Genomic DNA, 72,089 nt, shown 5'->3' on the forward strand with positions numbered 1-72,089 from the left:
GGCACCCACCACCACGCCAGGCTAATTTTTTTTTTTTTTTTTTTTTGCATTTTTAGTAGAGACGGGGTTTCACCGTGTTAGCCAGGATGGTCTCTATCTCCTGACCTCGTGATCCGCCCACCTCGGCCTCCCAAAGTGCTGGGATTACAGGTGTGAGCCACTGCGCCCGGCCCTTTATTTTGTATGTTAATTTAAGTCTTGAGAAAAATCAATAAGATATATTATTAAATATCGATTATATATAAAAAAAACTATGACTGGCATGGGATAAGGGGAGAAAATGACAGTGTAACAACAATAACATGATATTTGAAGTAGAATTCAACTGGATTCAACACCAAACCTGACCTTGGACAAATTATTCAACATGTAATGACTTATCTGCCTCATCAGTCACTGGTTAGTAGCCTAAATGTTAAAGCCATCCTGCTTTGGTTTGAATCTTAACTCTGACACTTGCTAGCTATGTGATCTTGAGAGAATCATTGAACCTGTTTTTCCTTATCTATAAATGGGATAATTTAAGGTATATACCTCATATTAGCATAATAAGGATTAAATAAGTTACTTTGTAGAAAATGCTTAAAACAGTGACTGGCACTGTTCTCAGCTATTATCATCTGTAAAGTAGTATAATAATGACTACCATCCAGAGTTCCTGTAAGAAAGAAATTGAATAACTTACAAGATGGCAATAAAGGTTAATTTAACGTGTCAACTTGACTGGGCCATGGAGGTGTCCCATTTGGTAAAACATTATTTTGGGTGTTCTTATGAGAGTGTTTTGGGATGAGATTAACATTTAAATCAGTAGACTAAGTAAAGCATACTGTCCTCCCTAATATAAGTGAGACTTATCCAACCAGTTAAAGGCCTGAATTGAACAAAAAGGCTGACCCTTCTCTGAGCAAAAAAGAATTCTTTCTGCCTATCTTCAGAGTGGGACATCAGCTTTTTTCCTGCCTTTGGTTCAAACTGATGTACTGGCTCTTCTTGGTTCTCAAGCCTTTTGATCTTTGGACTGGAACTATACCATCAGCTTTCTGAGTTCTTTGGCTTCTGGACGCAGACTGTAACTAAACTATTGGCACATCTTGTTCTCCAGATTGCTAACTTAACTTGCCTCCATCAGAACTTCTCAGCCTCCATTATTGCATGAGCCAATTTCTTACAAATCTCTTTCTATATATATATAGATGTATGTGTGTATATATATATATACATGCACACATATATCCTATTGATTTTGTTACTCTGGAGTGTTCTAATACAATGGAACTTGGTGTTCAATGGATGTTTGTGTTTTAAGCCCTGACAAGAATACACCTAAGACTAAATTACTATCTTCAGAGAGCTTACTACTAACTCTGTCCCTGATATGCATGTTGATGCCCCACCCCCACCCCAGGTCCCCTCCACCACACAGTCACTATAACTTAAACAAATTTCAAATTAAAATAAATAGCTTTAGAAGCATATGGGACATACACAGGACTGTCTTGACTGAAGATAGAAAAGGAAATGAGATAGAAAAGTACTTTTCTTGTCACCTGATTTACTGATGGAAACTAACTGAGCTATACAGGTTTGGGAAGAGAATGCAGAAAATAAAGAAAATGAAGAAAGAAACATGGGACTTTAAATGTCTGTCAACTCAAGGCACTAAGAAAGAAAAGAAAACAAGAAAAGAAAAGAAAGAAAAAAGAAAGAAAACAAGGAAAGAAAGAAAGGAAGGAAGAAGGAAAGAAAAGAGAGAGAGAGGTAGGGAGGGAGGGAGGGAAGGAAGGAAGGAAGGCAAGCAAGCAGGCAAAAACAATGCATGATATTTATTTTTAGATTAGTTGGTGAAAATATGCCCTTATAGGAAGAGTGATTAGATGTTTTCTACAACCAGGAAAGCCTTAAATAAGGCTTTTGGAGAAGGGGAATTTAAAGGTAACGTCAAGCTTGAGTCAATACAGGTAGTCTTTGTGCCAGATTATAAAAATAAACACCAAAATCACTAAAATTAATCATTAGAATGTAACATATTCCCTCCTCCGTCAGATTTCTAAAACCCAGAAAATACTTTACCTTTATTCTGAAAATTAAGATGAGACATGAAAAACAAGTAGGAGCAGGAAAAAAATAGGTAAAACAGCATATGGGAAGGCATTAAACAATATTGCAAGACAGACTGTTTCTGCGCCCTAGACATTTTCTTTTCGTATCAAGAAGATGGACTACATTCTGTTTTCTTTTGTTTTGTTTTACATTCCATAGCAACTTTCAGTGTATTTGCCAAATTCATTTTCAGTACAGTAACTCAGAAACCCAGGCTGGAGAGAGAGATGGGATTTGTTCACACCCAATGACAAGTCAATAGGGATTTGCTCTGTTTATTCTGTTTCAGCCTGGGTGATGCCTGGCAATTAAGTAATTAAGCAGCAATGCGTGGGTTAAATCAGTTTCTTTTTTTCAAAAAGATAGGAAAGATTGTCGTTCCCCATGTTTTTCTTCATTAGTGTGTGCTTGTCAAAAGTAATTTAATGAGGGCCGGACACTGTGGCTCACACCTGTAATCCCAGCACTTTGGGAGGCCAACGCAGGTGGCTCACTTGAGGTGAGGAGTTCTGGACCAGCCTGGCCAACATGGTCTACTAAAAATACAAAAATTAGCCAGGCGTGGTGGTGTGCACCTGTAATCCCAGTTACTCAGGAGGCTGAGGCACAAGAATCACTTGAACCGGGGAACTGCAGCCAGCCGAGATTGTGCTGCTGCACTCCAGCCTGGGCGACAGAGCAAGACTCTGTCAAAAAAAAAAAAAAAAAGAAAAGAAAAAGTAATGTAATTAAATTTATTTAAGGGGGAAATGACAGTAAATCTATAATTTCTGTAATTCAGTGTGTCAGGATTAGCAATTTACCCCATGAATGAAAATAAAAAGGAAAGACAGCCCCATATTGAATATTTTCAAATCAGTAAATCTTGCTTTACATTTTCATTTACTAATGTATTAATTTTTAATTTCCATTTCATTTCTGGCTATATTGGTTACCCTCAAATCTTTTTTTTTTTTTTTACCCAAGCTTCCATTTCTTCTTCCTGTAAAATGGATAACTAGTGTGGTCATGCCTTGTCAAATTGTATAGCTATTCAGAGTTACAATACATAGTTTTGCAGATAACTCAGGAAGCAGAAAATGTTGCAAACTTTCTTAGAGATCATCTAGTTACATCCTTTCATTTTACTCATGAGAAACATTAGGTTTAATATAATAGGTGACTTTCTTACCGTCATCTAGCATATTATTGCAACAGCTGGTTCTAGGTCTCCTATCTTCAAGTCAACCCATCTTTTTACTATACATAGCATCTTTATAGTTAAGGATCTTTTCTTCAACAACTTGTGATAAAAACTTGGGAACAAAGTATAAATGACATGGTTAGATCATCTTTCTCAAAGACCACTTCTGAACCAGACAGTCTGATTTTTTAACTGTTAGGTGGGAAATATGCCAGCAATTAAAAAGTTATTTTCCTCTTTTTTAATTGACTTTTTAAAAGTGATGGCATGATATATGCAAATAAACTTTGAAATATGATGTAAATAAATATAAAAGCTGCAATCTAGGGATCATTATCCATAGGTGTTCCATAGAATTTCTTTTCTATTTGCTCTACAGATTGTTATCTAGTATACCCCTGTTTATTGAACCAGCTGTCGCCATAAATAAAATGGGTTCCTCTTTTAAGAAGTTAATTTTCTGAGGCACTCAAAAGAAGTAAAATCATACATATAATATAAATATTGGTGTTTGCTTTTTTTTCAAGCAACTAATACATACAAACATTCTGATGTGTTAAAGCCTGAGACACTATAATTACTAAATCAGCCAGGCATGGCCTTAAGTGCTGTGGGGTTTTGAGTGAATAATTTAGGGTAATTATCTCTAGATGACATTACCAGGTATCTTGGTCTTAATAAGCAAAGATTTCAAGTTCATTGATATTTCTAAGGACAACCATTGTATTCTAAATTGTAAGTTTCCTAGAAGACAGGGACATTATTTTAACTTCTATAATTTAAAAATCCTTTCCCACTTCAGCATGTACTACACTCAATATTGCTTTTTATGGACTAAATTGACTATTAAAATATCACCATTATATTAAACATATATGTGATTAAAGAGATGCAAAAACTAAGGATAATTGAAAGCAAGAATAAAGAAGTATAAAGCCTCAAAATAAATTGACACTTTCCTGTTGCTACAACATTTCAGTTGAAAACACCCTTCTTTCAGCATCATAAACTCTTATTTGCTACTTCTGTGGCTCTGGTATTATAACAGTTTTTGCTCCCAATAATAACCATTTTTTCCTCCTGGAGACTGAGTAGTATCTTTTTTTCTATTTTTTTAAATTTAAGTTCAGGGGTACATGCTCATGTTTGCTACATTGTTGTATTGCCCAATGGTGGAGATTGGGCTTCTACTGTACCCATCACCCAAATATTGAACATTGTATCCCATATGTAATTTTTCAACCCTCATCATCCACCCACCCTCATATTAAGAGCAGTATCTTTAGTTTCAGTTTTCTCCTTTTCATTTTAGCCCTTCCTCTCTAAAACAACTAGACTTTTTACTCAACATTGTCCTTCTCCAATACCAGCAAAGGCAAAGGGAAAAATTATATTATAGTATGTCATAATCAGAAATGATCTTTCCTTCTTCCAGATCAGAAATTTTAAAAAATAAGGATGACAAAAATATTCACATTTAAATAGTACTTCAAAATCTAGAAAGTATAATAAAATGCCTCCCTCAATATAGTCTGGATAAGAACCATTTAAGAACAGGTAGGATATCTCACACCTGTAATCCCAGGGGTTTGGGAGGCCAAGGCAGGAGGTTCGTTTGAGCCCAGGAGATCAAGGTTACAATAAGCTATGATCATATAACTGCACTCCATCCTGGGTGACAGAGTAAGACCCTGTCTCTAACAATAAATAAATAAATAGCCGTTCATCTCCCCTGCTATTCTCCTTTTAATATGACAACAATTAGGTAATCGTGTTACTGTCTTAGCCAGTTTTATTATTTATTTTATACTTCTCCCTCTTGAAATTTTTCACTGTCTCACACTTTTTACGTGAATAATTTAACCTATATGGATTTGGATTTCAACACCGAAACTAATAACCCTAGCACTTTTGACAACTTTTCAGAAGCTAAGGCAACTGTCTACTAAAAAGGGTTGGCCTTTTATTTTTCCACCCTAGAGACCACTAAATGTTTTTAAACTAACATAAAACACCTGTGATAAAGAGTGAAATGAAGGATTCAGGCAATGCATCATCATCTTATCTTTCCCAGATAATAAAATAAAACCTCCTAAGTAAACCATCTCCCTGTTTATATTTTTGTGTCTTCCATTAGTCTATACTAAACACAGCAACCAGAACAAATATTTGTAAAAGAATTAGCCAGACTGTGATTGCTCTGCTCAAAAATGCCCAATAGCTGCACCCTACATATTTTCTAACATCATTACTTACCATTCTCCCCCTTACTCACTTCCCCCTACCTACATGGGCCTTGAATAGGTCAAGCTCATTCTCACCTCAGAATCATTGCCCTTGTTCCTCTGTGTGAAGGCATGTATTCCTGATCTTTGCATGGCTTTCTCTTTGATAAATATCCTGTCTTAAATAATGTATAAATACATGTTTATTTACACCTATTAAAATATCCACTTACTCTGTGTTATTTTTATAGCATTAGCATTACCTCACATTATATTATATATTTATTTGTTATCTACCCATCCAACTAAAATATAAGCTCCTGAAGCACTGGACTTTGTCTTTTCTTCACTATATCACTAGAACCTGATAAAATAGCACATTAAAAAAGTGCCTAACACATTTAAAAGTATTCAGTGACCACTTATTGACTAAATGAGTGTAGGAATTAATGACCAAAGAACATAGGTACTAGCCTTCACTCACAATTCTCAGTAATTTCAATATACACTGGAATAATCCTTTTAATATCATGACTTCACTGTTCCTTAATATTCTTTTCTCCAATGATCTTGCCTGCAACCTACATCAGCCACCCAGTCCCATAGATATAACCCTAGATATTGTCATTATCACTAACTAAAATGACTCTATAATCTCAATTTCACATATTCACATCTCTCACCACCACCTTCTATCTTTCCAGCTTATGCTCACTAGTACCTCAACTACAGAAGTGCTCTTACCTCGCTGGGGCCTACAATCTATCTATCCAACTCCTTTTTCCCAATCTTTCACCATCATGTTCTAATTTTCCTCCTTATGCAGTTTAAATTCCATACCCAATTTCATTCCAACTCTATTGCATGCACTGTCAAACTCTGTGTGTTTTTTTCTCTTTCTGCTATAACAATGGAAAAACTATAACTCTGCACCTATTCTGTGCTACACTGGGCAACTGAACATGCCTGGAGTAAAACAAAACCATGAGAACTCATCTCACTTTCAATTTATGATATAAAGCCTCAAGTAGTCCATTACTTCTGCTCCACAATCTTACTACATTTCCCAGGCCAACTCACTATTCCACTCTCCCTGAAGGTTAAGTCACACCATCTGCTTTCTTTTTTAAACCTCAAATACCTATTTTCCCATTCTTACTTTCAGCCAATAGCCTTGTCTCTTATTTCCCTCTTGATATGGTTTAGATCTGTGTCCTCATCAAAATCTCATGTTGAAATGCAATCCCCAATACTGGAGGTGGGGCCTGGTGGGAGGTGATTAGATTATGGGGGTGGTTTCTAATGGTTTAGCACCATCCTCCCAGTGCTGTTCTCATGATACAGTTCTCATGAGAACTAGTTGTTTAAAAGTGTGTATCACTTCGCCTCTCTCTGTCTTCCTCCTCCTCCGGCCATGTGAAGCGCTGGCTCCCCATTTGCCTTTCACCATGATTGTAAGTTTCCTGAGGCCTCCCCAGAAGCCAAGCAGATGGCAAGCATCATGTTTCCTGTACAGCCTGCAGAATCATGAGTGAATTAAACCCCTTTTCTTTATAAATTACCCAGTCTCAGATATTTCTTTATAGAAATGCAGGAACAGACTAATACAGAAAATTGGTATTGAGGAGTGGGCATTGCTATAAAGATACCTAAAAATGTGGAAGCAGCTTTGAAACTGGGTAACAGGCAGAGGTTGGAAGAGTGTGGAGGGCTCAGAAGAAGACAAGATGAGGAGATATTTGTAACTTTCCAGAGACTTGTTAAATTGTTGTGACCAAAATGCTGATAGTGATAAGGACAATGAAGTCCAGGCTGAGGAGTTCTTAGATAAAAATGAGTAACACATTGGGAACTGGAGCAGTCACTTTTGTTATGTTTTAGCAAACGGCCTAGATGCATTGTGTCCCTGCCCTAGGGATCTGTGGAACTTTGAACTTGAGAGTGATGAGTTGGAGTATCTGGTGGAAGAAATTTCTAAGTAACAAAGTGTTCAAGAAATGATCTGGCTGCTTCTAACAACCTATGCTTATAAGTGTGAGCAAAGAAATGATCTAAAACTGGAACTTATATTTAAAAGGGCACCAGAGTGAAAAAGGTTGGAAAATTTGCAACCTGGCCATGTGATAGAAAAGAAAAGCCCATTTTCCGGGGAGGAATTCAAGCAGACTGCAAAAATTTGCATAAGAAAAGAGAAGGTAAGTGCTGGTAGCCAAGACAATGGGAAAAAGGCCCCAAAGGCATTTCATAGATCTTCCTGGCAACCTCTCCCATCACAGGCCCAGAAGAGTAGGAGGGAAGAATCGTTTCATGGGCCAGCCCAGGACCCCACTGCCTTCAGAGCCTCAGGACAGTGTTCCCTGCATCCCAGACATGCCAGCTCCAGCTGTGGCTTAAAGGGGACTACGTACAGCTTGAGCCAATGCTTCAGAGGGTGGCTTATAGGTGGTGTTTAGCCTGCAGGTACACAGACCACAAAAGTTCAGTCTTGGGAACCTCTGCATAGATTTCAGAGGATGCATGGAAAAGCCTGGATGTCCAGGCAGAAGCCTGCTGCAGGGGCCAAGCCCTCATTGAGAACCTCTACTAGGGCAATGTGGAGAGGAAATGTGGGGTTGGAGCCTGCACACAGAGTCCCCACTGGGGCACTGCCTAGTGGAGCTGTGAGAAGAAAGTCACTGTCCTCCAGACCCCAGAATGGTAGATACACCAGCAGCTTGCACCCTTCACCTGGAAAAGCCACAGGCACTCAATGCCAGCCAGTGAGAGCAGCTGCAGCCACAGGGGCAGAACTGCACAAGGTGTTGGAAGCCCACCCCTTGTATCAGTGTGTCCCAGATATAGGAAATGGAGACAAAGGAGATTACTTTGGCACTTTAAAATTTAATGACTGCCCTGGGTTTTGGATTTGCATGGAGCTTGTAGCCCGTTTCTTTTGACCAGTTTCTCTCTTTCATAACAGGAGTATGTACCCAATTTCTATACCCCCAGTATATTTTGGAAGTAACTAACTTGTTTCTGATTTTATAGACTCATAGGTGGAAGGGACTTGCCTTGTCTCAGATGAGACTTCAGACTTTGGAGTTAATGCTGGAATTAGTTAAGAGTTTGGGGAACTGTTGAGAAGGAATGATTGTATTTTGCAATGTGAGAAGAACATGAGATTTGGAGGGGTCGAGGGGAAATGATATGATTTGGATCTGTGTTCCCATCAAATCTCATGTCAAATTATAATCCTCAGGGTTAAGGTGGGAGGTGATTGCATCATGGGGGCTGTTTCTAATGGTATAACACCATCTTCCTTGGTGCTATCATCACAATAGTGAGTTCTCATGAGACCTGCTTGTTTAAAACTGTATGGCACCTCCCCGTTGTCTCTTCCTCCTGCTCCAGTCATGTACGATACGCCTGCTTCCCCTTTGCCTTCCACCATGATTGTAAGTATCCAGAGGTCTCCCCAGAAGCAGATACCAAAATCATGCTTCCTGTACAGCCTGTGGAACCATGAGCCAATTAAACCTCTTTTCTTTATAAATTACTCAGTCTCATGAATTTCTTTGTAGCCATGCAAGAACAGACTAATACATTTCTCTTTGAATTATTTACATGAGCATACAAACATTCTGCAATATCTCCTTTTTTGCCACCTACTATTATGCAGCCTTCAGCATATTACTTCCCTGCTCTTTGCCTCAATTTCCTCATTTGTTAATGAAGACAACTTTAATATCTGCATCACTGTGAGTGTGTGTGTGCCTGTGTGTGTGTATTTGTGCATAAAATGAGTTAGCATACATAAACTACTTAGAAATATGTCTGGAGCTTAGTAAGTGCTATATTAGTACAGTTTTTAATATTATTGTTATGTCAGTATTATCACTATTATTATTTTTAAAAATCTCCCTTGATCTCACATTCTCTTTCATTAGCTGCCTCTTTTGTCTGCTCCTTTTCACAGTAAACTTCTCAAATGATTTTCCTTCACTTGTTATCTTTACTTCCTCTCCTCCCATTTTATCTTTTCATGTTAATATAATGTGAGACCTACTAAAAATACAAGAATAATACAAATAAGTACCTTGTCTTTTCTATCCTTTACCCAGATTCACCAATTATTAACATAACATTGTTGCCAGATTTGTTTTATCATTCTTCATATAGTGTACACACAAACACACACATTTTTTTTCAAACCACCATTGTTCATTAAGTTGCCAACATTCTGTCCTTTTATCCCAAACTACTTCAATATGCATTTCCTAAGAACAGAGACATTCTCATATATGACCACAATACAATTATCAGAACAAGAGCATTTAACATTATAAAATACCATTTTCTAATGCACAGTCCATATTAAAATTTCATCAATTGGCTCGCAAACATCTTTTATAGGTGATTCTTCTCTCCATCCCAAGATCCAATCCTGGATCTTATATTGTATTTAGTTGTCATGTCTTTTAGTCTCCTTTTATCTGGAACAGTCCTTCACCCTTACTTAATCTTTATTTGTCTTTACATATTTGAAAAGTTACAGGCCAGCTATTTTGTAGAATTTGTTTTGTTTGGGGTTTCCTGATGATTCCTCATGAATATTTCCAGGTTGTGCATTTTGGGTAGGAGTATGACTCTTGGTTAAGGTGGTGTCTGACACATTTTTGATCCATGTAATGCCGCTTCCTTTCCCTTTGTAATTTGATATTTATAGTATTCTCTGTCTTCTCATTGATGGCAAAAAAAATGGGTTGTGTGTGTTGTAATTTGCTCTTCTGTTGATTCATAGAGGATTTTTGAGGTATATGGGTACATTTGAATTTATGCACCTGTAATGGTTCATATTAGGTGTCAACTTGATCGGATTGAAAGATGCCTCGATGGCTGGTAAAGTGTTGTTTCTGGGTGTGTCTGTGAAGATACTGTCAGAGGAGATTGACATTTGAGTCAGTGGACTGGGAGAGGAAGACCCACCCTCAATGTGGGTGGGCACCATCTAATCAGCTGCCAGTGCAGCTGGAACAAAAGCAGGCAGATGAAGGTGGGATAACCTTGCTTGCTGAGTCTTCCGGCTTCCTTCCTCTTCCCATACTGGACAATCGCTTCCATTCATTCTGCCCTTGGACATCAGACTCAAGGTTTTTTTGGCCTTTGGGCTCTGAGACTTGCACCAGCAGCTTGCTGGGGGCTCTCAGGCCTTTGGCCACAGACTGAAATCTGCAGTTTCGGCTTCCCTGGTTTTGAGGCTTTCCGACTCAGACTGAGCCACTACCAGCTTCTCTCTTCCTCAGCTTGCAGGCAGCCTATCATGAGACTTCATCTTGTAATTGTGTGAGCCGATTCTCCCTAATAAACTTTCTATCATATGCGCATATATCCACTGGAGAACTCTGACTAATACAGCAGCCAACTATGAAGTCTCATTTCTCTTGACCTTATTTCAGTCAGGCTGTTGCCACACTATTCAGTCTTTTAGGGTCATCAATGAGCTGTATCTTGATAAATAAAATGATTACTTTCTGCTACTCATCAGACTTGAACCTTCAGCCTGGCAGTATAGACACTCCCTCCTTCTTGAACATTTTTTTTTCACTTGGTTTTGAAGACTCTCCTCTCTCTTGGCTACCCTACTTTGCCAAATTTCCTTCTTCACTCTCCTGATGTTCAGACTGGTGTAATCAAATGCTTATTAGATCTTTTCACTTGGATATCATATATGAATCTTAATATAACACCTCATTTCAAAGCTGTTTCCCTCTTCCTTATCACAGTAAGTTATATTTCATTTGTCCACTTGCTGAGATAAGAAAGCATGTAGTAATTCCTGATTCCTCTTTTTATCACACAATTATTATCCTATCAGCAAATCCCATTGATTTTACCTTCAAAATATATTCAGAATGTGACCACTTGTCATTACTCACATTATTAACATCACAGACCAGAGTGTTAAAAACTAACACCTGGATTTCTTCAATAGCCTCCTAACAGGTTTCCTGCTTTCATTCTTGCTACCCATACATTTTTTCCTCACACAGTAGTCAGAGTAATTCTATTAAATATCACATCAAATAATGTCACATCACTGTTTAAAACATCAAAAGATTCCTTATCTCAGAGTAAAAACTAAAATTGTTCACATGGCTTTACCTTGTTTTATGAATGAGCAATCATTCTGTATCCCCAAAAAACTACTTCTGTGGGTAATGTTCTTCCACAGTGCTTTAAACTTACTGCATACTATCCATACTTGCCTCTTCAGTATTGCTAGAACACACCAAGCATTCTCTTGCTTCAGGGTGTTTGCACTTAGTATTGCCCTGCCTGGTGTGATCTTTGCCTAAATATCTGAGAAAGAATACAACTAATTTGACAGAAGTCATGTGACAGAAAAATGTGGGAGGTCTTTTTTCTGCATGCTGTTGAGAGGAAATGATTAAGCTGTCACTCAAGATAATATCTGTTGCACATAGAAGATAAATTTTGATTTATCAAAACAGAGGATCTTTTAAGCACTTAACATGTATTGATCAATTTAATTCTCAAAACAAGCCACTGAACACCTGGCAAAATGTTAGCACTGGGTCAACACTGAAGGGTCAAGGGTCATCAGGAGAAAGGATAGGCTTCTGGTCTAGTAGCAATGCTGCCTGTGTCCAAGCCTTCTTTTCACCCTCCAAGAAGCAGTACCTCACCCTCACTAACTTCTGGATGCCAAAGAAACCACCACGACCTATAGGCATACCAATTTTTATTGTGCTTTACTTTATTGCACTTTGCAGATATTGTGTTTTTTTACAGCTGGAAGGTTTGTGGCAACCCTGTGTTGAGCGAGCCCATAGATGCCACTTTTCCAATAGTATGTACTCACTTTGTGTCTCTGTGTCACATTTTGGTACTTCTCATGACATTTCAAACATGATTATTATTATATCTGTTTTGGTGATCGCTGAGCAGTGATATTTGATGTTACTATTATAATTGTTTAGTAGCAACACAAACCATGCCCATTCAAGAGGGCAAACTTAATCAGTAAATGCTGGATCTGTTCTGACTGCTCTGCCAATTGTTTTTCCCCCATCTCTCTCCTTCTCCTTAGTTCTCTTAATTCCCAGAGACACACAAATATTGAAATTAGGCCAATTAATAACCCTACAATGACTTCTAAGTGTTCAAGTAAAAGAAGAGTCGCATGTCTCTCACTTGAAATCAAAAGCTAGAAATGATTAAGCTTAGTGAAGAAGGCATACTGAAAGCCAAAATAGGCTGAAAGCTGGGCCTCTTGTGCCAAATAGTTAGGCAAGTTGTAAATGCAAAAGAAAAGTTATTGATAGGGATCAAAATCCTACAGCAGTGAACACGCAAGTGATAAGAAAGCAAACCACCCTCATTGCTGATATGGAGAAGGTTTTATTGGTCTGGATGAAATATCAAACCAACCACAAAACTTCATTAAGCTGAAGCATAATCCAGAGCAATGCCCCAACTCTCTTCAATTCTATGAAAGCTGAGAGAAGTGAAGAAACTTCAGAAGATAAGTTGGAAATTAGCGGAGGTTGATTCATGATGTTTAAGTAAAGAAGCCATCTCCATAACATAAATGTGCAAGGTGAAGAAACAAGTGGTGATTGAGAAGCTGCAGCAAGTTATCTAGAAGGTCTAGCTAAGATAATTGATGAATGTGGCTACACTAAATGACAGATTTTCAATGTAGATCAAACAGCCCTTCTATTAGAAGATGCCATCTAAGACTTTCCTAGCTAAAGAGAAGAAGCCAATGACTAGCTTCAAATCTTCAAAAAGCAAGCTGACTCTCTTGTTAGGGACTAATGCAGCTGGTGACTTTAAGCTAAAACCATTGCTCATTTACCATTTCAAAAATCCCAGGGCCCATTACAATAGTGCTAAAGCCATTCTGACTGTGTTCTATAAAAGAAATAAAAAAGTCTGGATGTTAGCACATTTGTTTATGGCATCATTTACTGAATACTGTAAGCCTGCTGTTGAGATCTACGGCTCATTTTCTTTCTTTTTATTCTTTTCTCTTTTTTTTTTTTTTGTTTTCTTTGAGACAGAGTCTCACTCTGTCGCCCAGGCTGGAGTGCAGTGGCATGATCTCGACTCACTGCAAGCTCCGCCTCCCGGGTTAATGCCATTCTCCTGCCTCAGCCTCCCGAGTAGCTGGGACTGCAGGCGCCCGCCTCCACGCCTGGCTAATTTCTTTTTGTATTTTTAGTAGAGACGGGGTTTCACCGTGTTAGCCAGGATGGCTACAATCTCCTGACCTCGTGATCTGCCTGCCTTGGCCTCCCAAAGTACTGGGATTACAGGTGTGAGCCACCACGCCCGGCCAATATTTCTTTCAAAATACTACTGCTCTTTGACAGTGCACCTAGTCACTCAAAGGCTCTGATGGTGATGTACAAGGATATTAATGCTGTTTAAATGCATGCTAACACACATCCATTCTGCAGCCTATAGATTAACTTCAGGTTTCAGGTCTTATTAAGATACACATTCAGTAAAGCTATAGCTTCCATAGATAGTGATTCCTGTGATGCACCTGGGCAAATTAAATTGAAAATAATTTGGAAACTATTCACCATTCCGGATTAAGAACCATAAAGAACATTCATGATTCATGAGAGGAGGGCAAAGTATCAACAGTAACAGGAATTTGGAAAAAGTTGATTCCCATCTTCATGGATGACTTTGAGGGGTTCAACACCTCAGTGGAGGAGGTAACTGAAGATGTGGTGGCAATAGCAAGAGAACAAGAATAGAAATGAAGCTAGAAGATGTGACTGAATTGCTGCAATCTCATAATCAAACTTAAATGTATGAGAATATGCTTTTTATAAATGAACAAAGATAGTGTTTTCTTGCGAGAGAATATACTCCTAATAAAGATACTATGAACGTTATTGAAATGACAATAAAGGATTTAGAATATTACATAAACTTAGTTAATAAATTGGCAGCAGGATTTGAGAGGATTGACTCTAACTTTGAAAGAAGTTCTAGTGTGGGAAAAATGCTATCCAACAATATCACATGCTATAGAGAAACCTTTTGTAAAAAAAAAAATCAATGTGGCAAACATCATTATTGTTTTATTTTAAAAAATTACCAGCTGAGAGATGGAGCAAGATGGCAGAGTACAATGCTCCCCCAATCCTCCCCCCTGCAAAGACATCAATTTAACAACTGTCTACACAGGAAAACCACTTTCATTATGGCCAAAAATCCAGTCAGCCCTCATAGTACCTGATTACCTGATTTTATTTTTGTATTGCTGAAAGAGGCACCGAAGAGGTTAAAAAAACAAAACAGCCTTGAATCGCCAACGCTACCTGTCCCCTACCCTACAGCAGTGGTGGCATGGTGTGGAGAGCATCTCTGGGTGCTGGGGCCTCCGGAGGGAGAGCACAGCAATTGTGAGGCATTAAACTTAGTGCTATCCTGTTAGAGCAGAAAGGAAAGTCAGATCAATCTTAGCTGAAGCCTGCCCACAGAAACAGCATTTAAACCAGCCCTAGCCAGAGGGGAATAGCTAATCCCAGTGGTCCAGACTTTCTACAAACCTCACCACTGAGGGCTACAGTGCTCTGGGCCTGTAAGCAAATTTGATGGGCAGTCTAGGCCATAAGGAGTGCAACTCTTAGGGTAGTCCTAGTGCTGAACTGGGCCCAGAAATAGTAGAGTGGAGAGGCAAGCAATCTAATGAGACACTAGCTGGTGTGGCTAAGGGACTGCTGGCATCATTCCTCCTCTAACCCTAGGCTGCACAGCTCATGGCTCCAAAAGAGACCCCTTATTTCCACTTGAGGAGAGGAAAGGGAAGAGTGGAGAGTATTTTGTGTTACATCTTGGATACCAGCCCAGCCACAGCAGAATAGGGCACCAGTCAGAGTCATGAGGCCCCGTTCCAGGAAGTAGCTCCCAGACATTTCTAGACACACTCTGTGCCAGAAGGGAGCTCAATGCCTTGAAGGGAAGAAGACAGTTCTGGCAGCTTCATTACCTGCTAACTGAACAGCACCTTGGTCCCTAAATAACCAGCAGTGATACATAGGTACTACATTGAGAGCTTTGGGTGAGCCTCTAAAACTCCCTGGCTTCATATGATACTCAGTACATTACCAGATCTGGTGGCTACAAAGAGAAACTTCTGCATCAGAAAAGTAGAGGGAAAAGTAAAAAGGACTTTGTCTTGCATATCAGGTACTAGCACAGCCACAGTGAAGTAGAGCATCAAGTGGACTCTTGTGGTCTCCAGTTCTAGGACTTGACTCATGGACAGTACCACTGAACCTGTCCTGGGTCAGAGAAGAACTCAAGGCCCTGAAGAGTGACTCCTAGGCTAGACAGCATTTACCACAAGCAGACTTAAGAGCGCTTGGGCCTTAAGGGAACATTGGTGGTAGTCTGGCTGTACTTCCCATGGTCTGCAGTGGTGGTGGCCAAGAGTGAGACTCCTCTGCCGTTGAAAAGGAGAGGGAAAAGTAAGAAGGACTCCATCTTGTGGTTTGAGTGTCAGCTCAGCCACAATAAAATAGAACACCAGGTAGGCTTCTAAGGTATTTGACTCTAGTCACTGATTCCCAGATGGTACCTCTGGACCCACCTGGGGCCTGGGGGATCTCACTGCCCTAAAGGGAAGGACACAGGCCTGGCTGGCCTTGCCACCTGCTGAATGTAAAGCCCTATGGCCTTGAGCAAATATAGGCAGTGACTAGGAATGGCTACAGCAGGCCTTCAGAGAAAATCAGTGTTGTGCTGACTTCAGATCTGATGCAGTGCAGTCATAGTGGTGGTAGCCACAGAGGTGCTTGTGTCACTCCACCCTCAGTTTTAGGTGGCTCCAAACAGAGAGACTCCATTTGTTTGTGGGAAAGTAAGAAAAAAGAACAAAATCTGTGCCTGGTAATCAAGAGAATTCTCCCAGATCTTGTCCAAGACCATCAAGGCAATACCCCTACAGGTCTGCAAGAATCACAGCATTACTTGGGTTTGGTTGCTCCCTAAAGCAGATACAACTTACATCATGATACCCAAGTTCTTTCAAATATCTGGGAAGGCTTCCCAAGAAGGACATGTACAGACAAGCCCAGTCAATGAAGACTACAATAAATACCTAACTATGCAATGCCTAGACACCAAAGAACATCTACTAGAATCAACACCATCCAGGAAAACATGACCTCAACAAATGGAATAAATAAGGCACTAGGGACCAATCTTGGAGAAACAGAGATATATGACCTTTCAGACAGAGAATTCAAAACAACTGGTGGAGGGAACGCAAAGAAATTCAAGATAACACAAAAAAGGAATTCAGAATTCTATCAGACAAATTTAACAAAGATGCCTGTAATCCCTGCACTTTGGGAGACTGAAACGGGTGGATCACCTGAGGTTGGGAGTTTGAGACCAGCCTGGCCAATATGGAGAAACCCCATCTCTACTAAAAATATAAAAATTAGCTGGGCATGGTGGCACATGCCTGTAATCCCAGCTACTCTGGAGGCTGAGGCAGGAGAATCACTTGAACCTGGGAGGCTGAGGTTGTGGTGAGCCGAGATTGCACCATTGCATACCAGCCGGGACAACAAGAGAAAAACTCTGTCTCAAAAAAAAAAAAAAAATTACAAAGAGATTGAAATAATTAAAAAGTATCAAGCAGCAATTCTACAGCTAGAAAATGACATACAGAAGAATGCACTGGAGTCTTTTAATAGCAGAATTGATCAAGCAGAAGAAAGAATTAGTAAACTTGAAGACAGGCTATTTGAAAATACACAGTAAGAGCAGACAAAAGAAAACATAATAAAAAACAATTAAGCATGTCTATAGGATCTATAGCCTCAAGAGAGCAGATCTAAGAGCTATTGACTTTAAAGAGGACATAGAGGAGATAGGGGTAGAAAGTTTATACAAAGGCATAATAACAGAGAACTTCCCAAATGTAGAGAAAGATATCAATATCCAAGTACAAGAAGGTTATAGAATATCAAGCATGTCGAACCCAAAGAAGACTACCTCAAAGTATTTAATAATCAAACTCCCAAAGATCAAAGATGAAGAAAGGATCCTATAAACAACAAAAGAAAAGAAAAAATAACATACATTGGAACTGCAATATGTCTGGCAGCAGACTTTTCCAAGGAAACCTTACAGAACAGGAGAGAGTGGCATGGCATATATAAAGTGTTGAAGGAAAAACTTACATCCTAGAATAGCATATCTGGTAAACACAATGGTCAAACATGAAGAAGAAATAAAGACTTTCCCAGACAAAATCTGAAGGATTTTATTGATAAAAACCAGATATGTCCTAAAAGATATGCTTAAGGGAGTACTTCAACCAGAAAGAAAGGGACTTTAATGAGCAATTAGAAATTATCCGAAGGTATAAAAATCACTGGTAATAGTGAGTATACAGGAAAACACAGAATATTTTAACATTTTAATTTGATGTGTAAACTACTCTTACCCTAAGTAGAAAGACTAAATGATGAACGAATCAAAAATAATAACTATAACGACCTTTCAAGACATAGTAAAATAAGATATAAAAAGAAAAAACAAAAAATTAAAAAGTGGGGTAATGACGTTAAGGCATGGCACTTTAATGAGTTTTGTTTTTGATTGTTTGTTTATGCAGTGTCAAGTTGTTATGAGGCTAAAATAATGAGTTATAAGATAGTATTTGCCAGCCAATATGTCAAAGTCTTACAGAATTCCTACCTTAAGGAATCTCGTATAAAGGTGTTTAACCTAGTGCTTCCTAAGGTTAGAGAAACATGAAACAGCTTGTTCCCCACAATACAATAGTTGCCAGAACACCAGTTTAGAACAACGTTGATGTCAGCAGAGTCTCTTTTCTGTTCCACCAACCTAACACAGGCCAATTGTGCAATTTTGGGTTTGTGTGTGTACCCTAAAATCAATTAGGTATAGCACATTCAACATCAGGAGCTGCTTGCTAATCACTAAAACAGTTTAAGACAAATTGAAAATATCTTAGTCTTCTATCATTCTGTTCTAGAAAACCCTCAAAGTAATTAATTTGCTTTTAGAGAGGTTGTGATTCTTCCACAGCAAATAAATTCTCCGACAACCTCATTGGTGCCTTATTTCAAGAAACTGCCATGGTCACCCCAGCCTTCAGCAACTACCATCCTGATCAGTCAGCATCCATCAATATTAAGGCAAAACCCTCTACCAGCAAAAAGGTTACAACTCATTGAAGACTCAGATAATCCTCAGCACTTTTTAGCAATAGTTTTTTTTAATTAGGGTATGCACATTGCTTTTTAAGACATAATGCTATTGCCAACTTCATAGACTACAGTATAGTGAAAACATAGCTTTTATATGCATTGGGGAACCAAAAAAACTGTGTGACTCACTTTATTGCAATATTCACTGTATTGCAGTGGTCCGGAACCCCATCAGCAATATATCTGATGTATGTCTCTAATGGCTTGGCCACTACTAATTTGTTATCCTTCCTTTCAAGTACTGGGAAATACTTAAAATTATTTTCATAGCCTTGTTCTAATTTTGGCTAAGGAATACTTTCATCTCCAAATAAGATGTAATAACAGGGATTGGAAACCTTTATGAGGCAAAAATCTTGTTGAGTACTGGATATTTTTGAATTCCTGACAAATTACCACAAATAGCATGGTGTAAAACTATAGAAATTTATTTTCTCATAGTTCAGGAGTCCAGAGTCTGAAATCAAGGTTAACATGACTGGTTCCTTCTGAAGGTTCTGAAGATAAATCTGTCCCATGTCTTATTCTTAGCTTCCTGTGCTTGCTAAGAGTCCTTGTTATTCCTTGGTTTATACTTTTATCACTGCAATCTCTGTCTCTGTAGTCACATTGCCTTCTTTCCTGTATGGCTTCATATGGCCTTCTTATAAGGACAGTAGTGATTGGATTTAGGGCCCACCCTAATCTTGTATGACCTCATCTTAACTAGTTACATCTGCAAAGGCCTTATTTCTAAATAAAGTCACATTCTGAGGTATGGGTGAACACAAATTGGGTAGAAAAACTATTCAACACACTACAATCTAAAAAAATCAAATTGTCTTCAATTAACTAAATTGCATCCAAAAACTAAGTTCAAAGTACTTACAGTAATACAAAAATATCCAGTACTCAACAAGATAAAAATTCACAATGTCTGGCATCCAATCAAAAATCACAAAACCAGGTGAAGTGGAGGGAAAATACAACCCATAATGAGGAGAAAAAATAATCAATTGAACTTGAACTAAAACTTACACAGATGTTAGAATTAACTTTAGGAGGACACTGAAGGAGTTAAATTCATTCCTTAAGTTCAAAAATTTAAACACATGAAAATATTTTTTAAAAAGACTCAAGCCTTTTAGAGATGAAGAGTATAATATGTGAAATTAAGATCAAATTAGAAAATCCAGAGGAAAGGATTTGTCAATTTGAAGACCTAACAAATAAAAACTATCCAAATAAAACACAGGGAAAAGAAATAGTTTTTTAAATGAAGGGCATCAGTGATCTACAGGACAACTTCAGACATCCTATTATACATATAATTCAACTCATTGAACTAGGGGTGGGGACAAAAAATATGTCAAGAAATAGTGACCAAATTTTCCCAAACTTGTTGAAAAGCATAAACCTATAGCGTCAAGAATCTCAGTGAACCCCAGGCACAAGAAATATAAAGAAAATTACAGCAGGGCGTACCATAATCAAATGGCTCTAAACTAATGACAAAAAAAAAAAAGTTTTAAAGCAGCCAGAGAAAAAAAGAAACATGATGTACAGAGGGGAAAAGAAAGATAAATATTACAGCAGATTTCTGCTAGCAATAATGCAAGTGAGAAGACAGTGGAGCAACATGTTTAAAGTAATGAAAGAAAACAACTTCCAATCTAGACTTGTATATGCAGTGAAAATAATTTTAAAAATAAAAGTGAAAGAAAATATCATCACACATATAATAGCTATAACAATTAAACAACACATCTCTACTATAAGAAATGTTAAAATAAATCTTTAATACAAAAGTAAAATAGCACCAGATAGAACTATAGATCTATGCAAATGAATAAAGAGCACCAGAAATAGTGACTATATGGGTAAATGTAAAATATTTTTAAATTATTTAAATTTCCTTTAAATATAATTGACTGTTTAAACAAAAAGAAGAATTTATTATGGAGTTTAAAATATACAAAAGAATCACATAAAGGCAGGAGGAGTGAAATCAAAATACAGTATTGTAAAGTTCTTATACTATATGTGTAAAATCACAGTATAACTTGAAGGTAGATTATAAAAAGCTAAAGAAGCATACTCTAAACTCTAAAACAACCACTAAGGTAGCAAAACAGAGCTGTTTCTAACAAGCCAACAAGGGTAATAAAAGGGAGTCATCCAAAAAAAATCCACTAAATCTAAAAAGAAGCAGAAAAAAGTAAAAAGGATAAAAAGAACAAATGGGAAAAAGAGAAATCATATATCAAGATGTTAGACTTAAATCTAATCACACCAATAATCACATTAACTATAAAGGTCAAAAACTTGAATTAAAGGAATGAAAGACTACAAATTGGGTATAGTGTACACTGCTTGGGTGACAGATACAACAAAATCTCAGAAATCACCACTAAAGAACTTATCCATGTAACCAAAATCCACCTGTTCCCTAAAATCTACTGAAACAAAATAAAACAATAAAAATAAAAATAAAGCTTTTTAAAAAGTTAGATTTTGTCAGATTGGCTAAAAATGTAGTAACCAACTCTACAGTGCCTATTCCTTGTTACAGGATTGTCAAAGAGCTTTTAAGTAAAAGTGCATAACTACCCTCCACTCTGTAACCTAAAACCCTATTTTGCAGAGGGAAGAGAGGCTATCAGTAATTAACTTTCTCAGTAGCTCTCTCTTCTACCTCCAAATTTATTTGTTTATTCATCTGTCCTTATCGCCTGCTTGCCTGCTAGAGAAAGAGATTCCCTTCCTCCCCGGTGTGTCTCTTTTATTGGTGCTGTTTATCCATTTTTTCCTGCTAGTTCTGGATTCTTTCTTTCTTGTATCATTCATATTTTCCTCTTTGTTGGATCCTTCTGTTTATCCTAGAACTTAAATCCTCCATTCTTACCCAGATGCTACCACCCTCCAAATTAGGAGTCTCTCTCCACTTTGCTCTAAAAACATCAAAGAATTACATACACATGTTGAATCTTCATGCTTTCCTGAATTCAATGCAATGAATGCTATTTAAATTGTTATTGCTATGGTCATCAATGATATCATAATCAACAGATGCAGTGACCTCTTTTTCCCTCTCTAAAACTAATATACTGTGAAGAATTACTTGCTTGAACATTATACTCATGTAACATTCCTTCATCCATTAAATTTTTTCTTTGATAAATGCATGTTGAAAGACTATTATAAGCCAGGCACTATGCTAGGCACTGGGGCATCTATCATGAGATAAAAACAGACATGGCCCCTTGCCTTATAAAGCTTACTATCTAGTGAAAAAGATAAAAGATAAATACTAATCACAAGATCTTACAAATAAATGCTAATTCATATCTGTGCAAAGTGCCATGAGAACAGATAACAGGAAGCTCTGACATAGTCATTGAGGAAGTCATGATTCATCTGACCATATGCAAAAAAGTTCAGGTACCTGGAGGGTGTAAAGTGGAGAGTTGTGTTAGATGAGGCTGTAGAGGTAGGCAAAGCTCAGACGGTGGATTCTGACAGAAATTGTTAAAGGTTTCTGCCTTTACCTTGAGAATAATGGGAACTCATTGCAATCTTTTCAGGAGGGTGGAAGGATTCAAACTGTATTCATTTCCTAATGCTATTTTGATAATGTACCACAAACTTAGTGGCTTCAAACAACAGAAATTTATTATCGTACCATTATGAATGTTAGAAATCCAAAATCCTTTTTTTGCCTCTTCCTAGCTTCTTATGATTGCTGCTAAAGCTTGACATATCTTGCTTTGTGGCAGCATAACTTCAATCTCTACCCTTGTCTCCACATTCCATTTTCCCTCTGTGCCCCTCTGTATCCAAATTCCCCTCTTCTTTTAAGTACACCAATCATTGAATTAGGGGCCACTCTAATCCAGTATAACTTTATCTTAACTCTACTACATCTGCAAATAATCTAATTCCAAAAAAGGTCATATTCACATGTACTGGGGATTTAGGATTTAGATATCTTTTGAAGAACACAATTCAACTCCCAATAGTCTGTGCTCTAGTCTCCCAAAATTCATGTCTGTCCCATGCGCAAAATCCATTCACTTCATCCCAAAATTTTCAAAATTCTTAACCCACGCCAGCATCAACTCTCAGTTCAAAACCTCATCTAAATATAATCAACTCAATAAGTTACAAATATCGTCTTCTAATCACCTAAATCAGGTATGGGTGAACTTGAAGCAGAGAGGTGGCTATAGGATGGAGACTGGTTGAAAGGTGTGAGAAATACTTAAAAAGTTGAATTGAAAGGACTAAATCAGCGGTCCCCAACCTTTTTGACACTAGGGACTGGTTTCCTGGAAGACAATATTTCCACGAACGGTGGTGGTGGATGGTTTTGGGATGAAACTCTTCCACCTCAGATCAGGCATTAGTTAGATTCTCGTAAGGAGTGAGCAGCCTAGATCCCTCACATGCGCAGTTCACAATACGGTTCACGCTCCCGTGAGAATCTAATACTGCCCCTGATCTGACAGGAAGTGGAGCTCAGGCAGTAATGCTCCCTAACCTGCTGCTTACCTCCTGCTGTGCAGCCCAGTTCCTAACAGGCTATGGACCGGTACTGGTCTGCACGCGGGGGTTGGAGATCCCTGCACTAAATTATAGATTCAGATATGGGTGGTAGTAGTGATGAATCAAAGACAGGTGTTAAGGATGACTCAAAAGTTTCTTTCCTCCCTTATTTTCTGTTACTCCACTGTAATCATTTTCTTTTTAGTGTCTTCTATTCGTTGCTCTTCCTCCTCTTGCCTCTTAAATATTGGCATTCTCTGGGTTCCTTAGTCCTTTTCTTTCTGTGCATGTTCTATCACACTGACCTCATCACTGCTATGGCTTCACATTATTCCTACATGTTTTTGACTCTCAAACTGTACTCATGGTATAGACCTCTATCCTGAGCTGTAGACTCATAGTCTCATAGTTAGAATTGCTGTCTAGAAATCTCCAAGTGACTATATTTTAGCCAAATGTGATGATTAATTCTATGTGTCAACTTGGTTGAGCCACAGTGTCCAGATATTTGGCCAAACATTATTTTAGACGTTTCTGTCAAGGTATTTTTTGGATGAGATTAATATTTAAATTAGTGAACTTTGAGTAATGTGAGTGGGTGTGGGACTCTACAATGTGAGTGGGTGTGGGACTCATCCAATCAGATGAAGGCCTTAGTAGAACAAAGACTGACTTCTGAGCAAGAAGAAATTCTTCCCGCAGATTGCCCTTGAACTTGGCTGCAACTCCTTATTAAGTCTCCACCTTGATGACCTACCCCATCAGATTTTGGACTTGCTGACTCTCCACATTCCTGTGACCTAATTCCTTAAAATAAATCTCTCTTTCTATATATACACACATCCTGTTGGTTATGTTTCTCTGGAGAACACTGACTAATACAAATGTAAGATTCCCTGAATAATTATCTTTCTGAAAAACTTATTTTACTTGTATCCTCATCTAAGTAAATGTGTATATTTCCCTGAGATATTTCTCCCTTTTCCTCGCCATACTGCCCCCACACACCATCCAATCGGTCACAACTTCCTGTGATTTTCCATCAGAACTGTTTCTCAAATATGACCTTTTCCACTATCACTGATAGTTCTATACTTTATTCAATCATTGCTTCTCACCCAAACTATGGCAAGTAGCATTCTACTCATTTTTTTTCTGTCTCTACTTTTGTCCACCTTACAAATCCATTCTTTACAATAGTGCCAAAGTGAGATTTCTTTTTTATTTTTGTTTTATTTTATTTTATTTTATTTTATTTTATTTTATTTTATTTTTTTGAGATGGAGTCTTACTCTGTCGCCCAGGCTGGAGTGCAATGGCACAATCTCAGCTCACTGCAACATCCACCTCCCAGGTTCAAGAGATTCTCCTGCTGCAGCCTCCTGAGTAGCTGCGATTACAGGTGCCCACCTCCACGCCCTGCTACTTTTTCTATTTTTAGTAGAGACGAGGTTTCACCACATTGGCCAGGCTAGTCTTGAACTCCTGACCTCAGGCGATCCGTCCATCAGCCTCCCAAAGTGCTGGGATTATAGGCATGAGCCACCGCGCCCACCCCAGAGTGAGATTTCTAAAATACAAATTTGGCCTTGTTACTTCTATGCTTAAGAATTCCTATCATTCGGTATTTCCATCATCTACTTGGTGTGACTTCTTAGTCCATGAACTGGCAGCAAATGGCATCACCTGGAAGATTGTTAGAAATGCGGAATATCAGACCCCAACACATACCAACTGAATCAGAATCTGAAATGTTCACAAGGTTTCCAGGTAATTTTTATGCAGATTAAAATTTAAGCAGCACTCTAGGCCACAGTTTTCTAAACCTGGCTAGTCACTATGATAACCTTGGGACCATTTTTTAAAAAAGATTCCTTCTATTCAAGATGTATTGAATACAAATTTCCAGGAGAAGGATCAGGTAATCTGTATTTTTACAAAACTCCCTATTCAATAGATGCAACTGTAGATTTCCAACAGTTTAGTTACACTTTTTCACCCTACCTTTTTTATCTCACTTTTTTCAGGCTTCTCTGCCTTTTTACATAAAATTATTTTGCCTGGCAGACTGTTCCTCCTTTTCTTATCTGGCAAAAATATCTTACTCCTCATTTAATACCCAACTCAAATACTTTTTTTAGTGAAGCTTTTCCTAATTCTCCCAGAGAAAATAACTTATTTCCTATATGTTTCTGGGAAATGTTGGGGAACATTCCATTATAGCATCTTATTGTATGGTTATAGTTATTTACTAACTTACTTTCTCCTCCACTGGGCTATGAGCTCCAACTTTTAAGCATTGGAGCTTTATCATCTTTATATCTCTCACTACCAAGGACCCTTGACACAATAGATTTTCAGTACATAACTGATAAATGCTCACTGAATAAATGAAATTAGACTGTCAAATCACATGCTACTAAGCAAACATGCATTAGTCTTAACAGAATATTTTAGTACTTATAAAAGAGCTACTTAATAGAATTAAAGAAACAATAATACCATACGTAAATTTCATTTTTGAACAATAAATAGTTAGAACTCCTGGGCAAATTTCTTCTATCATGTTTTTTTAATCACACTTAAATGATCTAGTGCTTTTATAAAAGCATATGCATTTGTCTTTCTTACCCATGTCATTCATGTTTGATACATACAGTATTCTTTGCACTTACCAGGAAGAACATTTAGCCAGAGGGACCCTCTCATCTCACTGTATGGCATTCCTGTGTCCTTCATTTAAAAACCCAAAGTAGAATTGCATCACTCACTCCAAACTTTTTGAAGTCAATTCTGTTTCATATTGCCATTACAGGGAATTTTTAAGCATTGCCTTAAACCGTCAAGTTTACAGGCACCTTCTTCAACAGAATAGACTATTTCAAAGTGGGATTATAAATGTTTAATGACAGAGATTGCCCTAAGAGATACCCTATTATTAATATGATTTGAAATGGACCTGAAAGACATTTATTTGGGCCTTTACAATTCTATTTCCCCCAAATCTTCAGAATGGCCAATTAAAACTACCTCTAAGTGAAACATTGATAAAAATATGATGCAGTAAGAAAAAAATTAAATCCATGGGGTTTTAAAAAATACATTTTCAGGCACAGAACTGTATCAGCTAATTTGGTCAACATCCCATTTTCTACTAGTTTTAAAGTTCATTTGGTGCACTGGGGCATCAGCATCCTTTTTCATTATTCAATGCCCTCTTCTTTGTTTCCAGGCAACTATTATGATGTTGTCTCATATGCATATTAATGAGGAGCTGTTCCTGTGCCTTTTAAAGGAAGCTATATTGCACTATAGTCAGCTATATTGCACTATAGTCTTCTATATTGCTCTATATACTTCTCTCCTCCCATCTATCCCCCATTTACACACACACACACACACACACACACACACACACTAGTTGCCTACTAGTTTTCCTTGAAAGCTGAGAGAAATGTATTTCACATAAGCACTTCAAATGCTGGGATTTTTCAAAAGATTTCATTTTAAAGAAAATGATAAAGAAAGGAAAAGTTTTCTGGACTAGAGATCTGCAATCAGATCTGTACCATAAGCCTGTGCCAAAACGTTCAAATTATAATTAGTCAATAAGGAAATCAAGGTAACACTTTCAAGGTGGTTTTGATAAACAGTTTAGGTTCATCAAAAATGATTCCACTCTTTCTGAAAAGGAAATGACATCTCTGCTTATTACAAATATGAATTATTCATTTGGTAGTTAGATGAATATGAAGTTCTCTGAGATGGAGTAGTGCTAAGTTTGGGAGACAGTTTCATATGAAAGCATCACAGAATCCCTTTCAAAATTCAACAGAAATAATTATCTTTCACTATTCTTTTGTAGTCAACAAGAAATCAGTGATAAAAATGAAAATTTTATTAATTATAAATCAGAGGCTTTTGCATGGACACAACATCATACGGATAGATACCATCTTAGGGGGAAAATAGATGCAATTTCATGTGCCACTGTAAAATAGGAATACAGAAAAAAAGTTTAGTTTTTGAAGAAAAATCAATTAAGTTCTTTTTATTATGCTCAAGTTTGTGTTTAGAGATCAAGATATGGTCACTTGAAGCATTTTTATTTAAGAAAATGTGTATTTGTTTCACTAGAATTCTTTAAAAACTTGGTTTGTGTTGTAGATGATACAACCAATTACACAGCATAGTTGTTATCTTCAAGGAGCTTACCATCTACTTAAGGAAATAAGGTACCACAACACAAGATATAATGAGACTTAGTCCCGAATCAGTAGCACAGATTCATAAATACTAAATTAATCTGGAATGACCGGATGTTACTATGTGTTGATATTGTGGAAGGCTTCCTAGCAATAGCGCTTGTTCTGAGTGTTCAAGAATTGGTTGGTTTTACACAGGTTAAGAGGTATAGGGAGGGGACAGAATGATTGGAAAGAGAATGTATATAGCCAGTTGACAATAGATTTCTCTGACTGGAGCAAAAGGAACCTATTAGGGGACTGTGGAACACAGTATCCAAAAAGTATGTGTGGACTAAGAAACAAGTCCTTGAATGCCATCTGAAAAAGTTTTCGATATTGTATCCATGAAGGTGCCTGAGCAAGAGACAGATATAAATGAAAAACAAACAAAAAAAAAGTTTTTCATGAAGATGAAGCTGACTATAATATGAGGAATGGTTTTAAATAGGGGGATGAGAGTTCCGAGCTAGAACTGTGGAAAAAAATGCAAGAAAGTTAATGGAGCAGGACTAGATTTAATATGGAGGCATGGGAGATATAAATGCCACAGATGATTTCAAACTTATAAGTCTGAGTTACTGCAATAATGATAGTTTCATTGATAAAAACAGAAATTTTGTTCCCTAATATAAATTATTTCCATACCAGTTTTACCGTTTAGAAAGAATACACTTGGTGAATGTCACTGCAACAGGAATATTTCTAAGTGACTTCCAAGTTAAGAAACTATAGAAGATTTGCATAAATCCAAAGCCTACTATGCTCTCATCTATGCTCCTGGTCTAATAGCATAAAAATAATAGTTCCAAAGGGTATAACTGACAAATTCCCACGTGCTTTCCAGTGCCCATATTCTCTGTTGGCTAATCAATCGAGGACAATTTTAGAGACTTAAGCCAGACCAGACAGTGCTTCATTATCTGATTATAAAGATCCCAAACTCTTTCTTATCTTTTCACTCATTTATTGAAACTTAAATGTTTTGAGCTCCTTTTAGTAGCCTTTACCAGCATTATGTCAGTGAGAAATAATCTTACATTGTAAGTAATTTCCAAAACTATAATGAAAAAAATGAATTATAACAGACGATCTATTTTAGAAAGGGATCACTGTCAAATAAGTTTTGGAAATACTACATATTTTACCTTACACTTAGATTACTACAGGGTCTGAGAAGTCCCTAACTTGTTACATTTTATTTGAACTATTGTTTCCCAAGCTTATTTGTAATTTGTCATAGAATAACTGTTTACAGCTTGTGAATATAGTGTTCTAAATGACACTTTGAGAAATACAGGCTTGTTATGTTGCCTGCTGTCTTAGTCCATTTTGTGCAGCTATAGAAGAATATCTGCTACTGGGTAATTAATAAACAACAGAAATTTATTCCTCACAATTCTGGAAGCTGGGAAGTCCAAGATCAAGGTGCTAGCATCTGGTGAGAGCCCTCTTAATATGTTCTCACATGACAAAAGGAAGAAGGGCAAGAGAGGACAAACGTTGTGTTCTCACATGGCAGAAGAGCAAAAGAGAAAAAAAAAACAACTCGTGCAAGTCCTTTTTATAGTAGCATTAATCTCTTCATGAGGGCAGAGCCCTCATGACCTAAACACCACCTCGAAGGCCACACCTGTTGCACTAGGGATTAAGTTTCCAACATATACATTTTGTTTATTTAAAACAATTTCAACTTTTATTTTAAATTCAAAGGTTGCATGTGCAGGTTTGTTATATGGATATTGCACGATGCTGAGGTTTGAGGTCCAAATGATCACATCACTCAGGTAGTGACCATAGTACCATCAAGTAGGTTTTAAGCCCTTGAGCCCCTCCCTCTCTACTTTCTCCAGTAGTCTCCCCTGTTTACTGCTCACATCTTCGTGTCTGTGTGTACCCAATATTTAGCTCCCACGTTCTAAGTGAGAGCATGTGATATTTGGTTTTCCATTCCCGTGTTAATTTGCTTAGGATAATGGCCTCCAGCTGCATCCAGGTTGCTGCAAAAGATAGGATTTCATTCTTTTTATGGCTGTGTAGTATTTCATGATGTATGTGTACCATATTTTCTTTATCCAATCCACCAATTATGGTCACCTAGGTTCATTCCACATCTTTGCTATTGCCAACATGAATTTTGGAGAGGACACATTCAAACCATAGCACCTGATAACACAGAGTTTTTTATTTTAACAAGGGACAATGCCTAATAAAATGGAATAAATCCTAATAGTATAGTTTATTATTACATATCATAAGCAGAAATCATTTTGGTAGAAAACCACTCCGTGTAGATAGTTGGCCAATTATTTTACTTATACATAAGGTTAGACATGCTAATTATTGTTAGCATGAGTACCACTCCACCAGAGCCCCAGGACTGATTCTTCTTGCACTTGTTAACAATAGATATGTGTAAATCCCTAATTTTGGCTTTTTGCCAGGTCCTAAGTCATTATTTCTAATTATCTTCTGGACATTGCAATTTAGAATATAAGCTACTGCTTACAACAATAGATAAATTGTAGGAAAACATTTGATAAGTCTGTTGCAAGGTTTGTAAGAACCTGTTATCTGTTTTCTACTAAAAAAAGTACAACTCTGTATTACAAATGAAGAATAAATTATGGGTGATAGAGAATTGGTGTTGTGATGGGAAAGAAGCAAGAGAGAAGAGGATAATTTTTAGTATGTTTATGGCAGGGTAATACAGAAAGTTTTCCTCTTTGCTTTTGAATATAATAAAAATTCAAAAAGATGAATGTATAAAATCACACAAATCTTGTTTCATTGAAACTAAGCCACAGCTATAAACTACATATCAAAACATGATGTCTGCATAACACAACTTAGATTGGTGCAGAGTCCCTGCGTGTAAAGTACTACAATAAGTTGCCAGGGATCAGTGAATAGAAGTCCAACAGCAGCATATCTTTGAAAACATTGGCAAGATATACATGCTCAGATGCTAATCAAAGGTCATAACTCTATCGCTCTTGCTTACAAAAATTGCTGTCGGTTTGAGATGAGAGGGAGTGCCAAGAGGTCAGCTATGTTACAGAAGCCACATGGAGTGAGGTATCAATAAGACACAGAAAGTAGAGTAAAAGCACCCAGGGGTGGTCAGTATCAGAAAATGCCAAATAAAAGTACATTTCTGAATGAACTTCCTCCAATTAGGTGGGCTTGATTAATTCTAACACATTCTAAAATGAAAGTAGTGATAGCATTAGTATAAATTAAGGAAAAAGGTGGAAAAAAGTAGTAGCACCTTGTGGAACAAGAACATTCACCAACAAATATTGCCATGGAACACCAAATATTCTCCTTCATTAAATATACATTTCATATATGTCATACAGAACATATAATGTATATGACATATACATATGATGTATGATATATATATGTGATAATATAAAAATGGTACCACTGTAAAACTTTGGAAATACATAAAATGAAGTCTAAATCTGTAAGGTCTAAAACTAGAAAGCTCTTAGAAGAAAACACAGGGGTAATTTTTTAGTAACTTGAGTTAGGCAGTGATTTATTGGATATAACACTAAAAGTACAAACAACAAAAGAAACAAATAGCTAAACTGAACTACATCAAAAAGTTTTTAAGATGGGCTACAAATTGTACCATCAACAAAGTCAAAGTACAACCAACCCACATGATGGGAGAAATTACTTAAAAGTCATATATTTAAGAAGGGACTAGTATCCAGATTATATTAAAGACTAATAAACCAATAATAAAAGACAACTAAACCAATACAAAATATGCAAAGGATTTGAATAGACATTGCATATCTCCAAATAAGATACTCAAATAGCCAACAAGTACATGAAAAGATGTTCATCATTAGGCATTAGAAAAATGCAAATCAAAACCACAGTGTAATATCACTTCATACCCACTAGGGTGGCTATAATTAAAACACAAAAACCAAATAGGAAATAGCAAGTGTTGGTGATGTGCAGAAATTATTAAATTCATACACTGCTGGTAAGGATATAAAATGGTGCATCCACTTTGGAAAACAGATTGACAATTCCTCAAAATGGTTAAGCATAGAGTTACCATATGACTCGGTAGTTTCAATCCTTATGTATCTAACTGAAAATATTGAGAACGTTATGTTCATACAAAAACTTGTACATGAATAATCAGAGCAAGATAATTCATAATAGCCCCAAAGTGGAAACAACCCATATATCCATCCATTTATTTATTTATGTAAAAAGTACAAATTTATTGTTTATCCTATGACTAGATAAATAACATGTTCTATATCCGTAAAATGGAGTATGATTTCATAATTAAAAAGTTAGGAAGTGCTGATACAAGCTACGGCATCAATGGAACTCAAAAACATTATGCTAAGTGAAAGAAACTAGGTACAAAAGGTCATATATTATATGATCTCATTTATATAAATGTCCAGAATAAGCAAATTCATAGAAACAGAAGCTAGATTAAAGGTTTCTAGAGGTTGGGATGGAGGAAGAGGGAGAAGGATTGCTAACAGGTACAGAGTTTCCTTTTGGGATGATGAAGATGTTCTAAAATTAGACTTTAATAATATTTCTAGAACTCTGTGAATATAATAAAAGCATTCAACTGTAAATTTTAATTGGGTAAGTTTTATGATAATGAATTATGTCTCAAAAATGATTATGAAAAACAATGAGCAGTCAAAGTTGGAAAGAAGATGGGAAACAGAGTTTCTCAGAGTGTCTCATTGACTGGCTTATCTAAAATAATTAGAAGTTACCATTGTGCAGTAATTGATTAAAGCATGTAACAGTAAAAAGTAAATGTTAATAAAGAGAATAGTTTTGAGTATTGAGTGAAAAGAAGGAAAGAAAGGAGAAATAAATTACTTAATGTTGTTTTAATTTAGATATAGTCTAAATAAACAGAAAGCTAAGCATTGCACATAAAGTTATTATTATAAATGCAAACATCAGAAAAAAATAAAACATTTCCTAAATAGCAGAAAAGCAAATACAAAACTGCACACATACACACAAACCCCAAAAGTAAAAGCGAAGCAAAGCAATTCAGTAAGTATGACACTAGACTCTTATATCGCAACACACACCAAAATTAATTATTGACAATACATATATCTAAATGCAAAACTAGTTTATTATAACATATGTTATATTGTTATATTACTGTATATAATATATATTATTATAGCATGTTATATTTATTATATATAAAACTATATTATAAATCTTCTAGAAAAAGTAAACAAATGGGCCAAAAACCTTGACACCTCACCAAAGAAGAAAGACAGATGGCAAATAAGCATATGAAAAGATGCTCCATATCATATGCTATCAGGGAAATATAAATTAAAACAACAATAAGATACCACTACACAACTTTTAGAATGGCCAAAATCCAGAACACTGACATGGTGGCAAAGATATGGATATACAGGAACTATCATTCGTTGCTGGTGGAAATAGAAAATGGTGCAGCCACTTTGGAAGATACATTAGCAGTTTCTTAGAAAACTTAACATACATTTACCATATGATCCAGCAGTCACACTCCTTGGTATTTACCCAAAGGAGTTGAAAATTTATGTCCACATAACAGCCTGCAAACAAATGCTTATAGCATTAATTAATAATGTGCAAAACTTGGCAACAACCAAGATATTCATCAGCAGGTGACTGGATGAATAAATTGTGGTATATCCAGACAATGAAATATTATTCAGTGATAAAAAGAAAAGAGCTACCAAGGAATGAAAAGACATGGAGAAATCTTAAATGCATATTACTAAGTGAAAGAAGCTAATCTGAGAAGATTATATATTGTGTGATTCCAACTATATGATGTTCTGGTGAAGGCAAAACTGTGGAAATAATTAAAAGGTTTATGGTTGCCAGGGTTTAGGGGTGAGGGAGGAATCAATAGGTTGGAGCACAAAATTTTTTTTAATGGATCATAGAATTAAGCTAAAAGAAGCTGAAAAGAGAGATTTAGAGGAAGAGAAGGAGAAGAAAGAGAAGATAAAGAGGAAAAGACAAGTACACGCAGCAGCTATTACTCACAAAAGCTTTCTTGGAGAAATATTTTCACTATTTCACCTTTTATGAAACTGTGGCAAAATCTCAGACTCACGTTGTATTTCCACATCTGCATACATGAGTGAAGATAATATCCCTCAAAGTTTGCCTTGTAGACCAAGTCAGAGAATATTAGTCCTGACATAAAAGGAATGTGAAATCCAGAATCCAGGCCACCGGAGGACATGAAAAAAGTCTACATTTGGAAGTACCTGCCTGAGTTTGCATCCTGGCGCCATCTCCTTTAGTTGTTGACTGTGACAAAAATTACTTAGCCTTTCTGATTCTCCATACCCTCCTCCCTAAAGCACTGTTTGTTTTATAATATACTTTAATTTGAAAGCCTCAATTTTTAAGCGTTAGTTTCACAGCAAAACTGAGGAGAAGGTACAGACACAGAGGATTTTTAAGGCAGTGAAACTGCTTTGCGTACTATAATGATGGATACATGGCATTATACATTTGCCCAAATCCATAGAATATACAACACCAAGAGTGAATCCTAATGTAAAATATGAACTTTAGGTGATAGCGATATGTCAGTTTAGGTGCATCAATTGTAATAAATGTACCATTGTGGTGTGGGATGTTGATAGTCGTGGGTGGAGACTATGCATGTTGCAGGGTGAAAGGGGGAATATAGGAAATCTCTATACTTTCCTCTTAATTTTACTGTGAACCTGAAACTACTTTAAAAAAACAAAAATCTATTTAAAAAACAAGTAAACAAAGGAGAATATTTTTGCGATGTTGGGATAGGCAATTTTTTTTTTTATTTTTTGAGACAGAATTTTGCTCCTGTTGCCCAGGCTGCAGTGCAGTGGCGCGGTCTTGGCTCACCGCAACCTCCGCCTCCCAGGTTCAAGCAATTCTCCTGCCTCAGCCTCCCGAGTAGCTGGGATTACAGGCATGCGCCACCATGCCCAGCTAATTTTGCATTTTTAGTAGAGACAAGGTTTCTCCATGTTGGTTAGGCTGGTCTCGAACTCCCGACCTCAGGTGATGTGCCCACCTCGGCCTCCTAAAGTGCTGGGATTACAGGCATGAGCCACCGCACCCGGCCAGGCAAAGTTTTTAGAACACAGAGGCACTAGCTAAAACAAAAGTAAATTTGATTTCATCAAACAAAAACTAAAATAAAAACCTTTATTTATTGAAAAACACCGTTAGTAAAATGAAAGAGGCAAGCCATATATGAGGGGAAAATATTTGCAATACATATATTTGATAAATAACATATATGCATAATATGTAAAGAACTCCTAAACACCACAATATACAAACAATCCAATAAAAATGGGGAAAGGAGTCTTGAAATGCATTTTTTAAAAAGACATACAAATGGCCAATAAGCACATGAAAAAGAGCTCAGTATCATTATATGTAAGAGAAATGTAGATTAAAATCACAGTGAGATACCATTTCACAGTCACTAGAATGGCGAAAATTAAAAATACTTAAAATACTCAACATCAGCATGGAAGTAGAGCAACTGAAACTTTTGTACATTCCTAATGAAATTGTAAAATGCTATAATTACCTAATAAAACTTATTTGACAATTTCTTAGAGTGTTGAATATATATCTGTTCTACAGTCCACTCCTAAGGATTTACTGAACAGAAATGAAAACTTCACACAAACAAACACACAAAATGTGGTGAATGCAAAATTGTTCATAGCAGCTTTATTCGTGTAAACCCCAAACTGGACCAACTAAAATTGTATCAACAACTGAATGGAAGACAAACTATAATATATTCATACAGTGGAGTACTATTCAATAATAAAAAGGAACTTTAATGATGTAAGCAGCAGCATATATAAAACTCAGAATCACTACATTGATTGATAGAAGCCAGGCACAAAATGTAATTCTTTATAATTCCATTTATATGAAGTTTCAGAAGCAAAACTAATCTATTGTGGTAGAAATAAAAAAGAGCAGTTGCTTCTGCTACCATTTGGGAAGTGGGAGATTAATTGCCAGGAAAGAGACCCAAGCGAACTTTCTGAGGAGATAAAAATGTTTTATATATTGATTTTGTTGGTGGTTACAAGAGTGTTTATATATTTGTCAAAACTCATCAAACTGTATATTTAAAATCATGTTTGGTATTTTATGTAAATTATACCTTGAAACACCTCACAGTGCGTAACTAAAACAAACACACAGACACAAAGCATAAAGAAAAATTTCTTGCAAAAGAGCTCTCACTCAGGCAGACTCCTAATAGGAACATAGGGCAAGAGTACAAATGGAGACTCATATATCATATGCCCAAATATTTACAATCAAGCTTACAAAATGCTGAATAAAATATGTTCTATCCTCCTACATTGACAAGTATACCTTTCTAATAATAAATCTAAAATATGTGTAAAGCTGTGATTTCCATATGACTGAATGTTGACAAAATCACAAAGATGACTAAATTTAGTTGTTATTGCACATGTCTGTATGTCCCTTCATGGTCCAGGAACGTTGGTTGAGTCATAAGATGAACTTGTATAAAAATGATACATCTATATGTTATTTATTTCATAAATTTTTTTTTCTACTTTCACTTCAGCAAAATCATTAATTATGACTTTATAATCAAGTTTCTTACACAAGTTGGGTCCTATTGACTGTATTGAATCAAAGGCTTAAAAATAAATATAGAAAGTCCTAACCAAAGCAATCAGACAAGAGAAAGAAATAAAAGGTATCTAAATAGGAAAAGAACAAATCAAACATCTCTCTTCAATGCTATACCTAGAAAACCCTAAAAACTCTGCCAAAAAGCTCCTGGAACTGATAAATGACTTAGGTATAGTTTCAGGTTACAAACTCAATGTGAAAAATTCAGTAGCATTTCTATACATCAATAATGTTCAAGCTCAGAGCCAAATGAAGAATGCAATCTCATTTACAATATCCACACACAAAAATAAAATACCTGGAAATACATATAACCAAGAAGGTGAAAGATCTCTACAAGGAGAACTATAAAACATTGCTGAAAGAAATCACAGATGAGACAAACAAATGGAAAAACATTCCATGCTCATAGATTGGAACAATCAATATTAAAATGACCATACTGCTCAAAGCAATCTCCAGATTCAACACCATGCCTATCAAGCAACCATCATCATTTTTCATGGAACTAGAAAAAATTATTCTAAAATTTTTATGAAACCCAAAAGATACCTGAATGGCCAAAGCAATCCTAAGCAAAAAAGAACAAACCCCAAGGCATCACATGACCCAACTTCAAACTACACTATAAGGATATGGTAATCAAAACAGCATAGCACTGGTACAAAAACAGACACATAGATCCATGGAAAGGGTTAAAGAATCCAGAAATAAAGCTGCACACCTACAGCCATCTTATATTCCAGAAAGTTGACAAAAGTAAGCAATGGGGAAGTGATTCCCTATTCAATAAATGATGCTGGGATAGCTGGCTAGCCATATGGAGAATAATGAAACTGGACTCCTACCTTTCACCATATATAAAAATTAACAAAAGATAGATTAAATATTTAAATATAAGACCTCTAACTATAAGAATCCTACAAGAAAACCTAGGAAACACCATTCTGGACATCAGCCTTGAGAAATAATTCATTACTAAGTCCTCAAAAACAATTGCAACAAAAACAAAATTGGCAAGTGGGACCTAACTAAACTAATGAGTTTTCGTTTCTTTAAAAACTTTTATTTTAGGGTCAGGGGTACATGTGAAGGTTTGCTACATAGATAAACTCATGTCACAGATATTTGTTGTACAGATTATTTCAAAACCCAGGAATTAAGCCTGGTACCCAAGAGTTATCTTTTCTGCTCCTCTCCCTCCTCCCACCCTCCACCCTCAAGCAGACCCCAGCGTCTGCTGTTTCCTTCTTTGTTTTATAAGCTCTCATCATTTAGCTCCCACTTATAAGCAAGAACATGCAGTATTTGGTTTTCTTTTCCTGCATTTGTTGGCTAAAGATAATAGCCTCCAGCTCCATCCATGTTTCCCACAAAAGACATGGTACCATTTTTTTATGGCTGTGTAGTGGTATATATGTACCACATTTTCTTTATTCAATCTGTCATCAATGGACATTTAGGTTGATTCCATGTTTTTGCTATTGTGAATGGTATTGCAATGAACATTTGCATGCATGTGTCTTTATGGTAGAATGCTTTATATTCCTCTGGATATATGCCCAGTGATGGCATTGCTGGGTCAAATGGTATTTCCGCTTTTAGCATACTGCTTTCCACAATGGTTTAACTAATGTACACTCCCACCAACAGTGTATAAGTTTTCCCTTTTCTTGACAACCTCACCAGCATCTGTTATTTTTTGTTTTTAATAATAGCCATGCTGACTGGTGTGAGATGGTATCTCATCGTAGTTTTGATTTGCATTTCTTTCATGATCAGTGATGTTGAGCTTTTTTCATATGATTGTTGGCTGTATACATGTCCTCTTTTGCAAAGTGTCTGTTCAGGTCCTCTGCCCACTTTTTAATGGGTTTGTCTTTCTCTTGTAAATTTGTTTAAGTTTCTCATAGATGTTGGATATTAGACCTGTGTCGGATGGATAGTTTGCAAAAATTTTCTCCCATTCTGTAGGTTATCTGTTTACTCTGTTGATAGTTTCTTTTGCTGTGCAGAAGCTCTTAAGGTTAATTAGATGTAAATTTTTGCTTTTGCCATGACTGATTTTGGCTTCTTTGCCATGAAATCTTTGCCTGTTCCTATGTCCATCATGCTATTGCCTAGGTTGTTTTCCAGGATTTTTATAGTTATGTGCTTTACATTTAAATCTCTAATCCATCTTGAGTTGATTTTTGTATATGGTGTAAGAAAGGAGTCCAGCTTCAGTCTTCTCCCTATGGCTTAGCCAGTTATGACAGCACCAGTTAACTGAATAGGGAATCTTTTCCCCATTGCTAGTTTTTGTCAGCTTTGTTGAAGATCAGATGGTTGAAGGTGTGCAGCCTTATTTCTGGGCACTCTATTCTGTTCCATTGGTCTGCGTGCCTGTTTATGTACCAGTACCATGCTGTTTTGATTACTGGGGCCCTGTAGTATAGTTTGAAGTTGGGTAAAGTGACGCCTCCAGCTTTGTTCTTTTTTGCTTAGAATTTCCTTGGCTATTTGGGCTCTTTTTGGTTCCATATGAATTTTAAAATAGTTTTTTCTAGTTCTGAGAAGAATGTCATTGGTAGTTTGATAGGAAATTACTTTGGGTAGCATGGCCATTTTAATGATATTGAGTCTTCCTATCCATGAACATGAGATGTTTTTTTCATTTTGTTTTTGTGCCATGTTTGATTTTGTTGAGCACTGTTTTGTAATTCTTATTGTAGAGAGATTTTTCACCTCCCTGTTTAGCTGTATTCATAGGTATTTTATTCTTTTCATGGCAATTGTGAACGGGAGTTCATTGGTAATTTTGCTCTTGGCTTGCCTGTTGTTGGTGTACAGGAGTGCTACTGATTTTTGTGCATTAATTTTGCATCCTGAAACTTTGCTGAAGTCATTTATCAAGGTTTTCCAGAAATAGAGTTATGTCATCTGTAAACAGAGATATTTTGACTTCCTCTCTTCCTATTTGGATGCCGTTTATTTCTTTATCTTCCTTGATTGTTCTGGCTAGGACTTCCAATACTAAGTTGAATAGGATTGGTGAGAGAGGACATCCTTGTCTCACGACAGTTTTCAAGCAGAATGCTTCCAGCTTTTGCCCATTCAGTATAATGTTGGCTGTAGGTTTATCATAGATGGCTCTTATTATTTTGAGGTTTGTTCCTCCAATACCTAGTTTATTGAGAGTTCTTAACATGAAGCGGTGTTGAATTTTATTGAAAGCATTTTATGCATGTATTGAGATAATCGTGTTGTTTTTGTCTTTAGTTATGTTTATGTAATAAGTCACATTTACTGATTTGCGTATGTTGAACCAACTTTGCATCCCAGGGATAAAAACTACTTGATCATAGTGAACTAGCTTTTTGATGTGCTGCTGGATTTAGTTTGTAAGTATTTTGGTGAGTATTTTTGCATCAATGTTCATCAAATATATTGGTCTAGAGTTTTATTTTTTTTGTTGTGTCTCCACCAGGTTTGGTATCAGGATGATGCTGGCCTCACAGAATGAGTTGGGGAGGACTCCCTTCTCCTCAATTTGTTGGAATGGTTTCTGTAAGAATATTACTAGCTCTTCTTTGTACATCTGGTAGAATTCAGCTATGAATCCATCAGGTCCTGGGCTTTTTTTGTTGTTGTTGTTGGTGGTGGTGGCAGGCTATTTGTTACTGATTCAATTTCAGAGCTCATTATTGGTCTGTTCAGGAAATCAATTTATTTCTGGTTCAGTCTTGGGAGGGTGTATGTGTCCAGGAATGTATCCATTTCTTCTAGGTTTTCTAGTTTGCGACCATAGAGGTGTTTGTAGTAGTTTCTAACGGTTATTTTTATTTCTGTGGGGTTAGTGGTAACATTCCCACTGTCATTTCTAATTATGTTTATTTGGATCTTCTCTCTTTTCTTCTTTATTAGTCTAGCTCATAGCCTATCTTAATATTTTTTTCAAAAAACCAATTCCTGGATTCATTAATCTTTTGAATTTTTTTCTGTATTTTGATTTCCTTCAGTTCAGCTCTGGTTTTGGTTATTTATTGTCTTCTGCTAGCTTTGGGGTTGATTTGTTCTTGCTTCTCAAATTCTTTCATTTTTGATATTATATTGTTAATTTGAGATCTTTCAAACTTTTTGATGTAAGCATTTAGTGCTACAGATTTTCCAGTTAGCACTGTCTTAGCTGTGTCCCAGGGATTCTGGTATGTTGTATCTTTGTTCTCATTAGTTTCAAGGAACTTCTTGATATCTTCATTAATTTCATCATTTACCTAAAAGTCATTCTGGAGCATGTTGTTTAATTTCCATGTAATTGCATCGTTTTGAGCAGTTTTCTTAGTCTTGACTTCTATTTTTATTAAGCTGTGGTGTGAGAGTGTGTTTGTTATTATTTTAGCTTTTTTGCATTTGCTGAGAATTTTTTTATGTCAATTATCTGGTCAATTTTAGAGTATGTGCTATGTGTTGATGAGAAGAATATATAATCTGGATTTGTGGGGGGTGGAGAGTTCTGTAGAGGTCTATCAGATCCATTTGGTCCAATATTGAGTTTAGGTCCTGAATATCTTTGTTAACTTCTGCCTCGTTGATCTGTCTAATTCTGTCAGTGGAGTGTTGAAGTCTCCCACTGTTTTTGTGTAGGAGTCTATGTCTCTTTGCAGGTCTCTAAGAACTTGCTTTACAAATCTGAGTGCTCCTGTTTTGGATGCATTTCTATGTAGAATAGTTATATCTTCTTGGTGAACTGAATCATTTTTCTTTATGTAATGTCCTTCTTTGCCTTTTTTTTATCTTTGCTGATTTGAAGTCTGTTTTGTCTGCAGTTAGGATTGCAACCCCTGATTTTTTCTGTTTTCCAATTGCTTGGTAGACATTCCTCCATCCATTTATTTTGAGCCTATGCGTGTAATTACATGTGAGATGCATCTCTTGAAGACACATACCATTGGGTCTTGCTTTTTTTATCCAGCTTGCCACTCTGTGCCTTCACTTAGGAAGCTTAGTTTTGGCAGGACATGAAATTCTAGGCTGAATTTTTTTTTTTTTTTTTTTGAGTATGTTGACTATTGGCCTCCAGTCCCTTCTGTCTTGCAGGGTTTCGGCTGAGCAGTCTACTGTTTGCCTAGTGGGGTTCCATTTGCAGGTGACCTGCCCTTTTTCTCTAGCTGCCTTTAAAATTTTTTCTTTCATTTTGAACCTTGGAAAATCTGACAACTATGTGTCTTGGGGATGATCTTCTTGTGTAGTTCTCTGTGTTTCCCGAGTTTGACTATTGGCCTCTCTAGCAAGGTTGGGGAGGTTTTCATGGATGATATCTTGAAATATGTTTTCCAAGTTGCTTGCTTTCTCCCCTTCCCTTTCAGGGATACCAGTGATTTGTAGATTTTACCTCTTTACATAATCTCATACTTCTCAGATATTTTGTTCATTCCTTTTTATTCTTTTTTTCTTTATTTTTGTCTGACTGTCTTACTTCAGAGAACCAGCCTTCAAGTTATGAGATTCTTTCCTCAGCTTGGTTTAGTCTACTGTTAATACTTGTGATTGCATTGTGTAATTCTTGTGTTGTGTTATTCAGCTGTGTCAGACCAGTTAGGTTCTTTTTTATATTGGCTATTTCATCTTTCAGCACCTGTGTTGCTTTATTGTGATTCTTAGTTTCCTTGGATTGGGTTTTGCCATCCTCCTGAATCTCAATAATCGTTGTTCATATCCATAGTCTGAATTTGTCTTTTCAGCCAGTTCAGCCTGGTTAAGAACTCTTGTTGGAGAACTGGTGCCATTATTTGGAGGACATGTGACAATCTGGCCATTTGAGTTGCCAGAGTTCTTGCACTGTTTCTTTCTCATCTCTGCATGTAGGTGTTCCTTAAACTGCAGTGTAGTTTGAGTACAGTCAATAGACTTCTTTTCTGGATGTTTTCATCAGACTGAGGCTTTGTGCAGGGCTTTTATTTGACATTGAATTCTTTTATGTTTGTTTTGTTTTTTATTTGTTTTGCTTTGTTTCGTTTTGGTTTTTGAGTCAGAGTCTCATTCTGTCACCCAGACTGGAGTGCAGTGGTGCAATCTTGGCTCACCACAACCTCCGCTTCCAGGGTTCAAGCAATTCTCATGCCTCAGCCTCCTGAGTAGCTGGGATTACAGACACGTGCCACCATGCTCAGCTAATTTCCTTTTTGTATTTTTAGTAGAGACAGTGTTTCACCATGTTGGTCAGGCTGGCCTCAAACACCTGACCTCAGGTGATCCCCCCACCTCAGCCTTCCAAAGTGTGGGGATTACAGGTGTGAGCCACCGTGCCCAGCGATGCTGACTTCTTATCTCTGGTTTCAGATGGACATATGTTAGGAAGGAATTTTTTGGTGTTGAAGCTTTGGGGTATGATCCAGTAGGTGGCACTTAGGCTTATTGGTCAGTTGGTAGACTTGCTTGGTTGTGTGGCTCCCCTATGTTTCCTCACAGTTGCAGCCACGTTCCCTCTCAATGCTCTGAAAGTGTGGGTTCCTCTCCTTCTTGAGTGTTGGCTTTAGATCACGGCTCGGCACTCCTGGTCTGCCCGCTGCAGCTCTGGGGCAATCTCAGTGTTAATGCTCCTTCTCCAACTTGGAGGCAGCAGAGGAAGGGGACCTTAGAAGTGGTTGTGGCCAGGGGTCTTTTGCTTGTCTCCTGGGGGCTCCACCCCAGAGAGATGCAGGTCAGCAATCATTTAATGGAATCAGCCCAGGATGGAGGGTTTGTGCTGTGGGCCCAAGCCAGGGGTTCTCTGTCTGGTGACAAACAGTGGGGTTTTTGTGAGCCTGATAGGAAATGGAGTGGACTCCTCTTCTTGAGTTGACTGCAGCTTGTTGGAGGTGTGGATAAAGCACTTAGTGTCTTTGCTCCTTCATTAGTCCATTGGTAGCAAGGGCAGTTCCACTGCAGAAGCAGTGACAAAGGAGCTTTCAATTGTCCCTGGAGGCTCTGTCCAGGGAATTGCTGAGTTGCTACTGGCTCGATAGCTCTGGCGGGGGATGGCTGGAGGCCCAGACCTGGAGGATCTGCACAGTGAGAAAATATGGAAACAGGCACCCACATAACAGTCTGACCACTTTTCCATAGGGCTGCTGTGATATGCTGGGGGCCCGTTTCAGTCTGTAGTCACCTTGGATTTTCCAGTACCTGGAGGTATCACCAGTGAAGGCTGTGATATAGCAAAGATGGCAGACTGCTCCTCCTTCTGGAAGCTCCATCCCAGGGAGATACAGACCTGTGGCCAGCCCTAACACACCTGTAGGAGGTGGCTGGAGATCCCAGTTGAAAAGGCTCACCCAGTGAGGAGGAGCAGGATTGGGGATCCACTTAAAAAAGCAGTCTGGCTGTGTGTTTGCAAAGCAGCTGTACTGTCCTTGAGGTCTGCTTCAGCCCCCTGTTGCCTTAGACACTTCAAAGGCCAAAGGCTGAAACAGCTAAGTCACCCAAACAGCAAAGATGGCAACCCACCCCTCCCTCTGGGAGCTTCATCCCAAGAAAATTTGAAACTTCTCCCAGCTGGAGAACACTGGCGCAGGTAGCTGGAGACCCCAGTTGGGAGTCCCCACTTTAAAAAAGCAGTCCGGTCACATTTTCATAAGAGTAGCTGTGCTGTGCTTGCAGTTCACTTCAGCCCCTGGTCACTTTGGACTCACCAAAGCCTAAAGGCCAAAATAGCTAATCCACCCAAACAGCAAAGATGGTAGCCCACCCCTCCCTCTGAGAGCTCTGTTCCAGGGAGGCTTCAAATCTCTGTGGGCTGGAGAGCACTGGTGGGGGTGGCTGAAGAACCCAGTTGGGATGTCCTGCCCAGTGAGGAGGTGCTGGATCCAGGACCAGCTTTAAAAAGCAGTCTGGTCACATTTATGCAGAGCAGCTGTGCTGTGCTTGGGGACTGCCTCTGCCTCCCAATCAGCTTGGAGTCTCCAAAGCCTGACAGCTGGAATGGCTAGTCACCCAAACAGCAAATATGGCAGCCTGCCCCTCCCTCTGAGACCTCTGTACCAGACAAGTTTCAAGACCCTGTCAACTGGAGAACACCAGCAGGAGTGGCTGAAGGTCCTGGCTGGAAGGTCACACCCAATGAGGAGGAACAGGTTTGTGGACCCATTTAAAACAGGTGCCATCATTTGGAGGACATGTAACAGTCTGGCCAAGTTTTCATACAGCAGCTCTGCTGTGCTGGAGTGCTGCTTCAACCCCTAGTCAGCTTGGACTTGCCAAAGCCCAAAGCCTGGAATGGCTAAGTCACCTAAACAACAAAGATGAAGGCCTGACCCTCATCCTGGGAGCTCCACCCGAGGAGGTGCATACTGCTACCGGTAGCTGGCTGGAATTCCAAGCCAGTGGGTCTTACCTTGTGAGGTGCCCTGGAAGTGGGACATGCAGACTGTCACTGCCCAGCCCTCTGAATTTAGCCTCTTTCTTAGGGGTCTAACCTCCCACTTTGCAGGAGTTGCAGTTACTTTTGCTGAGAAGCCCTGAGAGCCTGAGTATCTAAGACTCCAGGGTCTCCACATGTGCTTGAGCAGCTTCTCTGTTGAGATTCTGTGTAGTTCTGTGTGCCACAGGAACTGGTGGAGTGGGTTCACAAGGGGATCTCCTGACCCAAGGGTAAGAGAGATCCATGTTAGAAACATGGGTTCCTTGGGTCTCACATTCACTCGCCAATTCTCTGGGTGGGGGAGATTCTCCTGGCTCTGTGCTGCTCCCCACTGGGCCATCGTTCTTCCTTGCATTTTTCCATTCTCCATAGGTCGAGTTGTTCCCTTGATTAGTCCCAATGCGAGTACTTGGATGCTTCCGTTGAAGGTGCTATATCTACTCACCCCTTTTGTTCCTCTTTGTGAAAGCCATGCACAGTACCTGTTCCTAGTTGGCCATCTTGATCACCTGTTTAAAGAGTTTCTGCACAGCAAAAGAAACTATCAACAGAGTAAACAGACAACCTACCAAATAGGAGAAAATGTGTATAAACTATGCATCTGACAAAGGTCTAGTATCTAAAATTTATAAGAAAATTAAACAATTGAACAAGCAGAAAACAAATAACCCCATTAATATGGGCAAAAGACACAAAGACACTTTTCAAAAGAAGACATTGTGAACCCTGAAAAGCTGAGACAGGTCTCAGTTAATTTAGAAAGTTTATTTTGCCAAAGTTGAGGACACACGCCTTTGACAGAGCCTCAGGATGTCCTGATGACATGTTCCCAAAGTAGTCAGCACAGTTTGGTTTTACACATTCTATGGAGATGGGAGACATCAATCAACACATCCAAGATGAACATTGCCTCAGTCTGGAAAGGCATGACAACTCGAAGCAAAGGCAAGAAGACTCAAAGTGGGGAGGAGACTTCCAGGTCACAGATAGATAAGAGACAAATGGTTGCATTCTTTTGAGTTTCTGATTAGTCTCTCCAAAGGAGGCAATCAGATATGGATTTATCTCAATGAGCAGAGGGGTGACTTTGAGTAGCATGGGAGGCAGGTTGGCCCTAAACAGTTCACAGCTTGATTTTTCCCTTTAGTTTAGTGATTTGGTGGCTCCAAGATTTATTTTCCTTTTACGACATACAAACAGCCAACAAACATATGGAAAAATGCTCAACATAACTAATCATCACAGAAACGTAAATAATGAGGCTGTGGATAAAAGGGAATGCTTATACACTCTTGGTGGGAATGTAAATTAGTTCAGCCACTGTGGAAAGCAGTTTGGAGATTTCTTGAAGTATTTCAAATAGAAGTACTACTTGACCCAGAAATCCCATTTTTGGATATATATCCAAAAGAAAGTAAATTGTTCTACCAAAAAGGCACACGCACTCATCTGTTCATCATAGCACTATTCACAATAGTAAAGACATGGAATCAACCTAGGTGCCCATCAATGGTAGAATGGATAAAGAAAATGTGGTATATATACACCATGGAATACAATACAGCCATAAAAATGAATGAACTCATGTTCTTTTCAACAACACGGATGGAGCTGGAGGCCATTATCCTAGGCAATTTAATGCAGGAACAGAAGACCAAATACCACATGTTCTCACTTATAAGTGGGAGCTAAACACTGGGTACTCATGGACATAAAGATTGTAACAATAGACACTGGGGACTAGTGGGGATTAGAGGGAGAAGGGAGAGATGGGTGCAAGGATTGAAAAACTATTAGGTAATATGCTCAGTAGTGGGGTAATAAGATCAATTGTGCCCCCAAAATCAGCATCATACAATATATCCATGTAACAAACATACATATGTACCTCCTGAATCTAAACTAAAAGGTGAAATTATTTGAAAAGAATATATATGTAATATATATACTATATATATGATCACATTACATGTGTATAGTATTTGAATTATTTTCATCAATAAATATACAGATAAAATATTTTAAGTAATTATTTTTAATAGATATTTTCAAAGTTATTTTTCTATCTATTAAATTGCTAGATATTATTTAAAATTCATGAATTTAAAAATAATTCAAAGCTATTTAAATAAAGCTATAATTCTTATTATCAAAAATTGAACTAAATATATTAGTATGCACAAACAAAACTAATGTCTGTCTAATTACCAATATATACAACTGGTATCAATGATTCATGCATTATATGTCTAGGTCTACCTATATATACTTTGAAGGGTATAAATTGTTCGATAGTGCAAGACGTTCTTCAACTACAATGTGCAACTCTTATGAATACCATGCAAATTCATGAGTTCCTTTGGAATCATGAATAGGAACATGAAAAGAATTGAGTAAGCATTTTCAAGGCACTACTGGGGAATAATATCTCATTTGGGGAAGAAATCAGTCATTCATGCCACCTAGAGAAAGGATTTGAATAGTCTTTTCTGTTACCTAACCAGTTCTGTGGCTCAGATCTCCATTGTAGGTTGCAGCACAGTCAAAAATCCTTTGCATATGGCATCACTTTTTTTTTAAGGAATAGGGCAAGAAATGTAGCAAATCATTTCCCTGGAATTGAAATATGTTGGGCATGGAAGGAGATGTTCAGCACTGAGTACTAGACCCCAAGTGCTACAGTCAACCCTGTGTTCCTTAATATACTTATCCTTTGGGTTTCTGATATGCAGTTGTTCTCTAAAGTGCTAGGCTCAGGGCTGCATGCCCTCCTTCATGGTCTAAGGACGAGGGTAGAACCTTGGAAGCCTCCTTGCTTTCAGTTTCTCCCTTCCCCATGATCCCACACATCACTATGTGATTTTCTTAAATCATGTTACTCTCCTGCTCAAAAGCCTTCCATGGATTTCTATCAGCTACAGAATCAAGCCCAAATTTGTCAGCCTTGCATTTAAGAATATCTGAAATCTCACTTGACCTTTCTTTTCCAGCCCCCTTTTCTGTTGTATAATGGATATGCATGTCTATATGCCTGAAAAAAAATAAAATTAAAAAATAAAGATGTAAAAAGATTTTACTTTTTGTCCTCCAAAACACAGTCCTGCCTTCCTACTTTTGGAGCTCGCATGGTCGTTTTAATCCTTTCTATCTTGTTTACCGCTAGGAATTCTTCCAGATTTAGTCCAAATCTTACTTTTATAGGAAACTTTCCTTGCAAATTAAGCCTACCAAGATTCTTTCTCTTCTGTGAGTCTTAAACAATTATTGCCTATGCATATTGCTAAATTATATTCTGTCTTCTCCAAAATATGTTATACCTTGCCTGAGGTCAGGGGCTATGTTTTATGCCTCTTTGTTCCTCTTTGTGCCTTGCACATACTAGGTAATTAGTTAGTTCTTGCTGATAGCATGCTTACGTGATAGTGTAGCTTACTGGGCAGTAAAGATTTAAAGTGCAGGTCCTCTTACATCCCAAGGGACTGAGTCATAATTTGGAAACGTTTTTAACTCAGGGTAACCTTTTAGTCTCACTACAAGTAACTAATATTAACCAAACTATTTGGTGTTAAGATGCCCAGGAAATGCCTACCTTCAAATTCTATATGCAATTTTAAAATAATTGATATTAGATAATTATAAATAAGAAAGATAATGTAGAGAAATAAGCCAAACGCACATTACACTGTTATGAATATGTCCAGTGAAAGAAGCCATGGAAAGCTGAATGGGCTGTTGTCATAGCCTTAAATGTTTTCTTTGTGAGTTCATTTTTCTTTAATCGCGTTTCTGAGCAGCATCTAAGTTTACAGTAGGAGATAAAAGTGTGGAAGAAAATAGTATAGTGTTATGACTGTTTTTACAGCCATCCTTTATTGGTTATTCACAATAAAAAGCACAGCATATTCAGGGTGCATTAATAAAAAATGGAGACTATAAAAGCTATTAAAATAGAATGTACATTATGTTCACTGAGAACACTATAGGATTGAGGTGCCATTTTTTTCCTCACAAAATAAGGTGTAAAGTGTTCAGAACCCAGAAACTCAAAACCAAACTTTAATTCGTGCTCCCTGTCATCAATATCAGATGATGACCACAAACCTTGGAAAGAAACCCCCCCCCCCGCACATTATGGCACTACAATGTGAATTCACATGGGCATTTGATAAAAGATCAGTTTATTTAGCAAGACTTACCATATGTTAGGTGTCAGTATGTGTGGCCAGGGGAATTCAAGGATTCATCAAATATACTAGTTCATTTTCCCAAATAGGTAATAACAAGGAATTTCTACTTCCAACAAACAACAAAAATATAATAATATAATAATCAGAATTGTGAAACTCCTGTTCTATCAGGGTTTCTATACAGAAGAATTATTTTTTATCAAGATGGCGTACCCATGTGGTGAATACTTTGTATACATTTTGTATCAACTTCCCTTGCATGGGCTTCCCACAGAGACATCAAAAATCTCTGGTGCTTTTTAAATTGCATTATATGTTTCTGAAACCAAATAATTAAACATTTTTATAGCTTTTGTCCTTACAAATTCTTTCCAAACAGGTGAAGGACAGGAAATGATTCAACCAACTAAGGGACTTGTTCATAGAAACTGACACAGACAGAAGTAACAGCCAATTCTTTTTCTTGGAACTAAGTTCTCAACACTGCGTTTTGGAGATATTCCAAAGGGTCGTATGTCTGGAATCTGGCCTTCATGTCCAAGGATGATCCCATTTTAAATTCAAAAGTGAAATCAAAGTAATATAGTTTGCCTTTACATGTTTGCAAACTTTCACAGACCTTACCTGATTTATTGAGGAAAGGGAACTTGCAAGCACATGAAAAGTTTACCCAAGGCTTTCTTTGCAATGTAAAGGCACTTTCATGGTTGTTTTAGATTTACTCTTGAAACTCTATAATAGATTATAAAACTTTCCCAGGTAAAGCATTCCAGGCTGGAAGAGAATTTACTTGAAAAGCTTCAATGTTTTTCTAGCTGGCAGTGAGGCTGGGAAAAGGCACTACAATGATCAATCTTTTTATTGGGAACTTTGTATTACACTATGGGTTGGGGGTTAAAACAAACAAACAAACAAAAAATCTAGAGAGTTCCCAGGGAGCAAAAGATTCCCGGACTTCAGAGAGACCACTTACTGCAGAGAAGTCTTCCAGCTGATATCATCATTCCCATCCTGAGTGCTGATGCAAACTTGTTCAAAATTAATACACCTTAAATGTTTGGATAATTCCCCCTCTCTCAGTATTAGGGAAATCATCACAATAAGACAAATATACCAACAAGCATAAAACCCAATAGAGGTGCTATACTCAGACTATTTATAACAAAATGAATTACAAACTCGCCGGGTCTCCATGGTTTCTGGGTTACTGCCTAGTGACAAGCACTCTGCAGGAATTCAAAGACACTGTATGTTTAGGTACCTTTGTAACTTTTTTACTTTGATTAAATTACAAACTGATAGAAAAGTTGCAAGACTAGTATAAAGAACTTCCCTTCTTCCAGAGCCACTAATTGTCAACATTCACTATATTTGTTTTATCATGCTGGGCTCCTGTTGAACAGCATCCATGGCTTTATTAAGTGCCTAAAGCTATAATTTATTATAACATATTACTTAATTATGAGGGACAGAGCTGATCTATATAGAATGATAATAGTAATGACAATAATGGCAATAATAATATTAGTAATTTGCATATTAAGTAATCACAAGAACTTTATAAGGTATGTATTATCATGTTCAGGTTATCAGTGACTAATTTGCGGTCACAGAGCTAGGAAGTGGCATAGCCAGCATTCAAATTCAGATCTATCTGACCCTAAAGCTAGGGCTTACAAACATTATTGAATACTGCCTGTTATCAAATATGGCAAGGAGACTCATTTTCCTCAGTCTATCTAATCCCCAATGGGTTAGCCCTTCACTTGGGAATGCCACCCATATTCTTTAGGGCTATACAATGTAATAAGGGAACATTAGTCAGAAGCCAGAATGCAGCTCTGACAATTATCTCAAAATATAAAGTTTAATTGAAAATAATGTAGCTCTGGTTGGAGAAAATTCCAATATTTGTCCTTAAGGTTATCCTTTTTAATCTGCAAAATTGAAACATTCACATTTTTCTGTTTGGGAAGAACCAGTATGATTACAAGCCTTTTTCAATTTGTAATTGCTTATTCTCAGAGTAAGCTTATTTGAATAAGCAATTCTTAGAGAGGGGCTTCTATCTACCTAATACCATGCCATTTCCTATGCTAATAACAGTTTCACGTTTGCTACTGTAGAGATCGTTGAGGAGGCGGCCAAAGGAATGAGAGCGAAATAAAATAGTTTACTTCAGTGACTCAATCTGGAAGTTCAAACTACTAAAGCATTGGAATATTCTGAGTCTCTGCCAGATTGCTTGATGACTGTTGAAAACATTAAGTAATTCCAGCAGGAGTTGTCAGTCTGTGTGTGAATGTGAGTGTGTGTATGAGTGTGTGCACAAATCTTTGAATAAATGTGTAAGCAGGTATTGAGTATGTCTGTCTGTTTTTAACAAGATCTTGGCCTCCTTTGATTCTAAACTCTATTCTCCAACAAGACTTTATTTCTAAGAAATAAGAACACTCTTTGTAAAGTTGAACAATTGATTTTTCATTTTCCATTCTCAGTCTTTTTGCTTTGACCAGGTGTTTCATAGCAGGTTATCAAAGAACCTTCTTTATTTCCATTAGACAATAGCAAAAGATCAAGAGCTGCAAATGCTCCTGAATACACACCAAGGCCATGACAGGACCACAGAATTTTGGAAGTTTTAGTCACTGTCTCTGGAGAAGTAAGTTCTAAAACTGTTTCTTAATGTGTTAGAGAAATAATGGAATCTATGACTAATTTTCTAGATTTTGAGCCAAGATCGTTCAATTTAATTGCTTAACAGCAGTAATTCTAAGGTTTCCATTTTGTGAAAATTTAAAAGCTTGAAAAAATTTATACATATCTTATCTAGTGAGCCTTAGACTAATTAATTCAATAAAATATATTGAAAGCCTGCTATGCTAGGCATAAAGAATACAAAAATAATAATAATATTTTATTAATAAAATTAATAATAATGGAAAATACTATTTATGGAATGCTAACTAGTGAGAGTTAGTGTACTAAGTGTTTTAATATAAATTTATATATGTATACACACACACACACACACACATATATATATATATCTTACAAAACACTGTAAGGTAGAGATTATTACTGTCTTCTTTTATTTTGAGAGAGTCTCGCTCTGTCGCCCAGGCAGGAGTGCAGTGGCGTGATCCGCTCACTGCAAACTCTGCCTTTCTAGTTCAAGTGATTCTCCTGCCTCAGCCTCCTGAGTAGCTGGGATTACAGGCACATACCACCACACCCCGCTAATTCTCGAATTCCTAACCTCAGGTGATCCGCCTGGCTCCACCTCCCAAAGTGTTGGGATTACAGGCATGAGCTACCATGCCCAGCCTACTATCTTCATTTTAAATATGAAGAGAGTTAAGAGATGTTAAGAAATTTGTCAAGTGACAGATCTGGAATCACAACCCAGGTCAGTTTGACTGAAAACTTTGTGCCTTGTTATGCCGTATTTTAGAGGGACATATATTTTCTCAATAAATTCCCTAAAGCTTTATGAATGGTATAATAGAAGTATGTCCAGTGGGGCATAAGAGGGCATTTAAAAAATGACTCTTGGGGAGTTAGAGAGATAGTAAGGGACTGGAACAGAATTTTTTTTTTTTTTGTAGGAAGCCTTATTGGGATTAAATCAGGAGACCTTATCCAATTGAACTAACAAGCTCAAACTGACATCTGAGAAAAAGTTCATCTTTGGAGTCATCTAAAAGACAAGCTTCAGAAAGAATATAATAGATTCAAACTCACAAAGCAGTTCAGGATGAGCATGAACTAGACCTGTGCTATCCAGTATAGTAGCCACTAGCTATTAATATATATGGCTGGTATGCACTTGAAATGTGGCTAGTGGAAATACAGGTGTTTGGTAAGTGTAAAATACACATAGGGTTTCAAAGATAGTACAAGAAAAAAGAACACAAAATATTTCATTAATAATTGATATCAATTATATGTTGAAATTATAATATTCTGGTATTATGAGAAACAAAAATATTATTTAAATGAGTGTATCCAGTTTGTTTTTACTTTATTTAATGTGACTACTAGAATATTTAAAATTACACATATGTAACTGCATTTATGGTTTATGTTATATTTCTTGAATAATGCTGGATTAGAGTTTCTTTTCCTGACCTCTAAAACCAAGGGCAGTTTAGATTTGTATCCCTAATTTTAATCCGGAAAGAAAACAGCATTTGGACATGCCTTTTCAGCATTCACTAGCTACTTTGTTCAGTAGCTAGCAAATCATCAACATTCTTCAGTCATCACTATACTAAATCTAAACTCCTTCAGGATAGGTATTGGGTCTTAATTTTCATCAGAAGTGCTTAACCCAATGCCTTACACATAGTATCATGCAATAAATGTTGAGTGAATGACTTAAAACACTTTAGCTCAGCCATGGAGTATGATTTCTTTATCAACAAACATTGTGGAACAACTTAATTATTTTAACAAATTTTGCTCTCTTTTAAAAGAATCATCATAGTAAGCTCTACATTTACTACAACAAACAATACTTCTGCTGCTTATGACCATTTGAATCTCCTGTTGTGGACCTGCTCTCTCAATCTGTTGGAGTATTATCATGGATATTCTCAATAGCAGCATAACTTTGAACTTGAAGGCTAGATTAATAGAGTAACAGAGCTTTTAAAGGCCAAGGCTCTTAAAAAAGTTAAAGCCTCTTTCCTCTTTCCTGAGCATCATTTCTCTCATAGCAAGTTTCCTTCTACTTTTTACAAATCTGTAGTAACTTATTTTGACAGACGAGTCAAAGCCAAAAAAGGAATGGACCCAGTCAGTTTTCTGTGCCAAATTACCTACACGGCAATTCAGTGAATCCTCATCTTTTGCTCTTACTTTAAGCATGGATTCTAGTTTTGAAAATTAACAAGCATGGCACTGATACTGAATCATCCGAATAGTCCCTAGAATCGTTTCTGTAAGCCAAAATGGCTGTACCTGTGCTTGGCTCCAAGTACAACCAAAACAAACAAAAAATAGTATTTTCTACGTTTAATATTTTTTAAACCTTTGGTGCCACTCTTCTGTATTTGTACTTATATATGAGCATTTCCTCCAATTTAGAAAAATATTTTTTAAAACAGAAGCTCATTGTAAGTTTTTCTGCATAGATACATAATTTCCTTCTTTTCTTCTTTACTAGGATCAATAGCAAAAGTGTTGTATTTTATGGCTGTCTTGAAGAGAATTTCTGGACACCTGTTCTGGCATGCTTCCACCCATCTTTAAGGAATGTGATTCTTAGTTTGAACTGGTTAAAACTTTGAAGTTAGCAGGCAGCTGGGGACAGTGACTTTGTCCACAACAAATCCTATATATTAGTCAGCTCAGGCCACCATAACAAAATACCACAGACTAGGTGGTTTATACAACAAACTTTATTTTCTCTCAGTTTTGGAGGCTGGAAGTCCAAGATCGAAATTCCCTAGTGTTACTTTCCAGTAAGACCTTGCTCTTTCTGGCTTTCAGATGGCTGTTTTCACATTGTTTTCATTTGTGTGTACGGAGAGACACAGAGAGAGAGAGAGAGAGAGATCCTTGATCTCTGGTGTTTCTACCCCTTCTTATAAGAATACCAGACCTATTGGATCAAGACTTCACTCTTATAATCTCATTTAAGCTCATTTACCTCCTTAATGGCCCTATCTCCAAATACAGTCACATTGGGGGTTAAGACTTTAACATGAATTTGGGGTAGGAAGGACACATTTCAGCCTATAACATTCTGGATGGGAGCATCATGACTGTTGTGATAGGTGCTTCCTGGCATTATGCTAAAATATTGACACGCTGCTTTCCTCACTGCAACATTGCTTTTTCAATCAAAGTAAAAACTTTTCTAGAAAATAGAAAGCTGCACCCACCTTCCCCTCCAGAAGGAAACCAAGTTATCAACTATCTACAGAGAAAAAACACCTGCATAAGAACTAAATATTAGGTGAGCACTCACTGTATCTGGTGTTAACTTCATATCACGGAAAGGCACTGAAGAGATAGAAAAAACAGTCCTGAATCACAGATGCTACCCCTCCCCTACCACAGGTAGGGGAGACATAGTGTGGAGAGTATCTTTGGGTGCTGGAGAAGAAAGAACACAGCAATTGTGAGGCATCAAACTCCGTGCTGTTCTGTTAGAGCAGAAAGGAAAACCAGACCAAACTCAGCTGATGTCCATCCACAGAAGGAGCATTTAAGCCAGCCCTAGCCAGAAGGAAATCCCTGATTCCAGTTAGCAGAACTTGAGTGCACGCAAATCTTGCCACTGAGGGCCAAAGTGCTCTCAGTCTCTAAGTAAATTTGACAGGCAATGTAGGCCATAAGTACTGTAACTCTTAGGTGAGTCCCAGGGCTAAACAAGGACCAGGGACAGTGGACTAGGGAGGCAAATGACATTCTGAAATACCAGATGGGGCAGCCAATGTAGTTCTGGCATCACTCATCCCCTAACCCAATGCTTCACAGCTCACAGCTCCAAAAAAGGCCCCTTCCTTCCACTTAAGGAGAGGAGAGGGGAGAGCGGGGAGGAATTTGTCTGGTATCTTGGATACCAGCTCAGCCACAGCAGGATAGGGCACCTGTCAGACTCACAAGTTCCTGATTCCAAATCCTAGCTCCCAGACAACATTTCTAGACACACCCTGGGCCAGAAAGGAACCCATTGCCTTAAAGGGAAGAACCCAGCATTCTGCCAGCATTCATCACCTGCTAACTGGAGAGCCTTTGGGCCCTGAATAACCAGCAGCAATACCCAGGTACTACACAGAGGGCCTTGGTAAGCCTCTGAGACATGCAGGATTCAGGTGAGACTCAGCACCCTACCAGCTGTCGGGGCTATAGAGCAAAATTCCTTCTGCATCAAAAAAGCAGAGAGAAAAGTAAAGGGGACTTTATCATGCACCTTACATACCAACACAACCACAGGAAGACAGAGGACCAAGTGGGGTGCCTGATTCCAGGACTTGACTCTTGGACGGTATTTCCAGACCTGCACTGGGCCAGAGAGGAGCCCACTACCCTGAAGAGTGAGTCCCAAGCCAGGCAACATTTAGCACAAGCTGACTTAAGAGACCTTGAGCCTTAAGAAAATGTCATTGGTAGTCTGGCAGCACACCTCATGGCCAGGGGTGGCAGTGGCTACAAAATGAGGCATCTCTGCTTTTGGAAACAGGAGGGATGAGTGGAAAGGACTATATCTTGTGGTTTGAATGCCAGCTCAGCTGCAACAAAATGGAACACCAGGTAGACTTCTAAGGTTTTGACTCTAGACCCTGACTCCCAGACAGCACTTCTGGACCCACCCAGGGCCTGGGGGACCTTGTCATCCTGAGGGAAGGACATAGGCCTGGATGGCTTTGCCACCTGCTGAATGTACAGCCCCAGGGCCACGAAAAACATAGGCTGTGGCCAGGGAGTGATTACTGCAGGCCTTGGGCAAGACCCAGTGCTGTGATAGCTTAAGGTCTGACCCAGCAGAGTCATAGTGGTGGGGAACTCAAGGGTGGTTGCGCCATTCCACCCCCAGCTTTAGGTGGCTCAGAACAGAGAGAGAGACCCTGTATGTTTTGAAGAAAGTAAGAGAAGAGAACAAAGGTTTCTGCCTGGTAAACCAGATAATTCTCCTGGATCTTGTCCAAGACCATGAAGGTGGTACCTCTGTGAGCCACAAGAACCACAGCACTGGGCTTAGGGTGCCTGCTAAAGCAGAAATAGCTTAAATCACAATACCAAGTTCTTTCAAATATCTGGAAAGCCTTCCCAAGAAGGATGACTACGAATAAGACCAGAGAGTGAAGACTAGAATAAATACCTAACTCTTCAATGCACAGATACCAAAGAACATCTACTAGCATCAACACCATCCAGGAAAACATGACCTCATCAAATGAACTAAATAAGCCACCAGAGACGAATCCTGGAGAAACAGATATGTGAGCTTTCAGACAGAGAATTCAAAACAGATATGTTAAGGAAACAAAAAATTTCAAAGGCAACACAGAGAAGGAATTCAGAATTTATAATTAAAATTAAAAAGAATCAAGTAGAAATTTTTGAGCTGGAAAATGCAATTGGCATACTGAAGAATGCATCATAGTCCTTTAGTAGCAGAATGCACCAAGCAGAAGAAATAATTAGTAAGCTTGGAGAAAGGCTATTTGAAAATACACAGAGAAGACAAAAGAAAAAGTAATGAGAAACAATGAAGCACACTTACAGAAGCTATAAAATAAACTCGAAAGGGCAAATCTCAAAGATATTGGCCTATAAGAAGAGGTAGAAGAAGATATAGGGTTAGAAAATTTATTCAAAAGCATAGTAACAGAGATCTTTCCAAACCCAGAAAAAGATATCAATATCCAAGTACAAGAAAATTATAGAACACCAAGAAGATATCTCAAAGCATTTAATAATCAAACTCCCAAAGGTCAAGAATAAAGAAAGGATTCTAAAAGCAGCAAGAGAAAAGAAACAAATGACACACAATGGAGCTTCAATACACCTGGCAGCAGGCTTTTCTGTGCAAACATTACAGGCCAGGAGAAAAAGGCATGACATGTTTAAACTGCCAAAAGGAAAAAAATAAACTTTTACCCTAGAATTGTATATCTGGCAAAAATGTCCTTCAGACACAAAGGAGAAATAAAGACTTTCCCAGACAAACAAAAGCTAAGGGATCTCATCAATACCAGAGCAGTCCTACAAGAAGTGCTAAAGAAAGTACATCAATCAGAAAGAAAAGCACATTGATGAGTAATAAATAATCACCTGAAGGTACAAAACTTAGTGGTAATAGTAAGTACAGAGAAAAATAAAGAATACTATAACACTGTAATTGTGGTATATAAATTACTCTTATCCTAAGTAGAAAGACTTAAGGAAAAACCAGTCAAGAATAATGAATACAACTTTTCAAGACACAGTCAGAACAATAAGATACAAGTAGGAATAACAAAAAGATAAAAAGCAGGGAGATGAGGTTAAGAAGAGTTTTTATTTTTTTCTTTTTGCTTGCTTACTTGTTTATGCAAACAGTGTTAAGTTTTTATCAAGTTAAAATAATGGGCTATAAGATATTATTTTCAGGACTCGCAGTAACTTCAAACCAAATAATATACAATAGATACACAAAAATAAAAAGAAGGAAACTAAATAATATTACCAGAGAAAATCATCTTCATTAAAACAATGGAAGGAAGGAAAGAAAAAAGGAAGAGAAGGCCACAAAGCAACCAGAAAATAAATAACAAAGTGGCATGAGTAAGTTCTTATTAACAATAATAGTATTCAATGTAAAAAACTAAATTCTCTAATCAAAAGACATACACTGGCTGAATAAACGAAAAAACAAGACCCATTGATCTATTGCCTACAAGAAACACACTTCACCTATGAAGACCCACATAGACTGAAAATAAAGAAATAGAAAAAGATAGTCCATGCCAAAGGAAAGCAAAAACGAGCAGGAGTCACTGTATTTATATCAGACAAAATAAATTTCAAGACAAAAACTATAAGAGGAGACAAACAAGGTCACTATACAATGATAAAGGGGTCAGTTCAGTAAGAGGACATAAAAATTTTAATATATATCCACTCAACACTGAAGCACCCAGATATAAAAAGGAAATATTAGAGCCAAACAGAGAGTTAGGCCCCAATACATTAATAGCTCGGGACCTTGACACTCTACTTTCAGCATTGGACAGATCTTCCAGACAAAGAATCAACACAGAAACATCAGATTTGGTCTGCACTACAAACCAAATGGGACTAATACATGTTTACAAAACATTTCATCCAGTGGGTGCAGAATACACATTCTTTTCCTCAGCACATGGATCATTCTCAAGGACAGAGCATATGTCAGGTCACAAAACAAATCCTAAAACATTCAAAGCGTTGAAATAATATCAAGCATCTTCTCTGCTTACAATGGAATAAAACTAGAGATCAGTAACAAGAGGAATTTTAGAAACGATACAAATCCATGGAAATTAAACAATATGCTCCTTAACGACCAGTGGATCAATGAAGAAATTATGAAGAAAATTGAAAACAGAGATATAGATCAATGGAACAGAACAGAGCCCTCAGAAATAATGCCGCATATCTACAACTATCTGATCTTTGACAAACCTGACAAAAACAAGCAATGGGGAAAGGATTCCCTATTTAATAAATGGTGCTGGGAAAACTGGCTAGCCATATGTAGAAAGCTGAAACTGGATCCCTTCCTTACACCTTATACAAAAATTAATTCAAGATGGATTAAAGACTTAAACGTTAGACCTAAAACCATAAAAACCCTAGAAGAAAACCTAGGCATTACCATTCAGGACATAGGCATGGGCAAGGACTTCATGTCTAAAACACCAAAAGCAATGGCAACAAAAGCCAAAATTGACAAATGGGATCTAATTAAACTAAAGAGCTTCTGCACAGCAAAAGAAACTATCATCGGAGTGAACAGGCAACCTACAAAATGGGAGAAAATTTTCACAACCTACTCATCTGACAAAGGGCTAATATCCAGAATCTACAATGAACTCAAACAAATTTACAAGAAAAAAACAAACAACCCCATCAAAAAGTGGGCAATTGACATGAACAGACACTGCTCAAAAGAAGACATTTATGCAGCCAAAAAACACATGAAAAAATGCTCACCATCACTGGCCATCAGAGAAATGCAAATCAAAACCACAATGAGATACCATCTCACACCAGTTAGAATGGCAATCATTAAAAAGTCAGGAAACAACAGGTGCTGGAGAGGATGTGGAGAAATAGGAACACTTTTACACTGTTGGTGGGACTGTAAACTAGTTCAACCATTGTGGAAGTCAGTGTGGCGATTCCTCAGGGATCTAGAACTAGAAATACCATTTGACCCAGCCATCCCATTACTGGGTATATACCCAAAGGACTATAAATCATGCTGCTATAAAGACACATGCACACATGTGTTTATTGTGGCACTATTCACAATAGCAAAGACTTGGAACCAACCCAAATGTCCAACAATGATAGACTGGATTAAGAAAATGTGGCACATATACACCATGGAATACTATGCAGCCATAAAAAATGATGAGTTCATGTCCTTTGTAGGGACATGGATGAAGCTGGAAACCATCATTCTCAGCAAACTATCTCAAGGACAAAAAACCAAACACCGCATCTTCTCACTCATAGGTGGGAATTGAACAATGAGAACACATGAACACAGGAAGGGGAACATCACACACCAGGGCCTGTTGTGGGGTGGGGGGAGAGGGGAGGGGGGAGGGATAGCATTAGGAGATATACCTAATGTTAAATGATGAGTTAATGGGTGCAGCACGCCAACATGGCACATGTATATATATGTAACTAAACTGCACATTGTGCACATGAACCTTAAAACTTAAAGTATAATTAAAAAAAAGAATAAATCAACCAAAGAAGTGAAAGATCTCTAAAATGAAAACTACAAAACACTAATGAAATAAATTGAACAGGACACCAAAAAATGGGAAAATATTTTATGCTCATGCATTGGAAGAATCAATATTGTTCAAATGTCCATACTTTCCAAAGAAATCTACAGATTCAATGAAATCTCTATCAAAATGCTAATGAAATTCTTCACAGAAATAAAATAAAACAGTCCTATAATTTATGTGGAACCACAAAAGACCCAACATTGCCAAAGCTACCCTAAGCCAAAAGAACAAAACTGGAAGAATCACATGACCTGACTTTAAATTATACTACAGAGCTATAGTAAAGAAAACAGCATGGTACTGGCATAAAAACAGACACCTGCACCAATGGAACAGCATAGAGAACCTGGAAACAAATCCATACACCTAAAGTGAACTCACTTTTGACAAAGATGCCAAGAACATACACTGGGTAAGATACAGTTTCCTCAATGAATGGTGCTGGGAAACTGGATATCCATATGCAGAAGAATGAAACTAGACCCCTATCTCTTGCCATATAAAAAATCAAATCAAAATGGATTAAAGACTTAAATGTAAGACCTCAAACTATGAAATGACTACAAGAAAACATTAGGGAAACTCTCCAGGACATTGGTTTGGGCAAAGATTTATTGAGCAATACTCCACTAGCACAGGCAACTAAAACAAAAATGGACAAATAGGATCACATCGAGTTCAAAAGCTTCTACACAGCAAAGGAGACAATCAACAAAGTCAAGAGACAACCCACGGAATGGGAGAAGATATTTAAAACTACCCATCTTAGAAGGGATTAATAACCACAACATAAAATAATTTCAAACAACTCTATAGGAAAAAAATCTAATAATCCGATCTAATAAAAATAGGCAAGTAACTTGAACAGGCATTTCTCAAAAGAAGACAATACAAATGGGAAGCAGGCATATAAAAAAGGTGCTCAATGTCATCGATTATCAGAGAAATGCAAATCAAACCTACAATGAAATATCATCTTGCCCCAGTTAAAAGGGCTTGTATCCAAATGACAGGCAATAACAAATGCTGGCAAGGATGTGGAGCAAAGGGAACCCTAGTATGCTGCTTGTGGGCATGTAAATTAGTACAGCCACTATGAAGAACAGTTTGGAGGTTCCTCAAAAAACTAAAAACAGACAATCCCCCTGCTGTGTATGCTTCCAAATGAAAGAAAATCAGTATATCAAAGAGATATCTGCACTCCTATGTTTGTTACAGCACTGTTTACAATAGCTAAGATTGGAAGGAACCTAAGTGTCCATCAACAAATGAATGGATAAAGAAATGCACATGTAGACAATGGAGTACTCTTTAGCTATAAAAAGGAATATGATCCAGTTATTTGCAACAACATGGATAGAACTGGAGATCATTAAGTTAAGTGAAACAAGCCAGGCACAGAAAGACAAACATCACATGTTCCCACTTATTTGTGGGATCTAAAAATCAAAACAATGAAACTCATGGACATAGAGAAGAGAAGCATGGTTACCAAAGCTGGCAAGAGTAGTGGGGGCAGCGGGGGAGGTGGGGATTAATGGGTACAAAAAATAGAACAAATGAATAAGACTTACTATTTGATAACACAACAGGGTGACTCTAATCAATAATATCTTAATTGTACATTTTAACATTAAAAAAGTGTAATTCAGCTTGCAACTCAATGGATAAATTTTTGAGGGAATGGATACCACATTCTTCATGATGTGCTTATTTCACATTGTATGCCTGTATCAAAACATGTCATGTACCCCATAAATATATACACCTACTTTGTAACCACAAAAATTAAAAATTAAAATAATGTAATTTATTTTCTCAAAAGCACAAGCATTTTGACAGTAGAGACTTTGACATGAATAATGCATACAATTCATATGATAATTTAAATAAAAATATGTAGTTATTGTGTTATGAATGCTATCATGATAAGAGATTATAAAGAGAAGTTTAATAAAACCCCATAGGGACCAGGTTACAATATTAAATTATTCCAATATAGTATGTCTCCAAGATAATGAAGAAAATAACCAAAAATCAAAACCCCAAACAATAAAATACTAAGTGTTGAACTTAATTGTACTACAAGCTGGGGTTTCTGAAGATGCATATTAAAGAGCTTTGAAAAATGCCATATAGGCTCTCCTATTTTCAAAGAAGAAATATTGATCATTTAGAAACAAATGTTGTCATTGTGCTTAAGTTTGCTTTTACCATCATTGTCACATTTATTAAGTGTTCTAATGTTCAAGGCACTGTTAGATACTTTACAGGACATTGCCTATGACCCCAAAATAATGTACCATGGCACAGTCAATTCAATGTTTTGCCCATTTTAGCAATCAAACCAGATCAAAGCACATTCAGTCTGATGGATTGCCACGCAATCACTAAGATAGTCCAAACTACCAAATTGACAGTGTCATGGCCAATTGAGTAACTTTGTACAGACTTGGACGTAGAGAAGGCAAAGCCTCTGATCTTGAGGCAATTACCTTCTAAATCACTAAAACATTATTGTCATAACACCAAATCAAATTGATGATGCATAATGGCACTCAATATTTCTGGCTCTAATGGAATGTAAGTATTGTCATATCTCATAAAGCATGGCCAGAAGTGGCCAAGTGTTGAAGGCCCAAACCACAATTAGTTGCTTCAGAAGTTTAAGCTACAATAGAAATAGCCTTACAGATATGCTTGTAGAAATAGTTTTGACCTAAGAGTCAGACAACTTGGAGTAAGGTCACTCTCAGTCATTCACTCAATAGATACATAGTGAGTGCTTACTATGTACCCAGGTACAGATCTTGCACAAGTCACTTAATCTCTCAATCCTTGTTTCATTGTATCTAGAACATATATAATAATTTTAATAATACCCATCTCACTGTACTATTGGAAGTATCATATGAGGCAATTTATGTGAAAGTTAATTAATGCTTTGCTTTCTGATTAGTTTTCAAACAATCAATTGATCAATAAAATTATGCAAATCTTCACTCCAAAAAACAACTGTTGTTAATATTGTGGTATACTTCTTTCCAGTGTTTTATTTACACCTTTACATGATAGCTTTCTGACCTTTTAAAAATTTTTAGATAATAAATACTCTGGAGGGCATTTTTCCCACCATTAAAAATTTGAAAAATGTGATTTTCATAACTGGAAAATATAGATCTACCATAATTTATTTCACCAAACCCTTGTTGTCAAATATTTAAATAGTGTAATTTTTTGTAGTTTGAATAATGCTGTTATGAATGACTCTGTATATAAATCATTGTCTCCAGTTCTTATTATTTCCTTAGGCTATATTCTTAGAAGTGGAATATATAACCACTAGGTTAAGTGATGTAAACCCTTTTGAAAATCTCGATACATACATATTTTCAGTTTATACTCTCACTACTATCCTCAGTACCACTGAGCACTAATATGAGACAAAAAAATCTAATTTGATAGGTCAAAAAATGACACCTAACTATTTCAATTTATATCTTGTCAACACTTCTAGTAAGGTGGAATGTAATTTCTCATGTTAACTGGACATTTTTTTATTTCTGTGAATTATCTATTTGTATTTATTACCTACTTTTCTACGAGTGTTACAGGTTTTTTTCCTTAAATTGTATGAGCTTTGTCTATGTTATAGATATTAACCCTTCATCTGTCTCTAATTTGTCTTTTGCCTTTTGAGTTAATTTATGCTGTTTTGATGTTCAGATATTTGTAATATTTTACATAGTGCACTCTATCAATCATTCTGTTTAGAATTTTTTCTTGGGTTTTATGCTAAAAGTTCCTACCCATTCTAAACTAACCTATGTTTAATTAATTTTTAAAATGTTAGATTCTTTTGGAATCTGTTTGAATGCAAATATGTGGTACAGGTGAAGATCTCACTAGATTTATCTTTTTGGCCAAATACGTGGCCAAATTTTCACTCTTGACTAACCTTACTAGTAGTTTATGATATTTCTTTTATCCTATGTTAAATTCTTGTCTATTATGACAAGAATCTGGTCTATCATGACAATGACTCTCTATTAGAGGGTCATTGGGTCATTTATTATAGTCTAACTGTAGATTGTGGCATTATCATGCCACCATTTTAATTATTGTAATTTAATAAAGGGTTATATTATGTGGTAAGATAGATGACTCTCTATAAACTTATTTTTCAAAATTCGTTTAGGTATCCTTCCCTGTTTCTTCTTCAAGATTAACCTTAGAACAATTTTAGAGATTGTGTTAACTCTATAAATCTTATAAATCAATTTGTTTATTATACTAAATCTTCCTGCCAAAGAACATGGCAAATTTCTTTTCCTCAAATCATTTTTTTCTCTAAATGTATCTTAGTTAAGTATTGTCATATTTTTTCATTTATTTATTTTGTTTGGTCTATTCATAGGCATGCTATGCTTTTCACATTTTTGTGAATATGGGATTATTCCCACTAGAATTATTATCTATTTTTTGGCATACAGGAAAGATTTTGATTTCTGTTTATATATTTTATAATGGACCAATTTACTGAAATATCTTATTCTCAATTTCATAGATAAGTAGGTGTATAATTACATTTCCTACAAATAATGCTACGTTTTCTCCTTTCTACCAGTTGTATTTCTTATCCTTGATATGATTCTTCTTTTAAGCAAATGAAGGACACTCATCACAAAAACCATTTTTAGTTCCATGAGCACATACTTCCCCTGACCCTTTAATTTCCCCACCCAAAGACTTAGTTTTGTCTTTTCTTCAAAATAAAGCTTTACCATCAGATATAATTTATCTTTTCCCAGCCTTTTCATGATCCTATAATTGTATATTCTCAGCATAAGGTTCAGTTACCTTTCCAACTATAATTCCAATATCTCAGTACCTGGGCTTTAGAAATCTGTAGGTTATTCACTCAACTATTGTAGGTATAAAAATCTACCTCTCCTCACACTGTACACCCTAGAATGTAGAGGGAAAGAGTAACTCTTGGTCTGTGTCTGTGTGTATGTCTGTATTGGAAGACCAAGGGTAGGGAGATTCAAGAAATGGAATAATGAAACTTTGCCCTTCTCTCTCGTTCCTTTTTCTCAGATTTTCAAGTTATATAACAACTCCCATTTCCTGTAGCCCACAAATCAAATTTCCTTCTCATAACCCTGTACTGAAACACCACTCTGCACAAAAAAAAAAACAAAATCACCAAATGCTCACGGCAAAGCTTCCTAGACTCTTCCAAAAGGTCAGAAATCTCACTCTTTGTATTTACCACTGAATGTACAACATTTAGCAAAGTCCCTGTTACAAAGTACATACTATGTAACATTTATTCAATATTTTTAGATAAACTAAATCATTCCAATTCTCCTACAGCTACTATTTGGTAATGATTGATGATCGTGTTGATTAAATTGTTATGACCCCATAATCCTGAGATCCATCTAGGAAGTAATGTTGAAGCACCTAATGCAGTCAATAATACAGTCACTCCATTCATTCAATAAATACTAACTGAGCACCTATAATACGTGAAGCCCTCTGCTAAGTATCAAAGATAAAGCATTAAACAAGAGATGCACAGTGCTTTCCTTTATGGAGTGGACATTATAGTGAATGGAACACACAGAAACAAGAAAGCATTGTTAGAGTGTTTAACTAAAATTGTTGTGAAGTTGTGAGGGATATGAAAAAGAGGGTTAAATTGGAGAATAAGAGGGAAAAATACTTGAAATTGGGTGGTTTAAGAAGTCATGCTAAGATTTGGGGTAGAGGATTTTGGCTGATGATTGCATACATGCAGTGAGGGTTGTTAGTACAAATGTTCTAAAGCAGGCAAAAACTTGGCATTTTTCATGAATAAAAAGAAGGCTACTGTGACCAGAATATAGTCAGTAAGTGGGATCATGGTGGATAGGTCAGAGAGGCAGTCGGGGCCAGATTGTGGAGGTTCTTTTAAGCCACATTAAAGACTGCAACATCTATTATAAGTTCAATGTGAAGCCATTGGAGAGTTTTAAAGCAGAGGCATGGTGCGATTTCATTAAAAATTTCAAGAATTCTCTGACTTCTCTGCATAGAATAAACTAAAAGTGTATAAAAGTTGAAGCAGAGGGACCATTAGATGGCTGTCAGAATAGTACAGGTAGGAGATGTTATTGCTCTGAACTTGTATGGTGATGGGTAAATGTAAATAATTGGGTAGAAATGGACTGAAAGTATATTCTGAAAGAAGACTATATTGTACTTAGGGAAACATTATATATGTGTGAAGGGAATGGAGCAATCAAAAACAGTCTAGTGTCTGCCTTGTGCAACTAGGTAGACACAGATTTATTGGTTGGAGAGATAAGCTTAAAGGGAAAAAGAAGAATTATATTTTGGACAAAGCAAATTCGAAGTATTTGCAAGATGTGCAAGTGGAAATGTCAATAGGCAGTTGACTATATGCTGGAACTCAGACATTATATCTGAGTAGAGTATATGCATCCAGCTCAATATTTAAATAATAAATAAGAATTAGTAAGATCAACTTATGGGAGAATATGGATAGAAAAAGGACCCACGGCAATTCCCTAAGTTATTCTGACACTTAGAGGTTGGGTAGAGGAGTATAATACAGCAAAAAGACTGAATATAAGATTTAGAATATGATCATGACAAAAGGCAACTGCAAATGAAAGTAGGAAAAGTTTACTGAGCATGAGTAGAGATCAAGGAACAGAGTTGTCAAGGCATTAAATTATTTAATTATTCACAAATATGGTTAAATCACAAGGAATGGTAGAAGCACTAGGGATAAAAAGGAAGAAAGTGGGCAGGTTTCTACAAGTATCCATTAATTAGGGAGTTTGATAAGGACATCAACAGATGATAATGACAAAAAGAATGAGTAGGTGACAGCCCAATGGCATGAAAATAAAAAGAATACAGAGGGTATCAAGCAAGAGGAAGGATAAGTAATGGTCTAGAAATGGGAATGGGTATCAAAGAATACGCTTACTGTGTCCTGTCCCTGTGCTTTATACTGCATAATAACAGTTTCTGTCCATTTAAGAATACTGAAGAGAAGATCTAGGTTTCAGTTAAAACAAGGAAGTGAAAGAAATGTTTCAAGATAAGAGGAATTTTTTTGCTCATAAAAAGGGGAGTATCAGTTTTCACTACTGCCTAACAAAACATCCCAAAACTTAATAGCTTAAAATAATTATTTTATATATTTATGATGCTGTAGGATGGACTCAGTTAAGCAATTGTGCTAGTCTCTACCACAGCCATTCATATGGCTGAAATTGTATGTTGGCTCAACTGGGGATGAATCATTCAATATGGTAGTTGATACAATGTGGAAAAGTGGACCACTTTTTCCATATGGTCTCTCATCATCAAAGAGACCATCCCCTAAATACTTGAGGAGATGGATACCCCATTCTCCATGATGTGATTATTTCACATTGCATGTCTGTGTCAAAACATCTCATGTAATCCATAAATATATACACCTACTATGTAGCCACAAAAATTAAAAATAAAAATATTTTGAAAAAATGTAGACCATACCATCTTTAAATAAATAAAAAGATTATTAACACAAAAGTCTCAGGCAGATCTATGGTGAGAGGAGAAACTCATGGATAATTGGGTCCTACCCATATCTATTAAAGAAATTGAATCAATAATGAGTAATTTTCCAAAGAGAAAGTACCAAACACAGACAGACAGTTCCACTAGGGAATTCTATCAAACCCCTAAGGAAAACAATGAAACCAATTCTGTACAATCTCCTCCAGAAAACGGAAGCACAGTGAATATTTCCTAAATCATTCTATGAGGCCATTACTACTCTGGTTAATACTGATAAAAAATATCACAAGTAAGGAAAACTACAGACCAATATCTCTCATGAACACATAGATGCAAAAATTCTCAATAAATTTTAGCAAATTAAATCCACAAACATACAAAAATAATTATACACTATGGCAAAGTGAGATTTATTCCACGTGTACAAGGCTGTTTCCTCACTTGAATTTCAAATAATGTAATCCACCACATCAACATGATATGAAAGAAAAATAATACAATTCTATCAGTAGATTTTTAAAAGCATGTGACAAAAACTAACACCCATTTATGATTAAAAACTCTCAGCACACTAGAAATAGAGGTGGATTTCCTCAACTTAATTAAAAAGTCTACAAGAAACATACAATTAACATTATACATAATGGTGAAAAACTACATGCTTTCTCATTAAGATCAGGAACAAAGCAGGAACATTGTTTTGGAAGTCCTAGCTAATGTAATAAGATGAGAAAAGTAAATGGGAGATATACAGAGTGAGAAGGAAGAAATAAAACTGTTTGTTCACAGATGGCTTGATTGTCTGTGTAGAAAATCCCAAAGAACCTATTTTAAAATGCACAGAATTAATAAAGGATTATAGTAAAGTTTCAGGATACATGGCTAATATATAAATTAAGTCAATTGCTTTCTTATATACTAGCAATGAACAATCGGAATTTCACATTAAAAACACATTACCATTTACATTAGCATCCAAAATTGAAGTACTTAGGAATAAATCTAACAAAATATATCCAAAATTTCTAAGGAAAACTACAAATTCAGTTAAAAGAAATCAAAGAAGATTTAAATGCATGGAGAGATTTTTATGTTCATGGATGAAAAGACTCAATACTATTAAAATATTAATTATTCCCTATATGATCTATTGATTCAAGGTGATCCTGAACAAAATCTCAGTCATTTATTTTGTCAATATCAACAAACTGATTCTAAAATTTATATAGAAGCCACAAAACCCAGATAGCCAACACAATACTGAAGAAGAACAAAATTAAAGAATTGACACTATCTAACTTCAAGACTTACTATAAAGCTACAATAATCAAGAGAATGTGGTATTGGTGAAGTAATAGACAAATAAGCAGAAGAAAACAGAAAGCCCAGAAATAGGTTTCCACAAATACAGACAACTGATCTTTAACAAAGAAGAAAAGGCAATTCAATGGAGAAAACAAATGTCTTTTCCCAACCTTTTTTCTTTAATTAGAGACAGGGTCTCACTATGTTGCCCAGGCTGGTCTTGAACTCCTGACCTCGAGTGATCCTCCCACATCAGCATCTCAAAGTGCTGGAATTACAGGCTTAAGCCACTGTGCCCAGTCAGAAATACTAGTCTTTTCAAGAAACGATGCTGCTTAGTTGTTGTTTTGTTGTTGTTGTTGTTGTTGTTGTTGTTTGTCTTTCCAAGATGGCAGATTAGAAGCATTGCTAGCATACCTCTCCCAAGAGGAAGGACAAAATAGCCTCTAGAGATTCACACTGTGAACTTTTTTTCCAAGAAGCAATGCAGTAACTGAACAGGAAAACTGAAAAAAATCTACAGATCCTTTGAAAGAAGCAGGAGGCTGCAGTCTACACTGTAAGTCAGGCAAAGGGCTGCTAGTCCCCAGAGTGTGAGAGGAGAATTTGCCTCTGGGATACACACCCCAACCAGACCCTGAAAGTCCAGACCAAGGGGGAAGGCTCGAACCCAACCCAGCACAGGAACCAACTTGAGGGTCATGGAAGGTAAAAATAGGAGAAGCAGTTGGAAGACCATTATATGCACTCCCAAATTCCCAAATCCCAGTGCAGATGGAGGGCAGCCATTCCTTACTGTTCCTCACAGGGAACACAGAGAGAAGTCAAAAAGTTCGCATGGTGATTGCAGGTTGAAAGAAGCTCCCAGTGAGTTTTCACGATATAACCTCGGATGGGAACGAATTCCCTTGGCCAGGGTTGGGGCAGGAGAAAGTAAAAAGTGGGCGGTGAGTGCAGGAGCCACGGGTAATATCACAAAACAGGGTGCTATAACAGCCCCAGAAGATCACACTAGCTCTCCAACAATGGACTCAAAGCAAGATAAAATCTTTGACATAGCAGGTAAGGAAGTCAGAAGGTTGATTATTAATCTTCTTGAGGAGATATCAGAGAAAGGTGAAAACCATCATAAAGAAATTTAAAAAGCAGTTCAGTATATGAATGGAACATCTTCTTGAGAGATAGATATCATCAAGAAAAAACAATCAGAACATCTGGAAATAAAAGACACATTGAGGGAATTACAAAATGTTGTGGAGAGTTTTAACAATAGAATGAAACAAGTAGAATAAACAATTTCAGAGCTTGAAGACAAGGCTATTGAATTAACCCAATTGGACAAAAAATTTTTAAAAAATCAAAAGAAATAAACACTCTCCAAGAAATATGGGATTATGTAAAACAGACAAACCCAAGAATAATTGTGTTCCTGAGAGAGAAGAGAAAATAATAAGTCTGGAAAACTTATTTGAAAGAATAATTGAGAAAAAATTTCCCTGGCCTGGCTATAAATCTAGATATCCAAATCCAAGAAACTCAAAGAACTCCTGGGAAATAAATTGCCAAAAGATCTTCACCAAGGCACAGCACATAGTCATCAGACTATCTAAAGTTGAGATGAAGAAAAAAATTCTGAGAGCAGTAAGAAAAAAAAGTAAATAAAGGAAAACCTAATAGACTAACAGCAGACTTCTCAGCACAACCCTTACAAGCCAGAAGGGATTGGGGTTCTATCTTCAGACTCCTTAAACAGAACAACTGTCAGCCAAAAATTCTGTGTCCTGCAAAATAAAGTTCCATAAATGAAGGAGAAATAAAGACATTTTCAGACAAACAAATGCTTAAGGAATTTTTCACTACTAAACCAGCACTACAAGAAATGCTGAAAGGAGTTCTAAACTTTGAAACAGAAGCCTGATAAGCACCAAAATTGAATTTCTTTAAAGCTTAAAAATGACAGGGCTACAAAACAATAATAGAACAAAAAAGCTACTTAGTTAACAATTAACATGATGAAGATAACAATATCTCACATCTCAATATTAATGTTGAACGTAAATGGCCTAAACCACCCACTTAATGGCAGAGTGTATAAATATAAAAAAATCACAATCCAAATACCTTCTGTCTTAAGGGACACATCTAACACAGAAGGACTCATACAAACTCAAGGTAAAAGGGTGAGAAAAGGTATTCCATGCACATGGAAACCAAGAGTGAGCAGGGGTAGCTATTCTTATATCAGAAAAGCAGACTTCAAAGCAGCAATCGAAAAAAAAAATCCCAGTATACAATGATAAAAGGATCAATTCAACAAGAAGATAATTTATATGCACCAAACACTTGAGCTCCCAGCTTCCCAAAACCATTATTGCTAGACCTAAGAAATGAGATAGACAGCAAGAAAATAATAGTGGGAGAATTCAATACAGCACTGATAGTACTAGAGAGATCTTCAAGATAGAAAGTAAAAAGAGAAACAATGGACTTAAATGACACATGATAATAGACAGACTTAATGAATATTTACAGACTATGCTAACCAAAATCTTCAGTATATACATTCTTCTCATCAGTGCATGTAACATTCTCTAAGAGAGACCATATGATAGGCCACACAACAAGTATCAGTAAATTTTAAAAATTAAAATCATATCAAGTATCTTGTCATACTATACCAGAATAAAACAGGAAATCAACTTCAAAAGGAAGCCTCAAAACTATGCAAATACATGGAAATTAAAGAATATTCTCTGGAATGATATCTGGATTAACCATGAAATCAAATAGCAATTTAAGAATTATTTTATTTATTATTTTAATTAAAC

Source organism: Gorilla gorilla, chromosome X (genome assembly GCF_029281585.2).
Source record: "Gorilla gorilla gorilla isolate KB3781 chromosome X, NHGRI_mGorGor1-v2.1_pri, whole genome shotgun sequence".
NCBI lineage: Eukaryota > Metazoa > Chordata > Mammalia > Primates > Hominidae > Gorilla > Gorilla gorilla.